The following is a 72,089-nucleotide window of genomic DNA, read 5'->3' as shown; positions in this document are numbered from 1 at the left end:
AATGCCTTGGCCTCCTATTTATAGAATTCCAAAACTTGATTTTTTGGATTTAAATAATCAGATGAAATAAATCATTTCTGCCAGGTGTTGACACGTGTCCTGTTTGATGACTTTTCCGATTTATTTTGATTTTTCGTTTAGTCACATCCTATGTGTAAAATTTATGTGACACATGAACATTAAAATTTTAATTATTGATCAACATTTATTTCACCGAAATTTCGATGTCTACACAGTGATTTTGAATCCGTCTCCTGTGAAAATGAATATTTGAAAAAGACTATATTATTGTGTTAAAACTATAAATTAGAATTGTCATATGTGGGTTTTGGTGATGACAATCTTGTTTTCAATGGGCATCAGTGTTTGAAAACGTGCGGTGTATTTAATCGAAAGGTAAACGAAAATACCAGACTGTACTTGGCGGAAGTACATGGAGGATGCAATCTTTAAAAATTGGATACTGAATTGGAAAATGATTAGTAGAAGCATATAAAACTCAATAGACCAATAGAGAGAAGTGATTGAAGTTTAGGTAAATGCATCAAAGCAAACACTGTCCAAGGTGAGCAGAGATGGAAAATAATGGCCCTACTAAAATGAGGCATTTGTTTTTTTTCGAAAAAAAACAACTGTAAACAACAAATTATAATTAACCAAAAATTAGTATTGTTAATATTGGAAGTCGGGACCGGTTGGTGTGGCATCACACAGTGAACGAAGATTATTCGGTTCGATCGGGTTACGGTGTGGATATGAACCTTATGGAAAATGGAGCTTTGGGTAGGAAAGGACGCGGGTCTACTAGCGCTAAACCAAAAAACTGCTATGCTTGGAACCTGATATGGAAACTTAAGGTTCCCAACAAAATTAAAAACTTTATCTAGCGTTGCTGTAACAATGCCCTGGCTGTTCGACGCAACCTGGAGCGGCGACATATGAGTGTGGACAACGTCTGTGGTGTGTGTGGTGCTGTGGATGAATCGGAAACTCATCTCTTCTTTCGTTGTCACCTTAGTCATCTGTTCTGGTACTCATCCTCGCTTCAGTTTAACTCTCTTGATCTGGCAGGTGCTGATTTCCTGTCTACCTGGGAGTCTTTCTGGTCTCGGGTCAAGGGGAGGGATCACGCGGAGGAGATTATGCAGGAATTTGCCTTTGGATTATGGAGACTATGGAAAAACAGGAATGATGTGGTCTTCAATGGTGTGCACCGGCAGCCTTTGGAGATTCTGGAATCCTGGAGAAGGAACATCGCTGAATTCAAAGACGCTACGTTATGTCAGACTGCGGGAGATCAGGCTAGGGGACGACCGAGGACTTCCTCGCTGGACCGGGGGGCCTGTCGGTGGGTGAAGCCGGCGTTTGGGGTCCTCAAAGTTAACACTGATGCCTCGTGGTGTAGGAAATCTCTCCGCACGGGGGTGGGATGGGTTTGTCGGGATTTTGCCGGACTACTTCATGGCGCAGGGGGTTCTGGAGCTGAGTTGTATCACTCCGCGGCCGCTGGGGAAGCTGCTGCAATTAGGATTGCTCTCACGGCTTGCATCGACTACGGGTACGATAATGTAATTATTGAATCTGATGCCAAAGTGATCATTCAGATGATTAGACATGAACTGGCTTACGATTTCAGTCTTGAATGTATTCTTGGTGATATTGAGGTACTAGCGCGTAGGTTGAGGTCTGTTTCGTTCTCTATCGTGCCTAGGGAGAGCAATGCTGCTGCTCACTCGGTTGCTAAGTTTGTGTTCAAGGAGGGTCGTAAATTTGGGTGGGACTGTATTGGGCCCGAATTTTTGTTTAACATCCTAGCCCAGGATGTAAATTTCTCTATTAGAATCTAATATATTTCTATCTTTGGAAAAAAAAAAAAAAAAAAGCAATAAATTAATAGCAATGTATTGCAACAGTGAAGCAACTGAATTTACCACTATCACATAGTACAACAAAAGTACATCGATAGACAAAAGGCAATAATACAGTATAAATAGTACAATTTTAAAGCAATATGTTAAAAGCATTTGGAGTTTTAGTATTTACAAAGTTAATAAATTAATTAAAAGAAGTAATGAGAAATTTTTTAAGCTTATTAAGAAAATATGAAGAGAGGGACGCTGACAAACAGCATCTGAAAATAGTTGATAATTTTGAAGAAAAATAAAGACCCATGATTTTAGTTAGTTTAGAGCATAGTGGATAAACACAAAGGTAATCCAATGCCAGGTAAATCCATAGAACCAAATACTCTGCAAGGTGAGCAAAGGCAGAAAAATATTGGTGTTGGTGATATGAGGCATTTGTTTATTTTTTTCTAAAAAAAACAACTGAAAATAGCAAATGATAATCAACAAAAAATTAGGATTGTTTACATTGCAAGTTTGCTGTCTTACAATACTCAACACAAAAGCAAGAAACTGATAGTAAAGTATTGAAATGGTGAAGCAACTGCATTCATTACATAGCACAATAGGAATACATGAGTAGAAAGAAATGGATACTACAGTGTAAATACTGCGATTTGAAAGCAAGATGTTAAAAGCATGTAGAATTGAGTACTTACTTGAGCTGTGAGTTCAGATAATGCGAGTTTGTCAGCTAATTTTAAATAACATGATAAAGCTTTAATTTTGTGTAATTTAAGATAGTGAAAATAGAAATTGGTTTATCATCTGGGAAATCACGAGGAAGTGATGTTGAGAAATTAGAAACGGACATGGATATGTATTATATAATAGGTAAATCAGCAAAATGGTCCCTGAGATTTGCATAACTCATCACTTTGGTCCATGAGATTCCAAATCGATAAAAGTGGTCCCTGAGATTGTCCACCATCCATCATTTTGGTCATTCTGTTAAAAACTCCATTAAGTGTCCCGAAGCTCTTGGCCAAAAGTTTGGGCAATTTTTAAAGCTTCGTAACTCAATCGTTTCTTAACCAAATTCGACCCATAATATATCAAAATGAAGATAGGAAAGTGTAGAATAAGATTATATCTATTTTGAAGCCCAAAGCCGGAGATTGCCAGAAAATAGCCTCAAAGTTGACTGGACCGAGTGAAAACTTGAAAACTCGCCGGAAACTAAGTAAACTTTAAACGTTCATAACTTCTTAAATACTCAACGAAATCAAGTGATTCAAAAATGAAAATCATACTTCTCGACGAGACAAAGAGAATTTTTCCTTTTTTGATGGTTAACTCGCCATGGTTTGGCCGAAAAATGGCTCGAAAGTGGCTGTCTTGGTCTTAAGTTAGCCATTTTCGAGCCATTTTCCGGCTACGCCACAGAGAGATAGCCATCAAAAAGGTACCATTCTCTTCGTCTCATCAAGAAGTATGATTTTAGTTTTTGAATCACTTGATTTCGTTGAGTATTGAAGAAGTTATGAACATTTAAAGTTTACCTAGTTTCGGGAGAGTTTTCAAGTTTTCACTCAGACCAGTCAACTTTGAGGCTATTTTCCGGCCATCTCCGGCAACCATTGGGCTTCGAAGTAGGTATAATCTTATTCTACACTTTCCTATCTTCATTTTGATATATTATGGGTCGAATTTGGTTAAGAAACGATTGAGTTACGAAGCTTTGAAAATTGCCCAAACTTCCGGCCAAGAGTTTCGGGACACTTAACAGAATTTTTAACAGGAGGACCAAAATGATGGATGGCGGACAATATCAGGGACCACTTTTATCGATTTGGAATCTCAGGGACCAAAGTGATGCCAAAAATGTAAAAAACCTAAGAATATTTTAAAAAAAGACACTTGAATGTAGTAAATCATAACGAATTGATCATGGAAGAAGAATTGTTGTCAGATTAGAATGAGAGGATAATACGCTGAAATGAAAGTAATTTAAACGGTGAAATTGTTAATTAAATAGCAGATAATTTTTCAGTGTATTAATTTGAAAAATAGAACAAAACGGCGTAGAAAGATGGATCCGATTAAGGTGGATCGGGGTCTCTATGTAACACAGAGAAGTAATTTGGAAAATTGTTTTAGTCTTCATTGCTCGGAGAAATAATCATCATTTCCATCTTTTCTCCTCAAAGGAATTAGCTATTACTAATCTATACACAACTTTTTTCTGTTGACCTATTGGAAACAAATGACGAATTATTTTGCCGTTCACTGAGAGCTTTAAGATATATAGTCAAAAGTATAAACAGAGATGTGAGGCTTAGATCACTGCGGGAAGCATCGTAGCTTAGTAACGCCAAGAAAACCATCTACGAGAGTTGATCCAATCCAGGTAGGCCGTATGGGGGGTTATTGAAGACAAAGCTGTCGAGATCCATATTAAAACTCCAATTTGGCAACTGATGAGCAACACAATTCTGCTCCCTGAAAACATGTTTCATGCTTCACCTCAGCTCACATCTAACCAATTGACTCATCAATGTTTTGCATCTGCTCATAATTGTATCAAGTATTAGAACAAAGTGACAACACCTCTGTCAATAAGATCTCCTTGTCCAAAATTGACAGAGAACTCCACCCGCACCAATTTTGAACTATCAACGTTATGCTTATACCAACGAATATTAGGAGTTCCCAAGCAATGTGAGCAGCCTTCTATTTGGTTTATGGGGGAGAACCAACTCAAGCTTTCGTCGAGTTCTCGACTTTTTGCATGTTTACTAACAAGCATGGAATTTGAAGGGCTAGTTGATTCATAACTCAATACTTGAAAATTAGGAATCAAATCAAAATGTTTATTTTTTATTGGTAGCACTTTTGTAAATTTGTTTTGAAATTTTAGTTACCTTATATTATCCTAATGCAAATATCTTTTGACAAATAAAAAATACATACAAAGATAACTTTTGTGTGGTGATATCTACATCTATTTTTTATTTTTCACACACCTCTGTTATTTCCCGATCATTTGAAACAATTAAATAACATAAATTAATAAGTAATATATGAGAAGTAGAAATAAGTAGGGCTGGGCACAGGCCGGGCCTATTTTTGAAGGGACCGGATCGGACCCGGAATTAAAAGAGACAGGGCGGGCCGGGCCGGGCATTACAATTCTGAAAATAGGAACCGGACCTTACTCGGCCCGATTGAAACGGGCCGGTTCGGTCCTGGTACAAGGGTCCCTTTTTTTTTTTTTGCTGTTTAAAAATGTTTGCTGCACAGATTGCAGTTTGAAAAAACTGCACAGATTCCAGTTTTACAGTTTACACATTCCTGTAGGAAATTAACTTTAAGAGATACAAGTTAACATACCTAGTTGCACCTACTTTTAAGAAAACAGAGAGCCTCTACCACTGGAACTCCTTCTTCTTGTTAAAAACCACCTGAACCGAGTGAACAAAGTAAATAAACAACAAACATGCTGGAAATCTGACTGCGAAGAAACATTTGCATGAAGATTAAGGGGGACACTGAAAAGAAACAGAAAGAAATGATTCACTTCTACTTGACCAACCCCATTGAAAACATAATGGCTAGACAGGGGAAAACTCTATGATAAACTTTAGGGGACTGTCAATATATTTTCCAAAATACAATAAGGAGCCACAAGACCATTAGATTGTTAGATCTTTTCTAGTAATTACTCGGTTATGAAAAACGAAGTGAGTTGATTGCATGTAGCATCACATCTTTGCCAAATAATAGCTATTAAAGGCAAAAATTGATGTAAAGATTTTCAATCCCATAAAATGCCAACGAATCAAAAACTAAAGACGTAAAATTTACACTTTAAAGGATAGCAAATGGATTAGCAAAAACCATATGTACCCTAGTATACAAAGGGGAAATAGAAACATTGAAAATGAAGATGGGAAGAGACCTGAGACGAGATCGTCCCCAAGGCTGCTCATAAGCTCTTCTGTATCTGTTTAAAATCTCGGCCTCTGAGTACTCCACTCCTTATTTCTCGCCTATCTTCCTATATATCTATGAAATAGAAAAATATTCAATATATCAGCAGTCATAAAGACAGATAATCACGCAACAAAAAGTTGAAATCCCAAAACCTGCAAAAGCTACAAACAACAACCAAAATGTAATTTTAAAAGGAAAATTCCAGGAATCCATTTCTATCACACAAAACCCAGAAATTCAATAGATGCATAAATAATCAATATCTATTATCTATACTCCCACGATTGAAATATGCACAAGAAGTTTTGGACTTTTACCATTTATGTATGAACATAACCCAAAACACCAAAACGGAAAATGAAAGAAAGAAAAAAATAAGAAAGGACACAAGATCCAAGAATTTCTATGCAGTTAAACACAAACCTAGAAACCCAAAAGTTCAATTCATATACATACAAACCCAGAAACCTAAAGGTTCATTACAATTTACATGCATAGATAGAAAAATTGAGAAATGAAAATGTGAGTGTGCATGTAAAGCGTTAAGCCCAAACCCAAAACAATTTGACTGTGCACAATTATCCCATCTGCAAAAGCACTTTTAACAATCAAATTCCCCTATAGGCTATGGCTAACACGAAGAGGAGTGCTGAAAAATTAAGCAGATTTAAGCAGAAGCACCTGATGGTGGTTGCGACGGCGGAGGTGGTGCTGTTGTGTTGGTCGCGACAGTGCTGTGAAGTCTGAGAGTTGGAGCTCGACAGTGGTGATGTGGTGAGTGATGGTGGTCGCAACGACGGAGTTGGTGGTGCTGTTGTGTTGGTCCCGACGGCGGTGAGCACTGTGAGTGAGAGTGAGAGTTGGAGTCGAGGGTGTAGAATTATTAGAGAGACGGGCCATACGGCCCACTTCCAACAATACCGATATTGTCCCCAACTTGGTAATTACCACCTGTACAATCCGTCAGGTGTGGGGTTTTATCACAAAAGGCCTCGGTCTTAGTTAGAGTGGGGTTAGGATATTTAAACTCTTCCTTTGTCATTGATACGGTCGATGTGGGACATTTCAACACGCCCCCTCACGTGGGACCCAATTAGCAGGTCACACGTGGGAGATCCACACATCGACAACCACGTGGAGCCAAGGGGGCTCACCCTACACGCGGGGCCAAGGGACCCACCATCATCGCGCGGGGCCAAGGGGACCCACCCATCACGTGGTAGTACGGTACGGGCCCGCTCCCTGGCTCTGATACCATGTAGAATTATCAGAGAGACGGGCCATACGGCCCACTTCCAACAATACCGATATTGTCCCCAACTTGGTAATTACCACCTGCACAATCCGTCAGGTGTGGGGTTTTATCACAAAAGGCCTCAGTCTTAGTTAGAGTGGGGTTAGGATATTTAAACTCTTCTTTTGTCATTGATACGGTCGATGTAGGACATTTCAACAGAGGGAAGGGATAGGGAGAGGGAGTCGAGGGAGAGTCTGAGAATCCGAGAGACTAAAGGTGCTTCTGGAACTCGGGAGGTGGAATTGGCTAGGGTTGAAACTGACGGTTGAGATTGGATGGAGAGATGATATCTTAAATCTCGTCCGTCCATTGTAACACAAACGGGCCGGTCCGGGTACCCCCGGTTCCTATACTTTTGGAACCGGCCCAAATCGAAAACTTCAATTACCCGGCCCGTCCCGCCCCGATCTGTTTTTACAAAATTAAGAACCGGCCCATACCCGTCCCGTACCCGTATTACCCGCCCCGACCCACGGATCCCGGACCCGTTTGCCCAGCCCTAGAAATAAGCGTCTCGAGCGGCCACAAAACTAATACCCAAAAATACCACAACACACGGAGTCAGTCAGTACATTTCAGTTGCAAATGAAAATTACAAACACTGGGATTTGCTCTCTCTATCGCTGAGAGATTCTCTGTGATCCATGGCAATGGCGGACATAGCAGTCGCCTGCAAATGCACAACAGCGAGGAGCAGCTTCTTCTGCTTAAGAGAAGTCAGTTTCGACGACAAGGCCGACCGCCGAAACATCCTCTGAAACGTTTCGACCCTTCCCGTCTTTAAAAATGGCCTCTTCACTCGCTGCAGCCCATCCCTTGCCAGAAACAGTATTCTTAGGTTTATCTCACACAATTACGGTTTTTTTTTTCCGTTTTCTTTTGAGTTGCACGGTCTGTTTGGTTACCGAGAAAACGCAGGAAAATTTATAAAATTTTTGAGTTACTGTAGAGTTTACTGAAGTGAATACTTGACTAGGTTCAGTTGGGTTGCTGATAAACTCAAAACAATGAAATTTAGGCGCGAATGCTTATAATCGATTTGACGATAAGTTTCTGAGCTAGTTTATTGCTTTTGAATGTTCAAATTGGATCGTAAAAATATGTCTGTGTGATAATTAGATGATTTGTTGCTTGCAGTATGGATGCACGAGAGAATTCGAGGTCCTCGATATTGTCATCTTCCCGAGATAACAGTATTCCCATATATGTGATGATGCATGTCGATGCCTTCTGCAGTGATGGTACGGGGCGTCCAAGGATTAGGAAGTAAGTTTAATTATGACTTTTTGTTGATGAGGCTATGATGCATTTTCGTTCTTAATTTAATTGTTATACTCTTTTAAACGACGGAGTATGATTAGCTACAAGGTTGCAGCTAACTATTTTGATCTCTTCCCAAGTCAAGTTATGTACACGTACGTTTCAAAATGGTTCTAAATTTATTTATTTTTAATTTAGTTTCCTTTTAAGTGAGACAGAATCTCCTTATATATTGCTCGATTTATTGTTGTTTCAGAATCAAGGCCTTAACTGTAGCTCTGAAAGCACTCAAGTTGGCTGGTGTCCACAGAATTGCAGTTGAGGTTTGGTGGGGAATTATAGAGCGTTTCTCTCCTCTTGCATATGATTGGTCTCTTTATGAAGAGCTTTTCAAACTGATTTCTGACTTAGATTTGAAGTTGCATGTTGCCTTGTCTTTTTACTCAAACGTTAACTCTTCTTCTAGCAGAAAAGGGGGTGTAACTCTTCCACTTTGGATCATAGAGGTTTGTCTTCTTTGATATTTTGAAATCCCATTTGAAGTTATTAGTCTAGTAGAATGCACATGGCTGTATTGCAACGCTCAATTTACCTGGTCATACTTTAAGAAACATAACCCATTTGGATGACTAGAGATAATATCAATGTTTCTTCAGTTTCATGCTCTACAACGTGCTATGGTACTGTGTTCCCCATTGGCATACTTGATTTTAGATTCGATGTGCTTAAAAAGTTTATCAATGCAAAGGGATGTGAAAGAAAAACTATAGTTTGGCCTTCATTACACACCTATCAGTTTGAATCTTGAATCTAGATAAAGAAGTTGACCTCTTATTTTTTTCCTCCCAGATTGATGATCAGAATAAGCATATATATTATTGGGACCAAAATGGATTTTCCAATGATGATTATCTTACACTGAGAGTTGAACATGTTCCTCTCTTTTGCGGATGGACTGCCCTCCATTATTATGAAGATTTCATGTCAAGTTCTGCTAAGAAATTTGAATTCTTAATCGGAACTGTAATAGAAGAAATTAGTGTTGGTCTTGGTCCTTCTGGTGAACTTAAGTATGTTACAGTTACACTAGAACTACAAGTATGAAGCCAGTCCAATGATTTCTTATGCAACATTGTTACATTGCTGACACAGATATCCTGCACATCCTTTTGGTGATGGTAGATGGAAGTTTCCTGGAATCGGTGAATTCCAGTGCTATGACAAGTACATTTATGTTAAAAAAATCTTTCATTCCTCTGATGGAAATTTGGTTGCTATTGAATTTTTACTATTTACAACCTTGTTCCTTTTAGGATGGGTGACCTAAAGGTGGCTGCACACCAGGAAGGAAAACCTCAGTGGGAAGAGAAGGGACCACAAAAGACTGGTTGTTACAACAGTCTCCCATCTGAAGTTCCTTTCTTTGGAGAGGGAGAGGGAAGCTTTCTTTCTGATTATGGGTGTTTCTTCCTTGTATGAAACTGATGAAAGCAGCTTGCTTAATTATTGAAAAATTTCTGCATAGCTAAAGCCTGGTGTAACTTGCATGACATAATTGCTTTTATTGTTCTGTTCATGTGCATTTCATCCTCGAACTACCACTTAGAATAAAATGCAAACGCTGAATTGAAGTTGTGTTTCTTTAGCCATGCAACATTTCTGTGTAGGTGCATGTAAACAGTATGAGCCTGCAATATATATTTTCAATCTTTACTGGAACTTTTCTTATAACTAACTCTATTTGCTTCTAGGGCTTGTACTTGCAGACTGTTTGCTACTTAAGTCGTAACAACTCTTACGCAACATGATTACAAAGTAGATATGTTTTAATGATTTAATATGAAGTCATCACAAGGGAACGGGTTTTAATGTTTTACTAAGTTAATCCAATTTGATTAAGAATGAAAATGCATTGATGCTTGTCTTCTAGAGAGGAAAAAAAATCATCATAGGATGTACTGGTTAGTAAACTAAGGACAATTATGGAGTATAAGTGGAAAATTAAATTATGTTATGGTTCTTTATCATGCAATACTTGGCATAACATGATTAAACTTATTGGAAAACACTGTGGAGCTTAGGAGATCTGACAGTGGCTTGACTCGTTGTAGGAATGGTACAGTGGTAGATTGCTCTATCATGGAGATGATATTCTTGCAAAGGCAGCTAACATTCTGAAGAAATATCAAGAAAACAAGCAAACTTCAATTGTATTGGCAGCTAAAATAGGTGGAATATATTGGTGGTATCAAGCGATCGCACACCCTGCTGAACTTACAACAGGATACTACAACACTGCTGTTTGAGATGGTTATGATCCTGTTGCTTCACTTTTGTCTCATCATGGAGCTGCTTTGCATGTTCCGTAAGATTCTAAGTTTTAAGGATGAATGATAAGATCTTTAGGGCTGAAAGTTGGAGTAACTTCGTTCCTTTTGTTAAAAAGATGAGCACAAATTGGTAAAGCAGCGAAAAAACCCAACTTACCAGTAAGTTTATTGAACTACCTAGAGGAGCAGCCTCACTGCCCTATAATTTTTTGTCAAGGGCATGTGTAGAAGTTTGTAACTTCCTGATATGTTGACTGAAATAACTTTGTGTTCCCATGACAGGCGTTCTTGAGTTGGAATTGTAAATTTTTTGAAATGGATTTGGATTGCCGTAGAAACTGAATGCTTTACTACCAAATATGGGAAGAATAATTGGAATTGCAATTTTGGTACTACTGGTCTCATTGCAATGACAAATCCAGGTACGACATTTCAATTTTAGGAATATTGTCATATTCTCATATCCGTCACTGAGAAAATAATGTAGTCTTTGCAAATTGAAAACAAGAATAAGAAAATGGATCCGAAAATATAGAGAACAAAAAGAACTAAGGGTTCATTCCTCCACAGTCCTTCAAATACCCTCTTGATTTTGGTGAGTGTGATTGCGGCATCTTTCATGTTAATCCTCTCTCCCGGCAATGCTGCAGAGCAAACTAAAGCTAATCTCATAACAGATAAAAAGCAATCCCTTATGCTCACGAAATCACTATCTTCCTATTGCAGCATCTGGAAATAATGAATCTGCAATCCATGGCTTTAAATCCATTTCCCCAACAAACATCTCGTCTGTTGGCTTCCTTTTTGTGAATGTCTCCATGACTACAATACCAAAACTATACACATCCCCTCTTGTCGAAACGCTTCCTTCCATCCCAAACTCTGCAAAATTTGTATGTGAATTTAGTTATATATGATAAAAAGAAAATAATAACTCCTAATAAGACCAACATATACAAATGGAGAAAATACATCACCTGGAGCCATATATCCAACTGTGGCTAGGGTCATGGTTTCTGTCATCGAATCTCCACCGCCAATGAGTCTTGCAATGCCAAAATCAGCAACATGTGCAACCATATCATCATCTAGTAGTATATTGCTTGGTTTCACATCACAGTGAACGATAGGTAACGAGTAACCATGATGAAGATATTCTAGTTCCAATGCAACATCTTTCATTATGTCCAACCTCTGTAGGATATTCATGGAGCGGTTTGGAGAATACAACCACTTTTCGAGGCTTCCATTAGGCATCAATTGAAGTATCAGGGCTTTGAAATCAAGTTCATCGCAGCAACTTATGATTTTAATAAGATTCCAATGACGGATATTGCTTAGTATTTCACATTCCTTATCAAAACTCTTGAATGCCCCTTCTAGCTGTAAATTGAAAACCTTGATGGCGATATCTATCCCATCTGAAAGTGCTCCTCTGTATATTGAGCCAAAACCCCCCGCGCCAAGTAAGTTTCTCATGAAATCCATTTGTTGCCTTTACAAGTTCTAGGCGTGAAACTCTTCTCCAAAGAACTTGATGTAGCAGAATCAATGCAGCGGCCGCTAGGAGTATTACTGACATGACCCCTGAGATGATATATTTAGCTTTCCTCCAATTTGGCTTAACTTCTGTTTTATATTTTCACAATGGAACGTGGAGTCAGGAAGCACCGCAGAGCGCACCGTTTGATACAAATGAATCAGCAGAGAAGTTTCCGAAAGGCCCGCCGGTTGGAATTTCTCCTTGGAGTTTGTTGAAAGACAAATTCAAATGCTTGAGATACAAGAGTGCTTCCATGGACTTCGGGATCACTCCAGATAGATTGTTTTTGGATAAATCCAAGAGTTCTAGGCTTAGCGAGGTTGGGCCTTCTAAATAATTGTTTGCCAAGGAGAAATTAATCATATTTTGAAGTTAACAAATTGGACCCTAACAATAAACTTCTTAGAGCTACTGCCAAAGTACCCAAGCAAGAAGGAATAGAACCAGAGAGCCGATTACCATCCAAACGTAACTCGGCTAGGTAGTTTAGTTGACAGAGTTCATAAGGGATATGTCCTTGCAGTTAGTTATCATTCAAATACAAACCTTGGAGATATTTTAGCCTTTGTATTGAACTTGGAATTGCTCCACTCAACTGATCGTCTCCCAGGTTTAACTTTATCATGCTGCTCAAGTTGCAAATATCAACGGGAATGTTACCCTTGATGTTGGACATCCTTAAATCAACATATAGGAGTGACGTAGATAGATTCCCGTGAGGAGCTAGAATCGTGGTGTTTAGTGGATTATCTCCCAAGTATAATGTTGTCAAATTTCTAAGATTAAACAAACAAGAGAGGGTGCTTGCTGCTTGTGGAGTAGAAGCATCAATCGTCAAATTATTCAAGTACAAGATAAATGAGTTTTCGATCATTTCTAGCTCCCTGAGCTTGGAAGCATTGGAGAGGTTAGGGAGTAGTCCGGCCACGAGGTTATTTCTGGCTACACCTAGGAATTCTAGGTTCGGAACGTTAAGACCTATGTTTGCTCGGAGGCCACTTGAGAGTTGATTAATAGAAAGCTCTATTTCTCTTATCATGAAGTTATTGAAGAGTTTGGATGGGATGACGCCACTGAGATTATTAGCATGTAGTGCCAAAATCTCTAACTGTTGGAGATCACCAATTTCATCTGGTATTGTACCTGTCACAATTTCAGCACGCTTGCACTAACTTTGTAACTTCAGTTTAACTAAAAATTAAAAACTAAATGATTGCAAAATGCCCTCAAATTTATTACCTTCTAAATTATTTTCGTCTAGAAAAATAGTTTAAGTAGGTCAAATTGCCAAAACCCGAATGCGATTTCAGGAAGCTCATTGCATTGCCACAATTTGGAGGGAATCAGACCGTCAAACTGGTTTTGACCCAAATTAATTCGTCGAATACTCAAAAGATGCTCACATATATTGTTCGGAAGATTGCCGCTCATGTTGTTCCAGTATAGAGTCAAAGTAGTCAAAGAAGATATGTTGAGGGCAGGCAGAAAAGCACAGCCTTTTAGGGCATTTCTCTGCACAAACAACACCTCCAGCTGACCTAAACTGCCTATCTCATAAGGAAGTTCTATAAAATCAATCCGTGTATAGTGTTAAAATCATGTATACATATATAGGAGCAGCTTCTTAGTGGGAATCCCGTTGTACCGTAGCAAAAGTGGGATACATTCTAAGGACCATATACTCACTATATAGGACCTTTTTTTTTTGCTCTAGAGTACGAGGGTCTTACACAGTAAATATACGATCCTACACTAGTCCTCTCATCTCATTTTTTGCTGAAGTTGAACAAGATCCCAGCTAAGGGATTTGGATCCTCTCTGAGCCAACTGTTCGGGATCCTCCTGACCAATGTTCGTGGGCCGTTGGATTTTTATCTAATGGCTACAATTATTATAACTTTTAAAGGGTCCCCTGTTTGTAGTTGTTGGATAAAAATCCAACGACCCACAAACACTGGTCAGGAGGATCCTGACCAGTTGCCTCGGACAAGGTGTATGCGCTTCACCATTGTTAAGTTGCCGATTTCTCTAGGTATGCTCCCTGTTAAATATGTGCATGCATTCCAACAAAAAAGAAGTAAACAAAATGAGATGATTTTTGTACATCTTATATATAGATGTTAAAATGAAACATTAATTTATATTCCTAGGTGGTTGGTAATGGTGGTACGTACGCACCTGATGGTTGGTTCCTGCTCAGATTAATTATTTCGAGTGTAGATAAGTTGAAGATAGCAGCGGGTATGAAACCAGAGAAGCCATTACCGGCCAATGTGAAGGTTTGAAGTTTAGGGAAGGACCCAAACCACGAAGGAATGGTTCCCATAAAGTTGTTTCCAAAGTCAATCGTCTTCAACCGGCGCAAACGAGACAATTCTTGGGGTAGGGGACAATGAAAACTATTATTCTTAAGGCCCAACTCAACGAGAAATGAGAGGTTGCCTAGATGCGGAGGAATAACCCCAACAAGACCCATGTACGAGAGATTTAAGGCCTTGACTCTGTGGTGGCGAGCACATGTCGGAATTGGAGGCAGAGGACCAGTTGGCAGTCAAGATGTAGGGTCACTAGTGATGTGAGCTTTGAGAGCAAGAAGCGCAGACTGATCTGTGCTGAAATTGGCATGAGCTATTTCTAAGAGCAGTTTTAGCGTGAGAACCCCCCTTCCAGGCAATACATTATGCAATTTACCCAGTGAACAGTAACTACCTTTAATGAACAATAACCGCATTTTGCATCTCCACCGTTGCACTTCAATAGCCCTGGTAATAGGCAATAAAATATTAGTATTTTTTTTAATTATAAAATAATACAAAATAATTTTATTTGTAATTTCGGATAAGATTTTTAATCGTTCTCGTTGCACCATGTGTCATTATCCGAAAAGTTATAAAATAATACAAAATAATTTTATTTGTAATTTCGGATAAAATTTTTAATCGTTCTCGTTGTGCCACGTGTCATAAAATCCGAAAAGACAATTATTGGTAATGGATTTCCGATAAGATTTTTAATCGTTCTCGTTGTGCCACGTGTTATTATCTGAAAAGTTAAAAAATAATACAAAATAATTTTATTTGTAATTTCGGATAAGATTTTTAATCATTCTCGTTGCGCCACGTGTCATAAAAATCCGAAAAGACAATTATTGGTGATGGATTTCCAATAAATTTTTTAATCGTACTCGTTGCGCCACGTGTCATTATCCGAAAATACAATTATTGGTGATGGATTTCTAATAAGATTATTAACCAATCATGTCTAGACTTGGCATTCGTGTCGTGTTTTCTGTGTTCGTGTCGTTTTCGTGTCATACCTGATATCTTAACGGGTCGTGTCGTATAACACCCGTTAAAATAAACGGGTAAAATGACCCGACCCGAAATCGACCCGATAATATTAACAGGTAATATGACCCGACCCGTTACCCGTTAAGGAAAATATATTTTAAACCAATAAATAATCAAATGAAAAACATAATACTAAATAAGTATATACATTCCATATTATCACATCCAAAACATAAAAACACAATTTTGTTTTAAGTATATTTTCGCTTACCTAAAGTCTTTAATTAATAGTTTTTTAATTAATGTAGAAGTGTAAAAAAATATAGAAAAAAATATATAAACACTTGTAATGACAAGCTTTATAACTTTCATGAAGAGCTTAACTTCGAAATTCGCCACTATAATCATATAATTCATAGATCAAAATTTAACCGTTGATTGTTGTTTACATTTATACTTCATTGTTATCATCAAATTTCCTTTTTTTAGATTTTCTTTTTTGAAAACATGATCTATTAAAGGGTGCAGGTAAATAAACGGTTTGGATCGTTGATATTATTGTAAACACGGGAATTCCTGCGATAAACGAGACAAGAACACGTGTACAAAATAATATTCTGATTCTATCTTTGAAACGTGTAGATGTAGTGTTGTCGATCCAAGGGCCGTCGAGGCTTGATCTTGGACGAACAGTTGATGAATGATGAACACCTTCTTCAAGGGCCGTCGGGGCTTGATCTTGAAGGAGGATTTCACGAAGAACGAAGAGGGGGCTTTCTTGATCCTTCGGGAAAGCCTTGAGAGCTTCAGAGTTTCGAGGCTTCAAGGCTTTTGTGTGGTGTGAATTCTCTTCCAATTTGGGAGTAGAGAAAGTGTATGTCAAAATCCTCCCTTGATTCTTTGATGGAGGAGCCTATTTATAGGCTTTGGGAATGAATCACCACCATCCATTTGTTTTGGTGGATGTTGTAGGTGAATTTTGGTGGATGTTGTAGGTGAAACTTGGGTGGATGATGTAGGTGAAGTGAATGAAGGTTGTAATTTTAACACAATGGTCAACATTTATTTCACTAAAATTTCAATGTTTACAAATGTAATCTTAATGCAATGGCTAATATTCACCAAAATTTCAATGTCTACAAATGCCCCCACTTCAAGGCGCGTTGTATACATGTGCTTGTTACATGTAGAAAATGCGTTTTGAAGTCCCTTAATGCAGTTGTCGATCCAAGGGCCGCTGAGGCTTGATCTTGAACCGGTCTGGGAGTTTCTTCAAGTGCCGTTAAGGCTTGTTCTTGAATTTTGTTTGAAGTTTCTTCAAGGGCCGTTGAGGCTTGATCTTGGATGAAATTGGACCACAAGGAGCTTCGTGTAGTAGACGATCCTTGGCTTTGATGATGGATGAATCGGCACGTATTTTGTTGTGCTTGTTGACTTTCCACAGCTTTGATCTTGAACTAGGCTGGAGGAGTTTTCTGGTTTCCTCCAAAGGACTTTCCACAGACTTAATCTTGAACTGGATTTGACTCAAGGGTGGTGGACACTTGATCTTGAGTCAGGCTTGTTGAGGCTTGATCTCGAACTTAAACATGACCACGAGCAGTTTCAGGACATGCATGCTTTGAAAGATCAAGGAAGTTCGCAGCATTTTCATATGAACCCTGAGTAGTTTGGTCAACAGTATGATCTTCAAGATTGATGGGCTCTTCTTCCAGTTGGTGACTTGATCTTTAAGGATTATCGAGACTTTGCTCTTCGGTGACGGTGCCAGCGAAAGGTTGTTAAAGCTTCTCGAGCCTTTTGGTTAGAGTAACGGTGTCCAGCTTGGATCTTTACTTGAACTCGTCCGTCTGGATTATGCGGTTATGCAGGGAAGGGCATCGTGCTTCATGATTTGTTCCAGCTCGTTGTGTTGCATTCTTCTCTGCTTGTTTCTTTTGCATAGCTGAAGCGGTGTGCAACCTTTTGCCTTTAAATGGTTCTTCGGAGCACCACCTCTCCGCGACTCACTCATGCTTGGCAGCTTCAGTGCAAAGAGCCGATGTCAACAGATCCACACTCCTGAAGCATTTGCTGAGGGAATTCGAGACGTATCAGCAGTTGAAGATGAGCACTCGAGAGCAACTCCAGGTAGGTAACCAGGCAAAGGTTGCAGGCAATCAGTTCTTGATCGGACGTTTAATTTCAGGTTCCGACTGATTGCTTCCCTTCTCCCTGTTCTGCAGGCAAGAGCAAGGGCAAAGGAAATGATGGGGGGAAAGCATGATATGAGATACCTTTGCTTTCGACCCTAATGATATGAGATACTTTTGCTTTTGAAGAAGTAGCGGACGACCAGCACATGCATTTGTTGCGCCTGTCTCCACATGCTTCGATGCATCATCTGTTTTCCAGGCAGATGTAGAGACGAAGAGGAAGCAGAAGATGTTGAAGATGCGTATTCGAAAGCACGGCTAGGTGAGCTATCACGGAAGGTTCCAAGTAGTCGGCTCCTTACCAGGGGCTTGAGTGGAGGTTCCGACATATTGCTTTCTTTATCCTTGTCTTCGCAGTGAAGAAGGAGGACAAAGAAAAGGATAGGGAGAAAGCATGCTATGAGATACTCTTGCTCTCAACCCCAGTGATATGAGATACCTTTGCTCTGGTGTGGCTTGGTTGAAGAAGCGCTTCCAGGGAGGAAGAAAACTGAGTTTTGGTTGCAGATGCTTTTGGCGAGGAAGAAAGGTCAGGCTGGATGTGTTTTCAGGGAGGAAGAAAACTGAGTTTTGGTTGCAGATGTCTTCGGCAAGGAAGAAAGGTCAGGCTGGATGTGTTTTCAGGGAGGAAGAAAACTGAGTTTTGGTTGCAGATGCCTTCGGCAAGGAAGAAAGGTCAGGCTGGATGTGTGTCTTGCTATAGGATGGAGGTCGAATTATATGGTGAGCTCTCAACATCAAGTGGTAGGGTGAGCGTGGCCTTGTCACCCACGCTTGTCGGCAGAAGTGCGGTAGTTGGCATAATGGACTTCACACGTTTTCAACTTTGTCAGTGATCTCTGACAAAGTTGCACGTGATAGCCGAAAGCTGAGATTGTGTCTGAAAATTATCGACAGACTTTACGCAGGAAAATCCGGGTTTTGAAATTCGGAGAGTGGTGTCTCTTCGATTTATGAACGAATGGTTGTGCTGCCTCTCCTTTTAAAGAGGTGTCAATTGTATTCAACACGCACAATTTGAAGATTGCCTGCCCGTGAAAAATTATCTCTGCTACTCTTTACTTCATCCAACCTTTTTCTTTTAGTATTTTTTTTTTTAAAATGGCTTCCCCTTTTAACATTTGCTTAGATTTGAGTCTTAGCAGTGACACAGGTGCACCGCGTCAGGGTAATGTATGGCGCCCATCTTTTTTTTCTTCTAATGGCCCTCTTACAGTTGAAGACTCTGTGATGAGGGATGCAACCACGGCTACGGTTGTAGCTAGAAACCTCATCACTCCTAAAGATAATAGGATACTTTCACGACGGTTCGATGAGTTAGCTGTTCAAGAGTCCCAGGCTCTCAGTGTCCAGTGTGCGAACTCTGTTTCCAACATGGGCCAACGCTTACTTGCTCGAACTCGCCAGGTTGAATCATTGACAGCCGAGGTGGCGGCTCTTAGTCAAGAGATTAGGCAGCTCAAGCGTGAGAATAGAGAGTTGCATGTGCTTGCAAATAGTTATTCGACGAGCATGAAGAAGAAGCTTGATCAGCTGATGGACTCCGAAGGTCGAATTCAAAGTGACCATCGGAAGTTTGTGGATGTATTCCAGAGGCACTTTTTGCCTTCGTCATCTGGAATTCGACCAAGTATTGAGGCTCTGAATAAGCTATCTTCAGTGCCTCCCTCCTTTAGGGTTCCACCGAGTACCAAGGCTCCAAGTCCTGAGGCTTCACACAAGTGACATTCGTGAAGGCTTTTTCTACTTTTTTTTTTTTTTTTTTTGTAATTTCTCGGAGATATTAATGGACATGCCTTATTTTATTCCGTGCATTGTGCTAAGTACAAATAAAACATATAGATGTGTTACTTCCTTTTTTTTTTTTTTTTTTTTTGACAGCAGAGCTTATTGCTTTTCCTCTCTATTCGGACGAACGTGTGGGAGTTAGAGTGTTGGGACTTATAATATGCATGGCACGTATATACACCCACACAACAATTATTTTTTTCAAGTAATGATGCCCATTTTGAAACCTTTATTTTCTTTGCCCTCCGCATGGTGCTGATATATAATCCCTTTTTTTTTTTTTTTTTTTTTTTAAGTAAGCACTTTTGCCTAATGCTCTGCAAAAGCATCATCGCCACCCTTCGAAGAATCTTACGCGTGCATTGAACCAAGCTCTGACGTTCTTTGACGCGCAAATATGTAACATGTTTCTTCCATCATGCATTTGATTAGAAAGAATTACATGGAACTTCTTTTTTATCTAACTTGCTGAAAATTTTCTTATCTGATCAGCTGGGGTTCACCCTAATAATAGTCTGGTAAAATTTCGCGCCAGTTCAGGATTGCATGATGGGAATTTGAGCAGTAAACCGGTGAATCTTCGGGGTGGTTTCTATGATTCTGGCAACAACATAAAGTTCAGCTTCCCTACAGCTTATACCGTAACCCTGTTGAGTTGGACTGTGATCGAATACCACGAAAAGTATGCTGATATTGGTGAGCTTGATCATGTCAAGGACATAATAAAATGGGGCAATGATTATCTGCTCAAACTCTTTGTTCCTCCAAACACAACTTCAGAGTTCGTATTGTATTCTCAGGCAAGCCTTTTGAAAAATTTAAGTCCCGTTTTGATGACCATTGCATTTTCAGTTTTCATTGTTTTGCAACAGAATCCTGTTTCTTGAACACGATAATGAACTATTAGGGACAATGTTCTCCTTTTCCTTTTTTTTTTTTTCAATTTAGGTAGGAAGTGGAAACATTGATGCCAAGGTTCCTAATGACATAAACTGCTGGCAAAGGCCTGAAGACATGCTTTACGACAGACCTGTTTTTCTATCTTTCAATGATTTTGTCGCCACCACCTTTCTTTTTTTATTTTATTTTATTTTTATTCTTGACTTAGAGGTCGCACTTGGTGCGATGGCAAGTGCCTTCGCCCATGAGCGGTAGGTCTCGGGTTCGAGACTTGGGAGCAGCCTCTCCATAAATAGGGGTAAGGCTAGCCGACATTCACCTCTCCCAGACCCTGCGTAAAGCGGGAGCCTTGTGCACTGGGTACGACCTTTTATTTTTATTCTTGACTTGCTAATAGTAGCATGCACTTGTAAGTAGTGGCTTGAAGATGGTACAGCTGGGTTCCTCAGTGGGCTTTCTCGTTGCACTGTGTTCTTCTCGCGTGCGGACCATCTTTGTACTTGCATAGTCACCTTATCACATTCTTCACTGCATGCGGGTTGCTGTTTATACAGTCACTGCATCGCATGCGGATCAGTTTCTTTTGCAACTGTTGAGATCGTTGTATATATATATATATATATATATAGGCATACGCACACACATACACATAGGGCACTGCATATTCACTACACAGCTGCTGCCTGGCTGCAATCATGACTGCGTGCACTGCTTCCTGCGTTCCTCGCGTCTACTACCTGGTAAGTCTCTGTATTTGCTACCTCTTTCAGCTCTACATCTTCGTCGACTGGGCTTTCTTATGTAGCATCCTCTGTTGCTCATGCTACTAACAGTGCGCCTATTGTTCCTGGAGGATCCTCGTTTGCTGCTACTGAGCTCGGTGCTGGAAGGAAATGCAGCAGAGAGGAGGTAGGATGCGGATCCTGACGGTGAACGACGGGTTCGGGTTGGCTTGGCATTGATGGACAGAGACGGTGGTCTGAGGCTGCAGAAGTGAGCTTGACAAGGGGAGTCTCGGTGCTGGAGCTTAAGGTGTGCAAAGCGTTGAGGAGGGGATGACCAGTGCTGCAGAAGGGAAGAAGAAGGCAGTCGGCTGGCAGGATGCAGCTTTTACTTTGTGAGTCCGTTTATATGTATAACCCATCACCATGCATATATATATATATATATATATATCCCAGAGCCGCACGCAGCAGGCGTTTATACATATATATATATATATATATATATATATATATATATATATATATATATATATATATGTCCTGGAGCCGCACGCAGCATGCCTTTATACATATATATAGCCTGGAGCCGCACACACTTACACTTATTTATATATAACCCTGAGATTAGTTGTCCCATCTTGGATGCCGCACATACTTATACTTATATATATATATATATATATATATATATATATATATATTTATATAACCCTGAGATGCTTTTGACATGTTGTACGTACATATATATATATATATATATATATATATATATATGTTGAGTGTCCTGTCGCTTTTTGACATGTTGTACGTACATATATATATATATATATATATGTTGAGTGTCCTGTCGCTTTGCATGTATATATATATATATATATATATATATATATATATAAGTTGGCTGGCGGTTGTCCCATCATTCTGCATGCATACATATATATGGAAGTTGGTTGTGATTGATACCGTGCACACATGTACATGTATGTGGAAATTGATTTGTCCCCTCACCAAACCGTGCACTTGTTTCATCACCATGCATATAATATAATGTCCCTTTTTTTTTTCTCTTTTTTTTTCTTTTTATATGCACAATGTGTGTGCTTCCACTGATGGATTTGTTTGCTGTGCTGCCAGGAATCTTTGATCTTGAAAAGGCAGAGCTTGACGCCAGGATCTTTACGAAGCTTTTAGAGCCGTGGTAGCAGGTTGTGGGTGTGCCGGATATCACAACGAGGTTTCGCTGTATAGTGCCTTTTGATCACAGTTTTCCCTCGGTGGTGCGCTGCCGTGTGGAGTTGTGCAAGAGACTGGAGCGAGGCTTTGCTGCGAGTTTGCGTAGCATTTTGGTTTCCTCTGCCACTGTAGCGTGCTTTGAAGGGTCGTCCTGTAGCTACCATCTTTGCTGTGCTGCTCAAGTTTTGTGGCTGACTTTTCTGTTGCAGTCATGGTGTTTCTCAAGTGCTTTAAAAGCAACACTATCACCATTCTTGCAAAAGAAGGCAATTCACAAGATAGTGGAACGACATTAAAGCTTTATGCACCACTGACCGGCCCCAAGGCGCTTGCCCTTCCCGTAAAAGACAATTTCATGCATATTAAGTCGTGGTCTTCTGAAGTACCTTGGGATGTGGTAGACTCTGTTCGACTAAATGCAAAGAAAAAGGCATGCACATCGATGAGTCTTATCTTGAACCATTCGCACCATGTTCGTGACAATCATTCAGTTTCGTTTGAGCTTCTTGGCAATCGTATCCGTAGCGGAGCTATGGCTTGGAGTAGCACCTTGTCGACTACTGGAGGAGCCGCCTTCGTTGAGTTTTATTGGGAATGGCTTGAAGATGTCTTGAGCCGTTCCAAAGATATGTTTACCAACACGGGCATTTATCATGCTGTATATGCATCTCTGTTCAGTTATGACCGACATCCTTCTATCATGCGTGCATTCTTTGAGCATTGGTGTTCAGCGACCAACACACTTCACACGGCTCGAAGGGAGATGTCGATCTCGCTTTGGGATCTCCATAAGATAAGAGGCTTACCAATCCAGGGAAAATTCTATGATGAGGTTGTTCCTAGTGTGGAAGAGTTTTCTTATCGCAACAGTCGAGGATTACCTGCGAGCTGCCGCTATTTGTTTGGGGCATACCATAAGCTTTTCCAAGAGGCCCCAGGTAAGTCAGGCGTGAAGATTTCTTCGTGGATCCGATTTTGGTATTGGGATGCCATGAAGTACAAGAGGCCTTCGAAGAAAAGCGGTCGTAACAAGACAACCAAGCCTAAGGGGGACTCGGACCCGTCGGGTGTCATTGGTCCAGCTGTTCGTCATACTTATGCTGAATTGAAGGCATTTGAGGATTGTGGCGTGGCGTCAGAGCACTTAGAAGAATCTTACTTAGCCGCTTTCTTAGCTTGTTGGCTCTGTAAGTTTGTTTTCCCCAAGGATGATGTCAACCTCATTCGTCCCGGAGTCTTCAAAGTTGCTAGCAAGATGGCTGCAGGTGAATCTTTTAGCCTTGCTATTCCAGTTTTAGCCAACATTTACGACGGCTTGAATGTTATTTCGAACTTGGCAAGCACTGAAGATCGTGCTGCGGTACTCCCTTACCACTATGTGTATGGTTGGTTGGGTGAGTATTTTGGCACTCATTTTTCTTCGTCAACTTTATACAAGTCAGGTCCTTCTTCTCCGACTTCAGTCAAGCTGGGGCCTTTAATGACGAAGTATTCTAGCGTGCTTTCTGCGAAGAGTCTTGATGATTCGCAGGCTCAAACACTGTTTAGAAGTTGTGAAGGCTTAAAAATGGACCGCCTGGCCAGAGTTAGCTCAGTGCGGCGAGGCATCATGGACGATTCGCATCTTCGCTCTTCAGACTTGTCTTATCTTATAAGTCTTCGCTCGGCGTATGTTTCTTTGCGGCAAGAAGACCGATGCATCGTTCAGCCATACAATCCTCACCGTTTTAGCAGGCAATTTGGTTTTGTCCAAAATGTGCCAGGCAGGCTGAAGGAAAAAGCCCAATCAGGATCATTGCAAGCCGTGTATATGCATTGGGAGTCTTGTACCCGTGCATGTACAAATGCTTATATTACCTTGCCAACCAAGGATGAGTTCAGGAGTAATCTAGTGACTCGTGTTTACGCACGTTGGTGGTCAAAGGTACATCATGAGGATTTGAGGATGGCAAGTGGTACTAATTCTTCCCATTCACGCCATGATGCGTTGAAAGAAGGCAATTTTTTGATTCCTATGCAGCTGGTACCTTTTGACTGTGCGAGTGCAACTCCCTTGCAGTACAGACCTGTGGCTTTAGTCCGTCAACGCTTGTGCTTGTCTCCTCACCATTTGGACGCTTCTGAAGAGGCGGGTGACGAAGTTGATTCGTATGAAGATGGACTTGTTTTGAGGCGGCGCCATCAAGTTTTAAACAAGCGACCACTTGAAGCTGCTCAGGTTGACAGCGATGTCAATTTTCGTCATAAAAAGAAAGAAGTGTTTAGGCCTCCCCAATCTGATGGTCGTGTGTCTTTAGAGAAAGATGTATGCATTTCTTTTTCTTTCATGACTTCTTATTCTTATCTTAGTTTTTTGCTTCTAACACCTTTCCTCGTCTTCCTTAGGTTGGGCCTTCTTATTCTTTTGATTTGGCGACCGTGGGTGTTCACTCCTATATGGATATACTACTTCGAGGCAATCTACCTACAGACGGGGAGATTGGGAACCCGCCCGGTGAAGAGCTCGTTCAAAATTCGCCCAATTTTCCAAGCTTGCCGTGTGCAGGTGAAGGTGACAAGAGTCCATCATACGTCCAACACCTTTGCCAGCTAGTTCTGCGATCTCTTTGAGAGGGCCGAACCTTAACGGTACCGAGCAATTTATCCATCGCCTCAAACTTCGTGCTGCCTTTGATGTCAAAAGCCATATTGAGAGTAGGATTTCGAAGTGCTCGCTGGAAGACCTTGCATTGCTCGAAGAAGATTTGTTGAAGCTTGCTTCGGGAGATTATCAAGTCACAGAGGCTTCTTTAGCTTCCGTCCAGGTGCGTCTAGATGCGTTGGTACGAGAGCGAGAGCAGTTGGGAACCCAAGCATCACAACTTGAACATGTTCTTGCAGAACAGAGGGCTACACTTTCTCAGCACCATGAGGAGATTTCACGTCTAGAACAAGAGAAAGGCATGGCTATGGATTTGCCCACCTTGTCTCCGACCGAGGTGGAGACTTTGAAGACTTTGGAAGGCTTGCTTCAAGATCGCCTCCGTAGTTTTAGGGACATATCTTTCCAGTAATATTTTCTGTTTTTTATTATTATTATTATTATTATTATTATTTTCATTTTTTTTTAAGAAATGAAGTATTTGCCTTCTTGCATTTGCTCTTTATTCTTCAAAGTATTTGTGTTTTTGTTGATGATGTGACTGTACTTGAAGTTTTGAAGTTTCAAGTTGCCTACGTACCCCCGGTTGATGAGGGATCAAGTCATAACGTAGTTCAAATGAGCGATGATTTTTTTTTTTTTTTGGTGATTTTGATGATGATTTTGCCGTACACAGTTTATGCTCTTGCGGGCCAGGAGCTTTGTGCCATAGCCTTTTAGGGGTAGTAACGCTTCAAGAATCTACCATTGATGGGACTGATCTTCAAGCCGTCTTCTGCCATGATTAAGTAGGCGCCGTTCGTGTAGACCTCTTGTATTACGTACGGTCCATCCCACTTTGATGTGAACTTGCTTTTTGTCTTGTGAGTCGTGATGATAGGCATTCGTAATGCAAGGACGAGATCTCCAGTTTGGAAAGACCTTGGGCGGACCTTCTTGTTGAATGCCTTGGATAGCCGTGCTTGGTAGCATTCCAAGTGTTGTTGAGCTTCGAGCCTTCTTTTGTTGAGTGATTCCAACTCTTGAAGGCGCAACTTCGCATTCTCTTCATCAGTCAAGCCTTCTTGTATAGCTATCCTAAGTGAGGGGATTTGACTTTCTAGCGGTAGAATAGCTTCCACGCCATATACGAGAGAATAAGGGGTAGCTTGGGTAGGAGTCCTATGCGTCGTCCTATATGCCCAAAGTGCTTCGCTTATTCTTTCGTGCTAGTCTTTCTTTGTTCGGCCGATCACTTTCTTTAAGAGGTTGCACAATGTTTTGTTGAATGCTTCTGCAAGACCGTTGGCCGGAGCATGATACATGGAAGACTTGTGCTGCTTGAACTTGTATTTCTCACAGAGCTCGTCTACAAGTCGGTTGGAGAACTGTTTTCCATTGTCAGTGATAATGTAGCGAGGCACACCATATATGTGGATGATATGCTCTTTGATGAAACGGACAACAGTTTCCTTTTTTACTTCCCTTAGGGGTATGGCTTCAGCCCACTTGGAGAAGTAATCTGTTGCAGCTAGGATGTAAGCTTCTCCTGCAGATGACTTTGGAGTAATTGGTCCCACGACGTCCAATCCCCATGCATCGAATGGCCATGAAGCAGCTGTAGGGTGTAATGGTTCATGTGGTTGATGTATGAAGTTGGCGTGGAATTGGCAGGCTTGGCACCTTTTGGCATGTTCCAGGCAATCCTTCACCATACTTGGCCAATAGTAACCCATTATCTTGAGCTGGAAATGTAGCTTTGGTCCAGATTGATGCGCCCCACACACGCCTGAGTGTGCTTCTTCCATGGCTTGATTGGCTTCTTCCTCACCTAGGCATCTCAGAAGTACTCATTCGAAAGAACGCCGGTAGAGTGTTTCTTTGTAGTAGAGGAAGCGAGGTGCTCGTCGACGTATTTCAGAGCGGTGTCTAGGATCATTTGGAAGTTTTCCATACTCTAAGTAGTCAATCAATGGTTGTCTCCATTCTTCAACATCGACTGGAAGTACCGAGATGACATTTGTATCATCTAGTAGCATTTCGGTGGCGAGGGGGATGACCCATCTTTGGCAAACTGGCACATCTGCAGCTTCGTCTTCTCCTAGTGTCATACTCGAGGCTAGGTTAGCGAGAGCGTCTGCCATTTGATTTTCTTTTCTCGGCACATGTTCTAGTGTTACGGCCTCGAACTTTTGTAGCAGCTGAGTTGCCAGTCGGAAGTACGGAACGAGATCATCTTTCCTCACCTCATATTCAGTCAAGAGTTGACTAATTATGAGCTTGGAGTCGCCATATACCTCAAGGGTTGTGATTTCCATGTTGATCGCCATTTGGAGCCCGATGATTAGTGCTTGGTACTCAGCGACGTTGTTGGAGCACAATTCGCTTAGTTGGAATGAATAAGTTAGTATTTGCCTTTGTGGCGACATGAATGCTACTCCTTCCCCCGCTCCGTCTGCTCGTGCGGATCCGTCGAAGAACATCGTCCATCTCGGGAATATGTCAATGTAGAATACCTCATCGTCAGGCAAGTCGTCTGAGATTTTCCAATCGGCTGGGATTGGATGATCGGCAAGGAAGTCTGCTAATGCTTGTCCCTTGACGGCTTTAGCTGGGACGTAAATGATCTAGTATTGATTGAGAATCAACGCCCATTTAGCTAGTCGCCCTGTCAAGACTGGCTTGGACATGACGTATTTAACCGGGTCAGTTTTAGCAACCAAATGGATGGTGTAAGCATGCATGTAATGTCTGAGCTTCTGGATGGCAAACACCAAGGCAAGGCACATTTTTTCTATTGGGGAGTAGTTCAACTCAGCGCCGGTGAGTGTTCGACTCAGGTAGTAAAGCGCTCCTTCTTTCTGGAGTTCGTTTTCCTGTGCCAAGAGTGCTCCCACTGAACTTTCCTGAGCGGCGATGTACAATATGAGTGGTTTCCCGGGCACAGGCGCCCCCAGGATAGGTGGACTTGATAAATATTTTTTTATGCTTTCAAAAGCATTGTGGCACGCTTCATCCCATACGAACGGAACATCATTTTTCATGAGTCGGCTAAACGGTTGACAACGCCCTGCAAGGTTGGAGATGAAGCGTCTGATGAAGGCTAGTCGTCCTTGTAGACTTTTCAGCTCGTGTAGGTTTCTTGGCTCGGGCATGTTTTGAATGGCCTTGATCTTTGATTGGTCCACTTCAATGCCACGGTGCTTGACAATGAAGCCGAGGAACTTTCCAGAGGTGACGCCAAACGCACACTTTAACGGGTTCATCTTGAGGTTGTATTTTCGCAGCCTTTCGAACACTACTCGCAAATCCTTCAAGTGATCTGATCTTTTCTTTGTTTTGACTACCACGTCGTCCACATAACATTCTACGTTTTTGTGTAGCATGTCATTGAAGATTTTCTGCATTGCTCGCTGATATGTGGCTCCAGCGTTCTTTAGACCAAAGGGCATCACCTTGTAGCAGTAGATACCTTTTGGAGTGCGGAATGCTGTTAGTTCCTCATCTTCGAGAGCCATACGAATTTGATTGTACCCAGAAGAGCCGTCCATAAATGACAGTGCCTCGTGGCCAGTGGTTGCATCCACCATGATTTCGATGATCGGCAAGGGGAAGTCGTCTTTCGGGCAAGCGTCATTGAGGTCCCGGAAGTCTACACAAACACGTATTTGTCCAGATTTCTTAAGGACGATGACGATGTTGGAGATCCACTTGGGGTATTGTACCTCTCGAATGAAGCCTGCTTCTATTAGCTTGTCAATCTCTACCTCGATTTGTGGAATAAGCTCGGATCGATAGCGCCTTTGAGTTTGCTTTATCGATCGCGTTCCAGGCTTGACTGCAAGATGATGCACAGCGATGACAGGGTCAAGGCCGGGCATTTCCTTGTAAGTCCAAGCAAAGACGTCTTTATACTCTGATAACAATAGGTAATACTCCTCTACCTCGTCCGCACTTAGCAGTGCACTCACGAAGATATGTTTCTGCTCCTCTTTTGTGCCTAAGTTGAGCTCCTTGAGATCATCAACCATGGATTGCCCCCCATCCTCAAGTTGCGGTGGCGCAGCAGCGACATCTTCTTCGGGGATCTCATCTTCTCTGCTTTCTTGGATCGTGATGTGGAAGACATCTTGGAATTCCTCTTCAGTGTCATCCTTCCGGGTGTTGTAGTTACGAAAATCTATGCAAGCGCGGAGTTCCCTGATTTTTTAAAGGCAACGTTTAATTTCCGTCCTGCGTCCATGACTCCTTGAATTAGATCATGTTGTCGATCTCAGCTTCATCCAGGCTTGAAAGTGTATTAATAATGGTTTCTTGCCCCCTTTTTAACTGGTGCATTTGTGAATGCGACGTAGGCTTCAGATGTAATTTCTTTGAAGTGACATGAGTCATTCCTTCAACCTTGCTTGACTTGGAGCATGCCCCCAACAGTTGAGGCGACAACTTTGAGTCAAAAGAGCCAAAAGCGACATCTTCCTTAGGGGTTTCATCTCCTTTGTCTTTTTGGATCATGATGGGGAAGATGTCTTGAGCCTCCCCTTCAGTGTCGTCCTCTTGGGCTGGTTGGCATGAAGATTGTCCAGTGCGGATGATGGTGCGCCTTCTTACTTTCAGTGGTCCATTTGTGTCCACCTCCAAGATTGCTTGGCGCTTCATCCTTGAAGGAATTGAGCTTCGAATATCATCCTTTTCTGCTAGCCTGTCGAGCTTTTTTTTCCTTTGACGTTGTCTCCCTATTTCTAGAAAACTTCTTGTTGTCTTCAAGTCTTTCCAAAGCTGACTGACGAGGAAGAGAGCTAGTCGTGTTGCTTTGCTTCTTAGGTTTTGACAACCTTTCAAAAACAGAGCTTTGGGATGCTGGCATGTTAAGTCTCTTGAAGACGGAGGTTCGGTTTTAACCACCAATGCGATTAAGTGCTGACATTCTGGGTCTTGAACGATTCATCCTATCGAAGACTGACGTCCAAGGGGTGGATTTAGGCTCATCATGATCTTGTTCAATACTCACGCTGATGTGTTGAGTGCTAGCATTTTTCGCTTTGCTTGAAATATTCACGGGTGCATTTGGTGTGAAGCCAAGTCCAGCTTTGTTGTTATCAACTCCGTAACCGTGCTTCTTCAACCTCTTTTGAGTCTCGGTGAGGTCACGTTCTTTATTGTTAACGGTGTTTGAAATCTTCTTTCCATGATTCGAAGAAGAAGAGAAGTCGTAGCCAGCTTTCGACATAAGTTTATAGGCGTTTGGATCAAAACCTTCTTCGGTCCTCTGGGTTGGGAGAAAGCTTGGTTCCACCCCCTTTGGTAGAGCTTTTATGAAGCCTTGTGGTAGTTTTGCAACCTTAGTGCCGCCTAGCTGTGTCAGAGGCAAAACTGCATTCGTCTTGAGCAACTTTACATTATCCATGTGCCGCTGTGCATCGGCTTTGTTTGCTCCAAATTCGAACGGAGATTGACCATTCTTTCTTCTCGACATCGGGATGTATCAGAAGACGGGTGTGTTTGGTCCATTTGAGGGCGTCCTACTCCCATTTGTTGTTGCACGTTTAGCCAGCTCATTATCGTTCTTGCTCGAAGACGGCATAACTTCTTCTTCTTGCTTCTTGGGCATGGCTTGTTGCTCCTGCTTTTTAGGTGTTGCTTTGCCCGTGGATTTGATCTCTTTTGGAAGAGCTTCGGGCACCATGTCTTCATCCATGTAGAACTTAGCGTCTGCGAAATGTGATTCGGCTTCAGTGAATGGTTTGGTGTCGCCATAGATCACCTTCACTCCTTCTCGGTAGAATTTTAAGCATTGGTGAAGGGTGGACGGTACTACTCCATTCGCATGGATCCAAGGCCTTCCTAAGAGTAAGCCATGGGAAGTTCTTGCATCAATCACGTGGAATATCATGCTCGACTTGAGTTCACCAATAGTCATCTCCACTCGGATCATGCCCATCGCTCATTGTCCTCCTTGATTAAAACCTTGGATTAGTAGACGACTTAGGGACAGCTCATCCGCCTTGATGCCGATTGTAGTCATTGTTGACTTTGGCATGATGTTTATGGCTGATCCTCCATCCACAAGCATGCGGTTGACTTTGTGCCCCTTTACATACCCAGAGACGAAAAGAGGACGGTTGTGAGGCTTGGATCCTAGCAGCAAGTCTTCGTCGGTAAAATGGATTGCGTCCTCGATGGCACAACATGTGGCACATTCATGTAGCCGAAGCTTCAAGCCTTCGTTCTTGCTTTCTTGCACTTCATGTTCATTGGGACTTTCTAAGGCCGCTGCTAATGCTATTCGCATCTTCTTTGGTAATCGTAGCGCTTCCTCAATGCTAAAGTGTGTTGGCAGACCTTCTTCGAGCGTGAAAGTTTTTTCTCCCTCAGTGGTGATATCTTTTCCTTTTGAAGGTTCTTCCGTTTCTACTTCGACCATATGGCATGCAGCGATAGTGCACTGTTGGAAGAAGTCATTCGGGAAGTACTCGTGCAAGGAGACAGGAATGCGTGGCTTTTGCTCCATAGGTTCCCCAGCATACGTTGGCTTATCGACTTTTGCGTTTCTTTTAGGCTTCCTACTGTTGCGGCGACGGTGTTTTCTCACTTGTTCCACCTTTGGTCTTGTGGCTTGTGGTTTTGGTTTCCTTGTTTTTTTGTAGGTCACCAATGTCCATCCTTCATCATCATCGATATACGCATCTTGTTCGTTTGCCCCCGGCGATGGTTGTGTAGAAGGCGCCGTGTAGCTTGCACATTGATAGGAATGGTCGGGTGTCGTTTGGAGAGGCACGGGATCGAAGGATCCGAACGCCACTGTAGTAGTATGTGTTGCGGCTGTGTCCTCAAGGTCTAGCTCGATTCTCCCTTGTTGCGCTAGCTTCATAATGAGTTCTTTGAGGACGAAGCACTTGCCCACATGATGGCTTACGATACGATGGTACTTGCAGTACCTAGGATCGTTCGTTCGATTCATTTCTTCAGGGCGCTTGCACTCTGGTAACTCAATTACCTTCTTTTCCAGCAAGTCATCTAACATTGCATCCACGTCTGAGTTAGGAAAAGGGTACGTCTTTTGCTCCAACTCTCTCAAGGTGTTTTTATACTTGTCTTGGGTGCGAGAAGGCTCACTTCTCTTTGTCTCCTTTGCCTTGGTCTTTGAGGAAATCTTGATAGGCGCAGAGGTGGTCTTGATAGGCGCGGATGGGGTTTGATGGGGGTAATGTTGACAGTAAAAGTTTCCTTGGCAGGCTTTTTTCCGGCCTTGTCCACACTCGGGGCGAACACCTTATCCTTCTTCAAGTGGGTGATCGGCTCATTCTTTCCGTGATTGGCGATACTCAGCTCCATGTCGTGGGAACGCGTTGCCAGCTCCTCAAACGTTCTTGGTTTTATGCCTTGGAGAATGTAATGTAACCCCCAGTGCATGCCTTGAACACACATCTCAATGGCAGAGGTTTCAGAAGCCGATCTTTGCAATCCAGACTTAATGAACGCCATCTATTGATGTAGTCGACGACGGGTTCCTCCTTCCACTGTTTCGTACTGGTCAGCTCCAGCATGCTTACGGTGCGTCGCGTGCTGTAGAAGCGGTTGAGGAATTCCTTTTCTAGCTGATCCCAACTGTTGATAGACTCGGGCTCGAGGTCGGTGTACCAGTCAAAGGCGTTGCTTTTTAGCGAGCACACGAACTGCTTGACGAGGTAGTCTCCCTCTGTTCCAGCATTGCTGCAGGTTTCAACGAAGTGGGCGACATGTTGCTTCGGGTTCCCCTTTCCATCGAACTGCATAAACTTTGGTGGTTGATAACCCATCGGCATCTTCAAAGCGTCAATCTTCTTGGAGTAGGGCTTTGAGTATAGTACGGAATCATGTGAGCTTCCTTCATACTGCGCCTTGATGGTGTTGGCGATCATCTCCTGCAGCTGCTGGATAGAGAGAGACCCCATGAGCGTCGCCGCTTGGTCTAGCTTCAGCGTCTCTTCGACGTTCTCCACTGGAGGTTCCTCATCCTCGTCGTTTTCCTTCTTTACTGGATTATCCCCTTGCCTGACTTTCTCATCGGGCTTTGCATCTAGTTGGTTAACGAGTGCTGCGATTTGCAGGTTTTTGTCTTCCACAGTCCTTGTGAGTTTTGCGATTGTTTCATTCATCTGAGCCAGATGTTCCTCAATTGAAGTCGCTCCAGCAACCATGACTTGCATAGATATGCCGCTGCTTGAGTCGGCATCAGAAAGTAAGGATTCAGAGTACTTCCTCTGGCTTTCCTCTCTTGGCGCCCTGAGCGAGGCCAGGGTGATCACCGCTTTGTGCCTCGGGTGCTCTTGTGCCTTCGGCGGAGTTGATGCAGAGGCGGCAGAAAAAGCTTTTGCCTTGCTTCGAGTTATGATGCCTGAAGTGACGCCTCCTGCCGTGATGACGCTCTTGCTTCTTGCATCAGCAGCGAGGACAACTTGGGCCTTCTTTGACGCCATTTGTGCTTGTTGCGGATTCAAAGATAGAGATGAGAGGTAGAGACTATCCCACCGGGCGTGCCAAATTTGTAAACACGGGAATTCCTGCGATAAACGAGACAAGAACACATGTACAAAATAATATTTGTATTAATGATTTAGGGGTTACAATCTCTTCTACAAATTTAGCCTCTGATTCTATCTTTGAAACGTGTAGATGTAGTGTTGTCGATCCAAGGGCCGTCGAGGCTTGATCTTGGACGAACAGTTGATGAATGATGAACACCTTCTTCAAGGGCCGTCGGGGCTTGATCTTGAAGGAGGATTTCACGAAGAACGAAGAGGGGGCTTTCTTGATCCTTCGGGAAAGCCTTGAGAGCTTCAGAGTTTCAAGGCTTCAAGGCTTTGGTGTGGTGTGAATTCTCTTCCAATTTGGGAGTGGAGAAAGTGTATGTCAAAATCCTCCCTTGATTCTTTGATGGAGGAGCCTATTTATAGGCTTTGGGAATGAATCACCACCATCCATTTGTTTTGGTGGATGTTGTAGGTGAATTTTGGTGGATGTTGTAGGTGAAACTTGGGTGGATGATGTAGGTGAAGTGAATGAAGGTTGTAATTTTAACACAATGGTCAACATTTATTTCACTAAAATTTCAATGTTTACAAATGTAATCTTAATGCAATGGCTAACATTTATGCCACCAAAATTTCAATGTCTACAATTATATTTAGAGTTTTACGGTTAGTGAAAATATTGCTTGATGTTTATAAAGTTTCTACAAATTATATGACATTGACTCATATTTCAGTTAACCGTAAATATTGAAACATGATATCATCTTCTTACATCCGCCAAATGATCATGTTTTCAAAAAATAAAATTTTAAAAATGAAATTCAGTAAGAAGAATAAAGCGTAAATGACAATCGACGGTTAAATAAATTTAAGGTTTCACTACTACAAAATTATCTATTGTTGGCGGTCCAAAAACTTTTTTCAACGATCCAGCCATCAAACTTATTTGTACACATTCCAAGATTGCATACGTAAAAAATCATAAAAAACAAACATTCAGAGATTACGTAACGGAACAAAAGTTTTCGACGGTTATAAACAAAAAATCACAATTTAACGGTTATTTTAGCTCCGATTTTGATGATTTTTTACAGATACACTCCTCGACCCTATAAGAATGTAATGAATAAATTTGATCTTTAATTTAAAGTATTTACAATAGTTGATACCACAAAAACTTATTTTAAACTTAATAAAAGTATAATATTAACTGTAAGTGTTTGTTTAATCTACCGTTTTGACACAATATGCATTTTACGAAATTTTTTTCAACGATCCAACCGTCAAACTTATTTGTACACATTCCGAGATTGCATAAGTAAAAAATCATAAAAAACAAACATTCAGAGATTACATAATGGAACAAAAGTTTTCGACGGTTATAAACGAAAAATCACAATTTAACGGTTATTTTATCTCCGATTTTGATACTTTTTTACAGATAGACTCCTCGACCTATAAGAATGTAATGAATAAATTTGATCTTTAATTTAAAGTATTTACACTAGTGGATACCACAAAAACTTATTTTATACTTAATAGAAGTATAATATTAACTCTAAGTGTTTGTTTAATTTACTGTTTTGACGCAATATGCATTCTACAAAAAATATTTCAACGATCCAACCGTCAAACTTATTTGTACACATTCCGAGATCACATACGTAAAAAATCATAAAAAACAAAAATTCAGAGATTACGTAACAGAACAAAAGTTTTCGATGATTATAAATGAAAAATCACAATTTAACGGTTATTTTAGCTCCGATTTTGATGATTTTTTACAAATACACTCCTCGACCCTATAAGAATGTAATGAATAAATTTGATCTTTAATTTAAAGTATTTACATTAGTGGATACCACAAAAACTTATTTTATACTTAATAGAAGTATAATATTAACTCTAAGTGTTTGTTTAATCTACCGTTTTGACGTAATATGCATTCTATGAAACTTTTTTCAACGATCCAACCGTCAAACTTATTTGTACACATTCTGAGATCTCATACATAAAAAATCATAAAAAACAAACATTCAGAGATTACGTAATGGAACAAAAGTTTTCGACGGTTATAAACGAAAAATCACAATTTAACGGTTATCTTATCTCCGATTTTGATGATTTTTTACAGATACACTCCTCGACCCTATAAGAATGTAATGAATAAATTTGATCTTTAATTTAAAGTATTTACACTAGTGGATACCACAAAAACTTATTTTATACTTAATAGAAGTATAATATTAACTCTAAGTGTTTGTTTAATCTACTGTTTTGACGCAATATGCATTCTACAAAACTTTTTTCAACGATCCAACCATCAAACTTATTTGTACACATTCTGAGATCACATACGTAAAAAATCATAAAAAAACAAAAATTCAGAGATTACGTAATGGAACAAAACTTTTCAACGGTTATAAACAAAAAATCACAATTTAACGGTTATTTTATCTCTGATTTTGATGATTTTTAACAGATACACTCCTCGACCCTATAAGAATGTAATGAATAAATTTGATCTTTAATTTAAAGTATTTACACTAGTGGATACCACAAAAACTTATTTTATACTTAATAGAAGTATAATATTAACTCAAGTGTTTGTTTAATATACCGTTTTGACGCAATATGCATTCTACGAAACTTTTTTCAACGATCCAACCGTTAAACTTATTTGTACACATTCCGAGATTGCAAACTTAAAAAATCGTAAAAAACAAACATTCAAAGATTACGTAACGGAACAAAAGTTTTCGACTGTTATAAACGGAAAATTACAATTTAACAGTTATTTTAGCTTCGATTTTGATGATTTTGTACATATACACTCTTCGACCCTATAAAAATGTAATGAATAAATTTGATCTTTAATTTAAAGCATTTACATTTTTTTATATATGAGTGATTGTATATATATATTTTTACATTTTTTACACTTCTACAATAATTATTATTAATTTTATTAATTTTGCCCTCAAATAAAAAACATTATTCATGAGGGTTTGAAGGATTTTAAAAATCTAAACGATAATATAAGTGTAACAATTATCTATTCGTAGAGGAATAATGATAAATCACAAGTGTTTATATATTCTTTCACATTTTTCATACTTGTATGTATGTCTTCTTAGTTTTTACATATACAAATACTATACTAGTATATTTTAATTTTGGACAAGAATATGTTATGTAAAATTTATCCTAGTAATGATAATAAGGAACTTTCATAATAAAAATAAATAATGACTAAAACTTTTTTTTTATTTTTTTTATAATTTATATAGAACGATAATACAAAACTATATATTTAATATAGAATATATTGTATATACTAATATGACTATTGTATTTTATAATAAATCTTTTAGTAATTAAACTTTAAAATTATTAAAATAATTTTTTTCTTAACGGGTCGAAACGGGTTACCCACGTGTTACCTGCGTGTATACCTGTTAAGAACCCGTTATTAACGGGTTCTTAACGGGTCACCCGATAGTGACCCGATAAGTTATCGTGTTGACCCAAAACCCGTTATTTTCGTGTCGTTTTCGTGTCGTGTCAAAAACTGCCAAGTCTAGCCACGTGTCACAATCTTTGAGGATAGATTTCCATCAAATTTTTAACGAATGACGGCATGCCACGTGACATTATCTACAACCTAATCCTTTCTGAATCCTCCATATAATCCACCATCCATCCTCACAAATCTCACTCCAATTTTCTCAAGATCTTATTCATAGTTGATGCTTTCTTCTTCACCACAATTTATATCATTATTCATAGTTCCTGCTTCATTTTTACAATGTCTTCTTCTTCAAGGATGATGTGGGAAATCGATCAGCAAGAGGAAGAATTGTTTAACCAATCAGAAGGAATGTTCAATCTCCAGGTGGCCCAAAATGAGAGGGAAGAGGATGAGGAGCGTAGAAGGAGAGATGACGAAGTAAGAATGGGCAGAACCTCACATTCTCGTCGAGTCATCCAAGCTGTGGGTCAGATCTGCAGGCCCAGCCGTTCCGGAAACCTTGATAGAAGCAGGCAGCAACAAGGTACGGAACTCTTGGACGATTATGTTGTCCGTAATAGTGCATTCCCTGATACGTCGTTTGCAACCATGATTCTTACTTTGTGAAAAAGAAGGATGTTTTTGATGCTTTTGGTGCTATGGGTCTCCTTCCTCAACAAAAAATTAATGCTGCCTTGCAAATGCTTGCATATGGAGCATCTGCAGACCAAGTGGATAAGATTACGAGGATAGGGAAATCAACCATTCTTGAGTCCCTGATGAGGTTTTGCGGAGCAATCGAATCTATCTACACTGCAAAGTACCTCCGGAAACCTACTGACATGAACTTGCAAAGGCTTTTGAAGAAGGGCGAGATGCGAGGTTTTCCTAGGATGAATGGAAGCATCGATTGTATGCACTGGACGTGGAAAAATTGTCCAAGTGCATGTCAAGGAGCTTATGTGGACAGAAAAGGAGCAAAAAGTATCATTTTGGAGGCGGTGGTATCTTTTGATACATGGATTTGGCACGCCTTTTTCGGGGTTCCGGGATCTCAAAAGGACCTCAACATCCTTGCCCAATCCCCAGTGTTCAACGATGTCCTACAAGGAAAGGCACCAAAAGTCACGTACTGGGTCAACAGACATATGTACGACATGCCATACTACCTACCAGACGGCATTTACCCAAGGTGGTCAACATTTGTTAAAACAGTGCCACGTCCGCGAAGTGCAAAGGAAAAACACTTTGCAAGTTGTCAAGATAGGTGGAGGGAAGATGTGAAGCGTTGTTTTGGTATCCTCCAAGCTCGATGGGCAATCGTCAGGGGTGCTGCCAGATTGTTTAATGTAGAGTCACTTCGATCCATCATGATGACGTGCATCATTCTTCACAACATGATTGTGGAAGATGAGTACGATTATGATGCCGTTGATGAATATGAGCCAGACACAATGAACAATTCAAGAACATGTATATATTGTGCTTATGACGCCACTGAAGAACTCGTGCAACATGAGCCATTAGAAAGGGATGGACGTTACAATGAATTGATCATTCAACGATATATTGCACTTCAAAGGCCATATATGCACAATGCCTGGCAAATTGATTTGATAGAGCACCAGTGGAAATTGAAACAAGCTCAAGATACTTAAGTTCATTTAGTGTGTTTTTTTTTTTTTGGTGTGTTTATTTAATTTTATTTGGTGTGTTTTTTTTAGTTCATTTAGTGAGTTTTTTTATTATTTGGTATGTATATGTAATTTTATTTGGTGTGTTTAAATGTCTTTTGAATAAAGATTCTCTTAGTATAAATAAATTACCAAATTAAATAAATATACTCTTAGCTTAAATAAAGTACTAAAATTAATAAGTTGGAAACAACATAAAGTACTCTATTCAATAAATAAGAAATTACAACCCAAAGTGATTGGAAAATTATGGGCTCTGATTACAAAAAGTACTATATTCATCATCACTTAACCAATTTGTGGTGCTAGGATGATCTTCTCTTGTCGTGCTAGGACCATATCCTCTTACTCTCGCTTCTCTTGCACGCCTCCTTCGCACCACTTCTACTTTCTCTGACTTCTAAAAATATTTAGAATTTGGAGACTTCCCTTCTAAAGGCGTGTTCATAATGTCACGATCTCGTTTAGCCATTCTTTCTTCTCTAACATGTTCCCTTTCTTGCCTAAGTAGCTCTCTTTCTCTCTCATTAGCTTGAAATGCTCTCTCAACAACTGCAACTTTTGCCTCCTCTCTAGCCTTATCAGCCTCAAATTTCGCCATTTCCCACGCCGAAGTCAATTCACCTTGGCGAGCAAGTTCTTCCATATACTTTGCATAATCATTCTTGGAAGCACTCCATTTTCTCTTTGAAGCCTTCTTACCTTGAGGCCTATTTGGATAACGGGTCAATCCCGACGCTTGTTCAGGGGGAGCATTTCGGGCACTTCTTCTGCTTCATCTTCATGAACATGAGAGGCATGATCGGGTGTAGAGTGTAGAGGGGTGCTGTTCATGAAAACTTCTAGACTGACATGCACAATTTTGAATTTAGGACAATCTTTGACAATATTGCAACATTCCTACCGGTTGAATGATTTATTTTTGCTTTTGGTTTTGGCACCATACCAAGCTTGTGCTTGAAGTTGCTACACAATGCAGGATAAGAAATAATTATAATGAAAGTAGGTAACAAATAAATAATACAAACAAATAATTATAATGTAAATTTGGGTATAGTACAAACAAATAAATAATATATTGTTACTTGATCTGCGTAATTTTCCCCACTTCAAAGATTAGTACTGGCTTGTGCCAATGCGTCTCTCCACGTACTAAACGATTGGCTAAGTAATTTCCAACGACTGGACATCGATTCTTTGGTTCTTTTCCCACCCATTTTCTCAAGATAATTGGTATGAATAGGACTCCACATTTCTCTCAACTTCATCTCATTACCTGTAAGCGAACTATGAGTAACTTCAACCCAGCTAGTACACAACGGAACATCTTCAAGAAGCGTCCAATTCGTACCTGCATCAGTAGTCATTTTGTTGAAAAAAATTGGATTGAAACTTTGAGAAAAAGATAAGAATGTGGTTGAAAGTAGTTGAGAAAATATGAAATTGTGGTGTAAGGTAGATGATAATGAGAACGTATTTATAGAAAAGTAAAAACAATTTTTTTTTAAATTTTCAAATTTTTTTTTTTGGATTTTTATTCATTTTTTATTCAACTAATTAATCTTTACCGTTGGATTTTAAAAAAATTGAATTCCAACACTCCAGATTGTGCCACGTGGCACAACGGTAACATTTCTGCATTTTAAAACTATTTTTTTTATTTATAAAGGAGAATAATATCAACCGTTGACCTCAGATCCAACGGTTGATATTAAATAAGATTTTTTTACTGTTGCAAATCTGACGGTCCACATTTTCTTGCCGTTGAGATCCAACGGACCATGGGAAGCCACATGGCTTCCCAACGATAACAATTTGAAATTGCACCGTGGGCCCCATTCGCTGAAAACATGTCAGGTGATGTGCCCCCATGCGCGGGTGCAGTGCACGCGCCTAATAGAAAAAAATTTAAAAAAGGGCTGACGTCAGCCTTGCGTCAGATAGCCTTTGGGCTCGCGGGCTGGCAATTTATGAAAGGTGCTCGAGCCTGCCTTGTCCCTCGGGCTCCCACACACTAGAGTTAATAGGCCGAGCTCTCGGGCCCTGTTTGCTAGCCTGTCCCCCGAACTCCAGCCAACGCTAGAAGTGCTCTAATGCACCTGCAGTAAAGTAATTAGCCATAATCATCATATAGATATAACACAAGCAATGTATCATCGACAACATTTTGGAAAGTAGGAAATGACTTCTCTCCTCCATATATACACAGTATATATATGCTCTCCTTAATTGTAGTAGTTTTTGTCTTTCGGCTTTAATTCAAATAGAAAACTTACATTCACATAAAATAAGGAATCAAGTTGGTGTTACCAAGACTTATGCACGACTTAGACTTGCCCAACTTCGACGTTGAAATAAGGACTTAGACCTAACTTATTCCACTAAAGTTCCACTGTCTTGTGTGCCCTAATTGCTCTACCAACTTAAACTTTATTTGTCCCATATAATCTCTCTCTACATCCAACTTAACCTTTAAATGTGAATTATCTTTTATACCCTATTACTTAATTACCATTAAGTACAAGATGAAATTAATAAAACTAAAATTTATTAATAAACCTACAACCAATAATCGAACCCTAACATAGAGAAAAACAAGCTCTTTTTAAACAATGATCAAACTAAAGTATGAATCGATTTATCCAAGCTTGATTTCAATTTTTTTTTTTAGGATTTAGGAACAAAATCAGCGCCTTTTACAAAATATAATTACTAGTAGAAACACATATGGGATTTTAAATTTTAAAGTCTAGCTACTTGTGTGAATGTCACGCTTTCTTTTCGTTTCATTCGTAAAGGGTGGAGGTCATACTTTGCTTGTAGTTTTGATGGCAGGGCATAACAGCAATATAGCGACTATCTTGAATTTGAAGGTGTTGAGTTCCTTCTATTGGTGAAACAAATGTATAGTCTCCAAAAGCTTCCCCTTCTTCCTCTTGTTTCAATCAATATTATTTTTTTCATAATTTTATTCGGTTGTTGGATGTTGAAAATATAGGAACGTGAGGTTTAAGCAGGCATAGAAAATATGCCTTCATTTTTAGAATTGAATTTTTTCTCTTGATTATCAAAACATAATCTTGTTCTGATTATGAGATTATTAGGTACCCTTATCGTTATGTAATGTGTGCCTCTACTTCTCTCCAAATTGGTGTAGGCATTGGAAGGCTATTACCCCTCAGCTGGTGAGACTTTATGAAATGCTTAGAGTGGAAAACAGAGTTTGAGATAATCTTCATCTCCTTCAATTGTGATGAGGAAAAATTCAATAAACACTTCAAGTGAATGTTGTGGTTGGCAATGTCGTTTGATGCTAATCTTTCATAAAAGATTGAATGGTGTGTACCGTTTAGGAGTGGCAGAATATTGATTTTGAGTTTTTATTTTCTAAATAGGTGTAAAGATAAATTTATATTGAATTGGATTTGTGAGGGTAGTTTAAGTAATAAATTTGATTTAAAAAGATATTGGTAGTTTAATTAAAAGTAATAATTTTAGTAGCCCACCCACCACATAATTCTTGATTCCGCTATTGCTACCAACTCCACTAATTGCTTACTCTACTATCACCACTTACTGTTCCACCAACTATCAGCACTAATTGGTCCACTAATGTAGGCAAATGATTACATTACAAGAAACCCAAAACTGATACTTTCTTAATAATATGTGTCGACGAGTTCTATCCATTTTGTGCACATGCATAACTGGATATGCGCAAATGTGGAATTGTAGTCTTCAGTTTACACTCCATCAAAACAAACAACATAGAATTACAAGGATGCAACAAAATTTGTCTATATAATATTTGGTTTTCGAGTAATTTTAATATTTTTGAATTATAGAATTTTCGTCATTCATGATGATGCGCGACAAAAATTTTCCTTGCTTTTAATCTTATGCGTCAAAGATATTTTGTCAGGAAAAGGTAATTTTAATTTTTCTTCTCTTTATTTTAATATATTTTTAAATTATATATTTTAATTATTTTAATTAAATTATGCTGATACACAAAATCAATGAGGACTTTGGTACAACAGAAAGTGTCAAGTTTGTGACCTTCGCTAGATTGCTCCGATCACTAGTGTGAAATTCCATCCCTGGATTTCACTGTTATAATTTACGTATTTGTATTATTGAGATTTTAGATTATTTTTCGAGAAATTATTCTAATTTGTTTGAATTTAGAGTTTAATTAAATTAGTTACGAAAAGTGAAGTTTGAAAAATTATTATTTAAAATCCGTAGATCTTTCGAGGTCACAATTTATATTGTTGAATAGATTTCGAATTCACGAGCGCATAGGCGAAAGCCGTTTGCGAGTCCGGATTATAACGGTATAGTTACGGACGTTTGAAGTTGTAATACTATATATTTTAGGAATTATTTAGACTCCCACTTTGTGGGAAAGAGACCCAATCAGATATTTGGGTTAAGGAACCAATCAGATTTTAAAAAGGGTTAGGAGCAGCCAATCAGGCGGGGAGAAAGGAGGGGAAAGGAGAGAGACCCGAGTTGGGTCATTTTCGACCCGTGAACCCTCAAATTTGACCCGGCCATATCTCCTTCATAAAAACTCCGTTTTGGGTGATCTTGGTGTCCATGGAAAGCCCTTGACAAGAACTACATATCTGTAGTGTTAGATTTCCCCATTTCTGTCCCATTTTTTCATTTCGAAGCTACAAAACCCACAAGTTTTCCAGCGGGTTTAATCTGTTTCCGGTGATTCCGGCGAGTTTTACTGTCGATGACCACCACCAAAAGACTCCTCTCAACCCCTGGAGCAAGTCCCAAGGCTTGGATGAAGCGTCGAAGTTCGTTTTGGTGATGAATCGAAGAACACCCATTTCTAGGGTTTCCGGCGGGTTTGGATAAAATTGGGATGCTTCCCGGCCGAATTGGACTTGGCCACAGGTATGAAAACTTCTCCCCTCATAGAGATCTACTTGACTATAAAATTTGGTAATTTTTAAAAATAGTTGAATTTTTTCGACAAGTCGGGGTGGCCTGGCCAGTGGGCCAACGATGTACTTTTAAGTTCATTTAGATGCCTTGATTTCATAATTGATATCCGTATGACGTAATTTGATTGTTGGACTTAGTTTCATTACGATACCTTACTGGATCAAAATACGAATCGACGATCCGATCGTTGGATCGTCACCAAACCTTAATGCGTGATAGAACATAACATTTGAGGATCATAGAAACTTACGGATCGGGAATCCAATGTATGGATCTTCCCTAATTGGATTTCTAAGTTTGTAAAATTAAATATCGACCGCCACTTGAATTTTGAAATTGGCGGAGATCCGACCATCGGATCGTGTTAAGATTTTAGTATGTTGTTATTTGAGCATAATGTGGACTTTGAAAAGTTACGGATCCGAAATCCAATGTGTGGATCTTCCGGATTGAATTGTGTAGAATTGTGGACCCTACCTTTGACTGAGAGTTGAGTTTTGGTCAACATGTCTCCAAACATTCTTAATACTAAAGTTAGTACTATGAGAGACTTAAGTGAAGTCTAGTGGGCCTACATTGGTTGGAGAGTGACTTGAATATGTGTGATATGGTTGTTAATTTAATTGTTTATGTTAAAATCATTTGTGAATATGAATTGGTCTTATAAATATGATTTCTATTGAAATGTGATATTCATATATTTAGCCATAGACTTAGGTTTATTAAACATGATTTGGCTTGTGTACTGATGATAATGGTGATATATGGATGTTTAATTATTTCTAGTAATGTGAATGATAAGTATGATAAATTTATGGCTATGTGATCTTAGAATCCTATTAGAAGTATTCTGTAGCACTTATATGCTGGTGGGACATATTAGTTGGAGGCCACGAAAAGTGAATATGGTAGGTGACTACGTTGTAATTATGGAGATGATGAGGTTTAGATATACTTAGTACATTTGGTAGGTACCATATGCTTGCTTGGATTCCGTTGAGTGATGGTCCGGAATCCCTTCTACTCCGCGATTCCGTTGAGTGATGTTCCGGAATCGTATCTAACTTGGGTTTCATTTAGTGGTGGTTATGCATTGTGCTTTGCGATTCCGTTGAGTGATGGTCCAGAATCGTATCCTGGATTGGATTCTGTTGAGTGATGGTTCGGAATCCCCTTTGGTATCTTGGTTCCGTTAAGAGGTCTGAAATCCTTACTTCAGATAAGTAGGCTTGGCCTAACGGTGTCACTCTAGCCTTAGTTATATATATATATATATATATATATATATATATATATATATATATATATATATATATATATATATATATATATATATTGTGACAATAGTTTTGAGAATCTTGTGAATTGAGTTAGAAAAGATATTGGACATCTGGGTGACTCCTTCAGGATTCTCTACGATTCGATTATGATTTCATCAAGTATGAATTTAGAAAATATGGGAATGATTGTTATTATTTTGATCAGATTAATTATTTAATGTGGCTAGAGAATGGTTATGTGCTTCGTCGGTTCTTAAATATGACGTATGTTGTGAATGGCGATGTGATGAGACATAATGAATTATATGTTGGATGAAAGAGAAATCATGATTTTCATGGGGGTTTGTTATGTAGCATGAGTCCAGGAATTTCATGCTGTCAGGTTATAATAAATGATGGAGGAATGCTATACTTTTATGCTTGAACTGAGTGTGATAAATATTTGTTTTTGTGAATGTTGAACTACGAATGGCTTGATCCCTAATGATGGTACGTAGGCAGTCTAATGAAGTGGTTAGATGCAGCCATAAAGCTTTTGAAAAATGATTGTGCATCTGGTTTTTGATTGATACTTTGTACATATTCAGAAGGCATGGTATGTTAGATATTAGGGTATTTGGTAGCGTCACGTGTCGATTCTGGACGTATGTCGGGATCGGAAAGTGACAACTTTAATGGTGTCAGAGCAAATGATCCTACTCTATGATATACAACCATCTCGAGTTTTGTTGGCGTGAATTACGATATGCATTGTGGTTGCATGATTTCATAAATTTTAGGCATAAAGATGCATTCATGTGATATATGGACACATATATTTGAGAGACATATATGAATTGCATTGTGTTTGTGGTGAAATTTCCATGGTGATTATGAAAATATCTCATTAATGAAAATTATGATTTGCATTGGTATTGCATTATTCCCTAAGTTCTTTGAGTAATGAGGAAGTTATGTGAGAAGTATATTTATGTTGTGAATCATCATGAAGTGCTAAATTGGATTGATAATATTTTGGGAAAAGTGAATTGAATTGCATATTGGAATGGTTGTTAAATTGAGGGCTATTAGGAGACCATGAGCCTGCTTGGTATATCCGCGATAGGGGGTCATTAATGGTCCTGCTTGGTTAATCCACATTGGGGGACCATACTATATATGGATCGCGATTGGTTAATCCGCGTTGGGCGATCCTTATGGCCATTTATACTTAGGGGTGATCATGCTTGGTTAATCCGCATTGGGTGATCACTGCCTAACAGTTATGTATGTATGACTCTGCTTGGTTAATCCGCATTGGGGGGTCACTACCTACTTGATTATCTTGACCCTGCTTTGTTAATCCGCATTGGGGGGTCATTAGTGGTCCTGCTTGGTTAATCCGCATTGGAGGACCTTACCATATATATGGATCGCGCTTGGTTAATCCGCGTTAGGCGATCCTTATGGCCATGTATGCTTAGGAGTGATCATGCTTGGTTAATCCGCATCGGGTGATCCCTTCCTAACAGCTGTAGGAGTGACTCTGCTTGGTTAATCTGCGTTGGGGAGTCACGTCACTGCTTACTTGGTTACTTTTTTAGGGGTGGCTATGCTTGGTTAATCCGCATTGGGGGGCCACTTCCTGTTTGGTTACTTATATAGGCTTTAGCCGAACTGTGTTCCTCTAGCCCTAGTTTTAATGTACATATGAACGATGTCTTTTGAGAATCTTGGTGATTTGTTGAAGGGGAATGAAATTATAAAATGTGATTATGGTTTGCCATTATAATGAGAATAGTGGGTGGATATGAATGAAATTATGAACTAAAATTTTTGAGTTCATTTAATATAAATGCTTTCCCAATTGAGTTTCTTTGTCTGATAAAAAGAATTGACGGGAAAGTTGATAACTATAAACTTGACTGGTGTGGTTTGCCATTAACGCATTATGGTGTGAAATTCTGATATTTTGTTAGCCACGTAGTCATGTCTTGAAATTTGGCATGTGACTTTGTCAATGTGAGATAAGTTAATTCTATGACCGAGACTATTTTTAAATTGATACATGAACTGATTGCATAATCTGTTTTGGTGAGAAATTGGGAACAAATTGGTTGAATTATTATTATCTTATTCATTGTGATGGAGTATGTGAAAGTTTATAAAATTGTTGTTGCACAACTTTTGTGGTATCAGCGATAATTAATTTTCACTCAAATCTTGGATGTTGATGATTATGAATTGAATATGAGCATATTGATGAATTCTTGCTAGTGGTGGTTTTCTTTGTGTTTGTTTAAAGATTGGTGTTGCGGTTGTGTTGAGACAACGATGATTATATTTCTGAGTTGAGGTATAATGTTGTCGAACTTGAGTTAACTAAACCTGGATATAACTGAAGTGTGAACGTATTTGTGCATCATTATTCGTTTAAATTGTTGCTTTGGTGGATAGTGCATTGAATTGAATTGAATTGAATGGGAGTAGAAAAGTTTTAAAAGTGTCATATTTCATGTTATAGCTTCAAAGATGAGCGCTTGATTAAAGTCTCGGATTAATCTTGAATTGGGTTGATATTATGTTATGCACTATGAAAATTTTCAACGTTACGATGATTGTGAAATTGTGACAAGTAAATGGGAAAGTCGTATTATACCTGTGCAATTGAGAAATGTTGAATTTAGGCGAAACAACATATGGATATGGAATTGGGCAAAATGACCCATAGAATGTGGAGAAATTGTTGATCGGGCACAAAGGCCCAATGCTTTCTGGAGAAAGCTCCATGTGTGGGCTACGAGAATGCATTATGAATGTGATAAGTATGTGTGGGAAGGTATATTTTTCAGGTATATTACGATCCTTTCTAGTCTCTTGGTCATTTATTGTGACAAAAGAAAAATATGATGAAATTGTTGTTTTGCCAATGAAGGTGAGTAATTGTGATTTGAAATTCCAATGATTTTGGCTGGAATTTTTGATATTTGATTTGCCAACTCCGATGGTTTGGCTTGAAATTCTAATGTTTATTCAGTTAATGAGGATTGCGGCTTGATGTACGATATTTACTTTGCCAATGTGCATGGCTAAATTTCGGATAAATTATTTGAAGCCGGAAGTGCGGTGTATGATTTTTAATTATGTTTTGATTAAGTTGTTCAGTTAACCTCTTTTTAGAGTTTTGGAAGTTGCGCTATGAAATCCGTTAGTATCGTTATTACTTTGTATTGGAGCAAGAACGCTTTCATTTAAATCAGGGATATGGATGATTGTGAAATGGTTGAGTTCGTATGATTGAATTATTGTTGGAAGTAACATTTCGCTTGTTCAAAGATTAGTGATGTTGTCGAGCTAGGTTGAGGATGTTGTGTTTATAAGCATATAAATAATGTGCCGCCTTGATTATGGTGATTGTACTTGGGAAATAGTACTCGGAATTGTGGAACTCGTTGGTAACTAATTGTGTGGTTGGTTGAAAAGATTGGCATTGGAAATTTCGAGGACGAAATTTTTTTAAGGAGGGGGAATGTGAAATTCTTTCCCTGGATTTCACTGTTATAATTTACGTATTTGTATTATTGAGATTTTAGATTATTTTTCGAGAAATTAAACTAATTTGTTTGAATAAGTAACTTTCCACAGGCTTATTCTTGAACTGGGATGAAGGGTTCTAGTTTCCTTCAGAGTACAAGGCCGACTCAAGAATTTGAGGGTCAAAACAAGTCCATCAAATCAAGAGTTCATTCGAACTTGATGATATGGGATACTTTTGCTGTTGACAAAGTAGTGGATGTTGTATGGCGAGGCTTTGCTCTTTGGTGACGTTGCTAGCGATAGGTTGTTGAAGTTTCTTGAGCTCTTCGGATAGGGCAGCGATGCCAAGCTTGGATTTGACTTAGACTCATCCGTCTGGATTATGTGGTTCTGCAGGAAGGGCGTCGTGCTATAGTGATCTGTTCTAACTCATCGTTGAACCTTCTACTTCAATCTTTTGCATCGCAGAAGTGGTGCACAACCTTTGCATTTGAATGGTCCTTCAGAGCACTACTTCTCAGCGACTCATCCATGCTTGGCAGCTTCAATGTAAAGAGCCAATATCGTATCAACTGTTCTGAAGTATTTGCCGAAAGGATTCGTGACCTTGACAACAATTGAGGATGAGTACTCGAGAGCAATGCTAGGTGAGCAACTAGGCAAAGGTTCTGGGCAATCAGTTCCAAATCGGAAGTTTGATTTCAGGTTCCGACTGATTGCTTTCTTTCTCCTTGTCTTGCATGTAAGAGCAAGGGCAAAGGAAAAGACAAGGAAAAAGCATGATATGGGATACTCTTGCTTTTAACCCTGATGATATGAGATACTCTTGCTTTGGTGTGACTTGTTTGCAGAGGTATTATCGAGTGAAAGGAAACTGAGTATTTCGAAAGGCTTCTTTGGGAGTGCCCTCTCATATATGAGGAATGGTTGAGCATTTTTACAGGTATGTTTGTCCGTGGAGGGTGGAGGTAGACATATATAAGAGTTTCTTCAACAACAAGTAGTAATGTTATTCCTTTACCCTTCTTGGTTATAGTAATGTGGTGGGAGCTGCAAGCTTCACGTGTTTTAACTTTGTCAGAGCACTTTTGAAAAAATGGTATGTGGTATCTAGAAAGCTGATGTTGAGTGTGAAGATTGCAGACAAATTTTATCCAAGAAAATCTGGCTCTCGAAGTTCGGAGAACGATGCCTCTTCGGTTTTCGAACAAGCAATGTTGTTAGGAATCTAGCTCTCGAGATTCGAATAGCGTTGCCTTTTTTATTTTTGAACAAGCAATCTTATTGGGGATCTGACTCTCGAGATTTAGAGAGCGGTGCCTCTTCGATTTTTTGAGAAAGCGATCCTGGTGGAAGTCTGGCTCTCGAGATTCGGATAGCGGTGCCTCTTCGATTTTTGAGAAAGTAATCCTATTGGGAGTCTAGCTCTCGAGATTTGGATAGCGATGCCTCTTCGATTTTTGAGAAAGTAATCCTGGTGGGAGTTTGGCTCTCGAGATTCGGATAGCAGTGCCTCTTTGATTTTTGAGAAAGCAAACCTAGTGGGAGTCTGGCTCTCGAGAGTCGGGGAGCGGTGCCTCTTCGATTTTTGAGAAAGTAATCCTGTTATGAGTGTTTTCTCGATGTGAGTAAAGGTTGGGCATTTTTGTCAGTCTGCCTTGCCACGGAGCATGGAGGTTGACACACATAGGGACTTTCCAGTTATCAAACAGTGGTGTTGTTCCTTTACCCTTGTGGGTAATGGTAGGGTAGCTGGACCTTCAAAATTTATGTGTCTAAACTTTGTCAGAGATCTTTGGCAAAGTAATCTGTGGTACCCGAGGAGCTGATGTTGCGTGTGAGGATTGTCGACATATTTTACTTAGGAAAATCTGCTTCTCGAAATCCGGAGAGTGGTGCCTCTTCGATTTTTGAACAAACGGCCCTGCTACCCTTTCTTTTATAAGGGCGCCAATTGTGTGCAAGAAGTACATTAAGAAAGTTATTGCTTGTAGGAATTTTCCCCTTATTTTCGTATTTCAGAGATTTATTGGACCTCATTTCTCCTTCATCATTTTTGAAAATGTCTGGCCCATCTGACCATTGTTTTGACTTGAACTTTGGTAAAGAGGCAGTCATGCCTCTTCAAGACAACATATGGCGCCCATCCTTATTATCCCCTACTGGTCCTCTTACCGTTAGGGACTCTGTGATGAAGAATGATATGACCGTTGTGGTGGTGGCCAAGAACCTTCTCACTCCTAAAGATAACAGACTACTTTCTAAATGGTCTGATGAGTTGGCTGTTAAGGATTCTCTGGCTCTCAGTGTTCAGTGTTCAATGTGCAGGTTCTGTGTCTAATATGGCCCAACGCCTATTTGCTCGAACTCACCAAGTTGAATCATTGGCAGCTGAAGTGATAAGTTTCAAACAGGAGATTAGAAGGCTCAAGCATGAGAATAAACAGTTGCACAAGCTCACACATGACTATGCTACAAACATGAAGATGAAGCTTGACCAGATGCAGGAATCTGATGGTCAGATTTTACTTGATCATCAAAGGTTTGTGGGTTTGTTCCAAAGACATTTATTGCCTTCGTTTTTTGGGGCTGTACCGCGTAATGAAGCTCCAAATGATCAACCTTTGATGCCTCCTCCTTCTGGGGTTCTGTCTAGTACTGAAGCTCCGAATGATCACCCTTCGGTGCCTTCTCTTTCTGGGGCTCTGCCGACTGCTGAGACTTCTCATGAGCAACCTTTGTGAAGGCTCCCTCTTGTTTGTTTATTTTAACTCATGTATATGTACATATTTGTAACTTATCGGAGATATCAATAAATAAGCTTTGCTTCATTTCAACGTATTGTGTTAAATACACCAAAGCCTTCTTCACTAAGTTCTTTGAATTTTTTCTTTTGTTAAAGCATGTATGTTGAAGCTTTGTGAGTGAAGCATGTAGGTTGAGGTAGTACTCCCTTAATTTCCCGAGTGATGAAAACTTCTCGGTTGAAGACTTGAAAGATCCAAGTCACTGAGTAGTCGTGAACTTTCCAAGTACCGAGGTGTAGTAGCATATGGTAGAAGTTCCCCAAGTCTCCGATCGAATGAGTTGACGAAGGAGGTGTCTTGCTAGTAACCAAATTTCCAAAGTAACAAAACTTCACCATTTCCTTTCTAAGTGGCAGCCCAAAACTCCTTCATATATATTTGTTATGAAAGTTGTTAGGCCCAAAGAAGAGGGGGCCTAAACAATTTTTTTTTTTTGAATTTCCGAATTTCTGAAAATAAATAAATATATATATATATATATATATATATATATATTTTTTTTTTTTTTAAGCTTTGTAGGTTAAGCTTTGAGGCTAAAGCTTTGTTGGGTACCATGAATTGATTTTGCTTCACACTATCTTGATCAAGAGTGTAAAGCTTTTGTAGGTGAAGCTTTTGTGTTGAAGCTTTGTAGGTGAAACTTTTGTAGGTGAAACTTTTGTGGGTGAAGCTTTTGTAGGTGAAGCTTTTGTGGGTGAAGCTTCTTTTGTGGGTGAAGCTTTTGTAGGTGAAGCTTTTGTGGGTGAAGTTTTTGTAGGTGAAGGTGAAACTTTTGTAGGTGAAGCTTTTGTGGGTGAAGCTTTTGTACGTGAAGCTTTTATGTGTGAAGATTTTGTGGGTGAAGCTTTTGTAGGTGAAGCTATTGTCGGTGAAGCTATTGTGGGTGAAGCTTTTGTGTTGAAGTTTTGTAGGTGAAGCTTTGGAATTGAAGCTTTGTAGGTGAAGCTTTTTAGTTGAAGCTTTGTAGGTGAAGCCTTGAAGCTATTGTGGGTGAAGCTTTTGTGTTGAAGCTTTGTAGATGAAGCTTTAGAGTTGAAGCTTTGTAGGTGAAGCTTTGGAGTTGAAGCTTTGTAGGTGAAGCTTTTGAGTTGAAGCTTTGTAGGTGAAGCTTTGGAGTTGAAGCTTTTGTAGGTGAAGTTTTAGTGTTGAAGTTTTGTAGGTGAAGCTTTGGTGTTGAAGCTTTTGTAGATGAAGTTTTAGGGTTGAAGCTTTGTAGGTGAAGCTTTGGAGTTGAAGCTTTTGTTGGGTACCATGAATTGATTTTGCTTCACACTATCTTGATCAAGAGTGTGTGAAGCTTTTGAGAATTGTAGTTGCCCTCCATTTGTTTTTTTTTTTTTTTTTTTTTTTGGGAAAATTAGAAATTTGAAAATATGGGAGAGACAACATATACAAATTTTGCTTCCACACTGTTGAGCAAGAGATTGTGATGCAAACCACACCTTGTAGTAGTCGAAGGTTTGGATTAACCATATAAATTGAATTTACTTCGAATAGTCTTGATCAAGAATGTGAAGTTTTCTACGAGTTATGGTTTCCCTTCATTGATGAAGCTTTTGTTGGCATCATAAATTGATTTTGCTTCACATTGTTTTGATCAAGAGTGTAAAGATTTTGAGAATTGTGGTTGAACTCCTTTGATGAAGCTCTTGTTGGCACCATAAATTGGTCTTGCTTCACATTATCTTGATCAAAAGTGTGTGAAGCTTTTGAGAATTGTGGTTGCCCTCTATTGATGAACCTCTTGTTGGCACCATAAATTGGTTTTGCTTCACACTGTCTTGATCAAGAGTGTGAAGCTTTTGAGAATTGTGGTTGAACTTCTTTGATGAAGCTCTTGTCGACACCATAAATTGGTTTTGCTTCACACTGTCTTGATCAAGAGTGTGTGAAGCTTTCTACGAGTTGTAGTGTTTGCATTGTTACAGAGGAGAAATGTCTGAAGCAGATGCAAGAGGGCTGAATAGCTTGATCTTCGTATGCCATGCACTGAAGTTGTTGTTGGCTTGCAATAAGACTTTATTGGTGACTATAACTCTTGTTGGGCATAAGTGCTCCCCTGGTTGAGTTGTCAAGCTTGAGGGTTTTTGATTATTTGTGAATGCTAAGAGTTCACATGTACAAGTTGTACTACTCGTCTTCAGGTAGGTTGAATGAATGGTGAGTTGCTTTCATCAATTGGTTAGTGGTACGAATGTGAGTTCATTCATCACCTTTCATCACATTTTATCACCTGGTTGGTGGCACGAAGATGAGTTCCTTCTTCACCTGGTTGATGGCATTAATGGCAAGTTGCCAAATGATATTAGAGTACGGATTGTACATTTCATCACCTGGTTTGTGGCATGAAGGAGAGTACGAGTTGTACATTTCATCACCTGGTTTAAAGCATGAAGATGAGTTCCTTCTTCACCTGGTTGGTGGCATGAGTGGCAAGTTGCCAGATGATATTAGAGTATGGGTTGTACATTTCATCACCTGGTTGGTGGCATGAAGGAGAGTACGGGTTGTACATTTCATCACCTAGTTGGTGGTATGAAGATGAGTTCCTTCTTCATATTTCATCATCTAGTTGGTGAGAATAAAGGCAAGGTGTCGATGCACATTGTAGCAAGTGTCGAATGACACAAAGTATGTTGAACCATTTCGAAGCACAGTTGACTTATGTATGAATGTGTTAGAATGTATGATTGAACGAATATACTGTAAAGCTGTTCGTTTATTTGTATAGTCTTATTGACATATACTAAAACTTTGTTTCATGTTGGAAGCATTCATGTTGAAGCTTTGAACCCAAGTGTTTCATTGCTAGGAATGTAAGAGGATTATGACCGAGTTGTCTAAATCACCTATTTACTGAATTCATGTCAAATAATCTTCGTTACATAGGATGCCAAATGGCTGAAGCTTAACACTTTTACAATGTGAGTTTACTTGTAATAGTACTTCAAGTGATCAGCGTTCCATGGATGGCCAACGATCTTACCATCAGAGCTTCTAAGCTTGTAAGAGCCAGGGCGACTGATGCCAACAACTTCAAACGGTCCATCCCAGTTTGGACTAAGTGTTCCTTCACTCGGGACTCTGTCGCAGAGTAATCTTTTCTTCAATACCCAGTCCCCCACTTTGAAAGAACGAGGTTTGACCCTTGAGTCATAGTAGTTGAAGATGCGCTGCTTGTAGGCGACATTCCTCAAGTGAGCCTAGTTTCTGTGTTTCTCGACTAGATCTAAGTTGAGGGTAAGTTGTTTGTCATTTTCGCTTTGCACGTAGTTCTGGACTCGTAATGTTACTTGCTTAAGCTCAACTAGGACAACTGCCTCTGTACCAAAGGCAAGTGAGATTGGGGTTTCTCCTGTTGATGTCCAATACGAAGTGTGGTATGACCAAAGAACTTGGGGTACAAATTCTGGCCAACAACCTTTAGCTTTGTCCAAGCTGGTTTTCAAAGTTCGCTTGATTGTTTTGTTGATGGCTTCGACTTATCCATTAGATTGGGGATGAGCTGGGAAGGTAAAACATAAGTTGATGTTGAACTTAGAGTAGAACATCCTGAACTTATTGTTGTCGAACTGTTGCCCGTTGTCAGTGACTATCGCATAAGGAATGCCAAATCTGCAAAGCATGTTCTTCCATACGAAGTCTTCTATTTTTGCCTCAGTAATGGTTGCCAAGGGTTATACTTCAGCCCACTTTATGAAGTAGTCAACTGCAACGATTGCATAGCGGACATTGCCCTTCCCTGCAAGCATTAGGCCAATTAAATCAAGTCCCTATTGGGCAAAAGGCCAAGTGCTGATCATAGGAGTGAGTGGCTCGGAAGGGGAGTGAGGAATAGTTGCTTAGCGTTGATACTTATCACATGAGCGAGATATTCTGATGGCATCTTGGTAGAGTGTTGGCCAGTAATATCCTTGGCGAAAAACCTTGTGTGCTAGGGATCGAGATCCAGCATGATCTCCGCAGATTCCTTCATGTATTTCTCAAATGACAATTTCCGCTTCCGCGGGCGTAAGGCATCTTAGGTATGGTAGGTTAAAACCCCATTTGTAGAGTTAGTCATTAATGATCAAGTAACGAGTAGCCTTGTATCGAATCTGCTTAACTTGAACTTTATCATTTGGGAGGGTGCCATGTGCAAGGAATTTATAAATCTGGGTAATCCAACTATCCCCCTGTTGTAAGTTGTACACTTCCGCGGCCATGGCGCTTGGTACTGCCAACAAATCGACCTGAATTTTTCTTCCAATTTTGTCTTCCACTGCTGAGGCGAGGCGAGCCAAAGCTTCTGTATGACTGTTTACCGCTCGAGGAACTTGGGTGATCTGGTAGTGGAAGTGTTTGAGCAACAATTGTGTTTGTGCCAGATATGCTACCATGGAGCTATCATTAGCGTCAAAGTTGTTGGTGACCTGGTTAACCACCAATTGGGAGTCACTGAAGATATCAATTTGTTTAACCCCAAGGTGTTTGGCCAAAAGTAAGCCTGCTAGGAAGGCTTCATATTCGGTCTCATTGTTCGACGCCTTGAATTTGAAACGAAGAACATACTTTATCGCCACTTTGTCGGGGGTCGTAAGGACTAGTCCTGTTCCACAACCTTGTTGGTTGGACGAGCCATCAACATATAGACTCCATAATGGGGCTGTTGGTTCTATTTTCTGAGCTTCAGAGGGTAATGAAACCACTTCTTTAGGCGTAGAAACAATGTCAACAGGATATGTGAAGTCGGCGATGAAGTCTGCCACTGCTTAGCCCTTCTCAGCTGGCTTTGGTTGGTAGGAGATGTCAAACTCACCCAATGATATCGCCCATTTGATCATTCGGTCTGAAGTGTCAGGACTTTGGAGTATCTGTCGAAGAGGATGATTGGTAAGCATGATGATGGAGTGTGCTTGGAAGTAAGGGTGAAGTTTTCGAGCAGACATGACCAATGCTAAAGCCAATTTCTCAATGTTGGAGTATCGTGTCTCCATATCTTGTAAAGCCTTGCTAGCGTAGTAGACATGTCGTTCGACATTACCATCATTTCGAATGAGAACGGAACTTACTGCTGAAGCTGATACCGATAGATATATAATAAGAATGTCACCAACCTCAGGTTTGAAGAGCAGAGGGGATTTACTCATGTAGTCCTTGAGGTTCTTGAATGCCTCGGCACAGTCATCAATCCATGTAATGTACTTCTTACTTCCCTTAAGTGCTTTGAAGAAATGAGCACATCTGTTTATGGCCTTAGATATGAACCTAGTTAAGGCTGCCACCTTGCCAGTAAGGCTCTTGATGTCTTTTGAAGTTAACGGTTCCTTCATGTCGAGGATTGCTTTGATCTTCTCGGGATTAGCCTCAATGCCTCATTGGCTTATCATGAAGCCTAAGAATTTGCCAGAGCCTACGCCGAAGGCACATTTGTTGGGGTTCAACCTCATTCGATACCTCTTCAGAATGGTGAAAGTTTCAGATAGGTTGGTGATGTGTTGGTCAGCATGTTTGCTCTTGACTAGCATATCATCAATGTAAACTTCCATGCTCTTCCCAATCTGTTCAGCGAACATTGAATTGACTAGTCTCTGATAAGTCGCTTCCGCATTCTTTAGGCCGAAGGGCATGACTTTATAGCAATATAGTCCCTTATCAGTAATGAAGGCTATATGTTCTTGGTCCGGAGGGTTCATGAGGATTTGGTTGTATCCTAAGTAAGCATCCATGAAGCTCAAGAGTTCACACCCTACCGTAGAGTATATGAGTCTGTCTATGAGAGGAAGAGGAAAGCTATCATTCGGGCATCCTTTGTTTAGGTCGGTGTAATTGACACACATTCTCCACAAGACCTTTTGGAGCATGAGACTTTCTTTGGTCAGATTTTTCTTAACAAGGACCACACTTGCTACCCATGTTAGGTAATTGACTTCACAGACAAAGCCTATGCCTTTGAGTTTTTCAACTTCTGCCTTCATTGCTTCGTATCATTCAGCGTTATAATATCTTCGCTTCTGTCTCACCGGCTTGGTCTTGGGGTCAATACTCAAGCGATGACATATGATATCAGGAGAGATGCTTGGCATGTCTTCGTATGACCAGGCGAAGACCTTAGTGTTCTCTTACAAAAAAGATATCAATGTCAACCGAATGGGTGGTGATAAGGTGGTGCCAATCTTCACCATGCGATCTAGATAATCTTTTGAGATAGAAACCTTCTCCAACTCTTCAGCAGGTTGTGTTTGATGGGTGAAAGAGTCGTCTCGAGAATCGTCGGGTTGAATGTTGCCACCGTGAAAATCTAAGTAGCCTTCGTCTGGGCTGGTCTTTATGACTTGGTCATGTATAGAAAGGGTTTCCTTGGGCACAGGCAAATGCTGTTGCTTGACCGAAATGTTGTAACATGATCGTGCACTAAGTTAATCTCCTCTGATGTAACCATTGCCATAGGGGGTTGGAAATTTCATCAACAACCAATGTGTGGATACCATGGCCTTGAGATCATTGATGCATGTGCATCCAAATATGAACTTGTATGTCGTTGGGCAATCAACCACCAGGAAGTTAGTGGTAATGGTAGCTGTGTAAGGGCTTGTATCAATGGTGAAAGGTAAGTGTATGCTCCCTAAATGTTGCACAATATAACCGGAGAAGTGTATCAGAGGAGAAATCGAGCGATCGAGCAAGTGTTCAGCTATATTAAATGCCCTGAAAGCTTCATCAAACATGATATTGACCGAAACCCCCGTGTCTACCAAGATTCGTCGTACTTCAAAGTTAACTATGTGAGCTTCCACGATCAGTAGGTCGTTGTGAGGGTAGATGATACCTCTTTCTTCCTTAGGGTAGAAACATATTGGATCCTAGTTAGGTTTTTGATATTTGCCTCCCCTGATGTCTTCCACGTGAAATACTTGGTGGCCAGGCCTTAAAGCTCATTCGCTGTTTTTCATAACCCTGTTGGAAGATTTAGATATGGGTGTGTTGCCACTTATGGAATATATCACATTCACCTGGCGTTGGTTACGGTTACCCCTTGGAGGGTGAAGGAGGAATTGATCAATTTTTCCTTCACGTGCCAAAGCTTCAATATGATCACGAAGAGTGATACACTTCTCGCCGTCATGACCATTATGCTCGTGGTAGCAGCAAAACGTGCCTGTGTTCTTCGTGGGCTTGTAATCCGGGTGCCTCGGCTTTGGCTTTGGTATCAGGTGTGCTATGCTGGGGTAAATGGCTACGCATGTGGTGTTCAAAGGTGTGTATGCATCATACCTCGGGGTAGGGCCTGTCCTGACACGTGCTTGACCCACTGTGTTAACTGCCTAGGGTCGGGGATTATCGTGGCGATACCCTTAGTTATCGCGGTAATGTCCCTTACTCCTTTTACTAAAATAGACTGGTGAGGATGGAAATCTTTCCTTTTGCCCTGAGATTGATATGTCTGTTGACTTGGCAAAGAATTAAGTAAAGCAGGGGGAGACACCACTGTCGTTTAGAAGGTTGAGGTCTTCTCATTTGGGTGGGTCTAGCTTCCACTTCCCACTTGCTGATAGGGAATGGTTGTTGGGGCTTTATCTTGGTATGTCCTTGCCTCGGCGGAGGCATGGTTATAAGCATGTGCCATCACCTCAGAGTAAGTATTCCAAGTGTTGGCATTGATCATGTACTTAAAGAAACAGTCACGTAGGCCTACCGTGAAGGCTTTGAGGGTGGTCTTGTCGTTTGCCTCGGCACAACGGGAATACTCATGGCTGAAACGGCCATCGTACATACGTAATGACTCGTCTGACTTCTGGCGAATAGTGTACAAGTCATCCGCCGAGTGCAAGCGATAGGTCTGGAAAATGTGTTGAGAAACAAACAGTTTCCTCAATTCCTCAAATGAGTCTACTGTCTTAGGTGGAAGACGGCAATACCAGTTTAGAGCTCCGCAGAGAGGGTGGAGGGGAAGAGAAGACATCGCTCTTCGTCAGTGTGCATCTGGTATGCCATGGTGGACTCAAAGAGGTTAAGGTGTTCAATCAGGTCCTCATTTCCAGTATAGAGTTGCAAGCCAAGCTTCTGCTTTGTCTTTGCTTGAAGGGGGTGTCGAGGATCCTCCTTGTAAAAGGGTCAGACCTAGGTTGGTTCCAATCAGGTATCTCAGCTTGTCGTTCGGCCTTCAACTTGTTTACTTCTTTAAGAAGTTGTAGGATAAGAGGGTCTTAAGTGAAGTCATGTACCACTGGAGCTTTCTTTCGTAAATCTCCATCTCCTCTTGGAAGTTAGAAAGTTTGATCAAGAGCGTGTGATTTTTCCCTAGACTCGCCATACTGACTTCCAAGGTATGTCTGTCGGAACATCTCTGAGTCCCCTATACCTTCGTGTTTCTCTAGGACTTGTTGCCCCTTCCCCAAATTGGTAGCCGGCTTGGGACATAGGAGGGGATCGAGTCTTTCAGAAACCCTTGGGTCAATGATTTTCGAGCTTACATGGACAAGATTGTCTCGACATTGCTTTAGGAAGTCTCGACAGTCGCGAAAGACGGCTTTCGATCCTTCCACTCCTTCTGTAAGAAGGTACTTTCCTCCACTCCTCTTGTTTCGGGTCAGCTAGGTTGAGAGAAGTCTTATGTTGGTTGTCATTTCAATAAGTAGCTCGCTTCTCAACAGGAATACCCATGTTGAGGGCAAATGACCCTCCGTGTTAGGGGGCACCCAGTTGATGGTTGACTTCCACATGGGTGATGAGCTCGTGTGTTTTAGTATATCTAGCCTCGTTGAGCATCTCGAAGACCTTCTCATACTGCTCTTGGAGGACCTCATTCTTTATCGCTATCTTGTTATTCTGAGCCTCCAGCTCATCAACTTTAGCCTGAAGAGCAAACTTCTTTTGTTCCTTTTTTCGTTGCTTCACACCAGGTGCAAGAGGGGTGTCATTCTATGTGTTGTGGCATAAGTGTCGTTCCCACAGACGGCGCCAAATGTTAATGCACAAAATCAGTGAGAACTTTGGTACAACAGAAAGTGTCAAGTTTGTGACATTCGCTAGATTGCTCCGGTCACTAGTGTGGATAAGTATGTAAAACGATAGAGACAGGAAAGCAAACACAAGATGTACGTGGTTCACCCAGATTGGCTACGTCTACGGAGTAGAGGAGTTCTCATTAATTGTGAAGGGTTTACACAAGTACATAGGTTCAAGCTCTCCTTTAGTGAGTACTAGTGAATGATTTAATACAAATGACATTCGGAAATATTGTGAGAGAATGATATTCGAAAATATTGTGAGAGAATGATATTCGAAAATATTGTGAGAGAATGATCTCCTTTTATAGAAGATAATTTCTAGCTTTGTTCTTACATTAACACGTGTCATGTTGTGATTGGCTTCCGATGTTGACACGTGTCGCGCTATGATTGGCTTCTGATGTCAACATGTGTCGCGCTATGATTGGCCTCCTGGTTGGAGGGAAACTCTTATGGGTCATTGACGGTATAACGTTGACCGGTGCTCGGTAGTTTTGGGATTGATCAAGTATGGTACAAACAAATTATAAACAAAAAAATTATTTAATTATAATATTTATGAAAATGTCTGTACAAGCAAAAAAAAATATTATAATATCCGAATAAAAAAACCCACAAAAGAAGGTCGTCAAGTTTTAATGGGTCGGACTGCTGGGTATTTGCTGGGAGCTCGAATGTGGTTGAGGAGCAGCTGATGGCATTGGGAATAGAAAGCTGGACAGTTGAAGGGCTTCTTAGACGCTGAGCTATGCATGGAAACCTATGGAGCTTCATCTGACCTGATTATGATCCTCTCCACTAGACAATATATGTAATATCTCTCTGCCTTTGCACAGTATACTGGTTAGTGAAGGGTGTTTAGGGAAATACAAGGGCTAAACCCCTTCTAAAAAACTAAAAAAGACTATCGCACATCTTTCATGAGAGAGGGATGCTAAGAACAACAGGCAATGCACTCTATCAAAACATAGCCATTTCTCGTAACATAAACAACACCTCCTCGAAACAACAGGGAAGCGAACTAGGATTAGTTCAATTGGTGCTCTAACTGCGCCAACTACTTTGCGGAATCAACATGCTTCAACTCAATTCACTTACAAAGCGCTTCCCCAACTACTAAGACCGTTGTGGATTATTAATTGACCACAACTAATGCCCGTTATAAATTATTTTCCAAAAAAAAAAAAAAGGTCGTACCCAGTGCCCAAGGCTCCCGCTTTACGCAGGGTCTGGGAGAGATGAATGTCGGCTAGCCTTACCCCCATTTTATGGAGAGGCTGCTCCCAAGTCTCAAACCCGAGACCTACCGCTCATGGGCGAAGGCACTTGCCAAAATAAATAAAAAATAATAAAACTATTTAACAAATATATGTGTGCGTGTATATATATATATCTATAGTTATATATTTTAGTATAAAATAACCAACAAAATTGCATATTTACTACAATATAATAACTACATAAAAAAATCACAAATTCAAATATTACTAGTACATTATACTAAAGTTAACAACAAAACCAAACCTCCAATAACAAGGACATTGTTAGTTGAAGACTTCACGTTTCTTCGAACACCTCCAACGAAAGGACTTTGAGAGTTAAATACTGACCCTAATGCTTGAGCCTCAGCAGTTCTTGGCTTTCTCTATGTGCATAGACATAAGCATATGTATCAAAAGGAAAAAAAGGTCTTGTACTCTTATAGATGGAAATATACATCTGATGTCAACTAGGAAGAGTGAACAGATATACAAAACCGATAACGTACACAACATGAATTCTAAACTTTTCCAGAACATCCACTGTCTATTAATTACATAGGTTTTTATGTTCACAGCACAAGAAATAGCCTATCTTATTCATAAACGAACAGTTAGCTTCTCATACCAACTTTTATATACCCAGATGCATTTCATGGTGGCAAAGAATCTTAAGACCTCACCACAAAAGCAGCCTGAAGATTAGAAATCATAACCGGGTACTCTCCGTTCTCATCACATTCAACAAAATCCCCAGGCACAAGTCAATGTTCTCAAAGTTTGTGCCATTCAACTACAAAATAAATGAACACTAGTTTAAGTTTACATAAAGATGCAATACAATTAAATTTGGTGACAGTTAAATGTTATTACAAGAGAAGGGGTCAAAAAAAAAAAAAAGGTATCTCAATTATCTGCAGTTCTCACATCTCGAATGTGTTTTTCTCATAACATGATATGTAACTCTACTAACTATAAGACGTTATAGTAAAGAACAGAGACTAAAGCTTTCTTACCAGAAACTAATAACGTGCTATGTAACTCTACTAACTATAAGACATTTATAGTAAAGAACAGAGATTAAAGCTTTCTCAACAGAAACTAATAAGGATCAAAACAAAAACCACATCAACAAAATAAACGTTGAAACAAACTAGCAGCATATAAAACAGGAAAGGAATCCTTAATGCTCATTGAAGTTAGGAAATTTCACACAAATATCATTTTTTTAAGGTCATTCAGCTCATAGGTCCAACGAATGGACTTTTCTGGGGTCAAGTACAATGAGAAATGTTCATTCGAATGTTGTATGATTAAAAGTTGCACGTGAGGAAGAGAAACGTACAGACTTAGCTTTCCAGCCACCATCAAATACAAAGACCACAAGTTAAAAACCCTGCACTCGAACATCATCAATGGGGCAAATTGCTTGGCTTTACTAATTGCATGGGTCAGTGGATTACCACGACCTGGATGCATCATAATCATTGCATCCCACTCACAAAACTTGCACTACAAAGGAGAAATTTGCAGAATCACCAACCATATACAACAAATTTAACCATAAAATATTGTGTAAAACCAAAACATAAGAAGAAAGCCCATACACATAGGATCAAATTATGAAACAGAAATATGTAGACATCAAAATTGATAAGTTGCCCATATGTCACAACACAATTTCAACCAGAACTGTCTCAAATCACGGTGACAAATATGTCTAATCAGGTAAGGTCGGAGCTCTACGAACAACTAAAAATTTGAAATGCTCACTAAACTGAACGCAAGTATCAACAATAATTCTTAGTAGTCAAACAACAAATGTGATGAGAATCAATTTCACACAAACTGCATAAACATCTCAAAACGTCTCATTCATGAAATACAATGATATTTATACAAAAGCCTTACCAAGTTATTAGGAGATTCTCGTTCAATTCATTATGTACATTAACAACAATATTGTGTTTGTAGTAGCATTGATAAGAGGGCTGAAAACTTCCCGTTAACTACTATAAGCTGCAATCAAAATTCCACTAAAAACGAGTAATGGAAGTCAAATCCTGATGTACTTAAATAATTGCTCAAACTCCAAACAGGAAAAAAAAAACGACAGATTTAATAAATAAATCAGAAAAATACACACAACCAATGAATTACAAATGTATAAAATAGAATTCCCAATAGGTCTAGAGCCAAACAAAAAAGTAAAAAAGGCGTTTGATCTATCCTTACTCCCAAAACTAAAAGTTTTTATTTTGGAAAAGCACTTACACTGTATTTTTACCTCTTGGGTCGAGGTCCAATTCCGGCAGGCTTGGCTGGAAAACTGACGGCCACCATTTATTGGATCTCAAATTGAGGAAATTTCGGCTACAAATTTGTAGAAACTAACTTGGGGGTTGGAAAAAGGACGGGAAGAGCATCCTGGAGGAATAATTTGAGGGTCGTTGGTGACCTGTGAACAACGTCGCTGTTGCGTGAATGAGATGAGGAATAGAGAGGATACAGGAAGGAGGATAGAGATAATGAAGGGGAGAGAAGAGTCGGGTGATGGCGTCTGGTCTAAAATTGGTAGACAAGATAAACGAAACCTGAGCATGGGAGGGAGGCTGCGATTGGTCGAGGGAGAGACGGAGATGAGCGAGGAGACTCTGGAGGCGGCTAGGCTCTAGTTAAGGTCTGGACTTTGAGTAAAAGAGACGGGAGATGGAGAAACAAGAGGATTGAAGGTGAATAAGGAAACGATCGATATTTACGGTTTTAATTTTAAGAGTAAATTGTACAAATGGTCCTCAACTTTAATCAAATTGGAGCAATGGTCCCTCAACTAAAAAATCATTACCTTTGGTCCCTCAACTTATCAAAACGTGCAGCTATAATCCCTCAACTAAAAATCCATTACCATTGGTCCCTGAACTTTAATTCAAGTGGAGAAATGATCCTTTAACTTTAACCCAATTGTAGTAATGGTCCTTCCAATATAACTCATTTTGACAAAATTTTTGACATAGTTGACGAAAAGAACCATAATTATACACTTTGATGAGTTAAGGGATCCTAATTATATAAATGGTCATTCCAACATATAGCTTATTTTGACAAAATTTTGACAAAATTGATAAAAAGGACTATAGCTACACATTTTGATAAGTTGAGGGACCAATGGTAATGGATTTTTAGTTGAGAGACCCTTGCTCCAATTTGATTAAAGTTGAGGGACCATTTGTACAATTTACTCTAATTTTCACGACTTTATCTCTCATTTGGGAAAATTTTAAAGGGGCGTTTTGATATAGGCGCCTCGTTTTTTAATTTTTTAGACTAAACATACATTCCTTTTGAAAATTTGATTAAACATTTTCCTAAAATTTTGGTTATTAATTTCAGCCTTTTCACATAAGTTCAATTTTGTTTAGAATTTTAGTTTTTCACAACTTCTCCTGGGCATTTCATTTTATTTTTCTTTTCCTATTATCCCTATATTTATGCATTTATTATCCATCTCTATGCATTTTTTTATTGTTTGTTATAATTTTTACTTTTTTGTGTGAATATAGTACAATATTTACAAAAAAAAATTGTTAGATTTTATTATTTAGAAGATCCAACACATAATAAATATTTGTTTGATTATATAGCTACGTCTAGTTACCTATAATATGAACACATTTAGTTTTATAGTGGATTTGATTTTTTGTATTTCTCGGTACATTTGGAATGTAAATGTACCAAAAGGGTTATCTAATAGAGACATTTGATTTTGTGGTACATTTGGGATTTTTTGTTCATTTGGTCTTTTGGTACATTTGGAATCTAAACGTACCAAAAGGGTTACTTGACAATGGGCACATTTGGATTTATGGTACATTTGAAATTTTGGTACATTTGATTTCTCTATATATTTGAAATCTAAATGTACCAAAAGGGTTACATAATAATGGGTACATTTGGTTTTATGGTACATTTGGTTTCTCGGTACATTTGAAATCTAAACATACCAACAGTTGATACTTTTGTTTTCAAATGTACCATAAGTTTTAAGTATATTTTTTATATATCTATACGTGAAAAAAATATGTATTGAAAATTTTTATTGAGACATTTTTAATAGAAAGATATATTTTTTTTAAATACTGATAATAAGGAAATGAGGAATTAGTTAATTAATTTTTTATTTTATTTTATTAAAAAAATATCATTTAATGTGTAGAAGAGGATTGACGAAATTAAATTCCTATATTATAGGCAATTAGTTGCTAAGCTACCTTATGCCTCTATATAAATGCATTTAAATTAAGGAAAATTAATGATATGGAAATTAAATAAATAGAAAATTATTGAGGTGGCAATTGATCAAAGCACCTTAATCAAATCTTTAAAAGTGATGCATGTTTAATCTAACAACTATAGAAAAGATGTAGGGCATTCTAATTTTCCCAATTTTAAAACCAATGTGTGAGGCGCGCGGGGGAAGTAAACAATCCCCAAACATTATCAAGGCGCTAACAAAAATAAATAAATAAGAACATCAAAAACATTAACCACGGGCCAGATACGTGGTGAAATTTAAAAAGGCAGTGAGGTGGTTTTAGTTAATCACCACAAGCACTACACGTGGTATTTTTGTTTTCAATCACGGGCATTACATACTTGTTGTAACTTACTCAATTTCAACCACGAGCGCAAATATGATCATGATTAATTAATCATATCTACTACATACCAACTTTGACCGTGATAATTGATTCATTTGTACCACGAGCTCTTAAAGCCCGTGATAGAAATGTTGTGGTAAATATGATGTTGTGTTGTAGAGACAACTTACTCTCTCTCTTACTCCCTCAAGCAAGACATGATCCACATAATAAGACATCATAGCGCCTAGAGATACATACGTGTCGCCATATAGTCGGATATGTACCACAGTGGGGAAAGGTTGAGATTGTTTACCTAATTCCTTTTTTCGTGTACCCACAAAGCTGAACACCAATAAAATATTGATTAAACAGTACAAGACCTGACGTGAACAAATTCTTTCTCATTGGACTGTTATAACCGGAGATTGCTTCTTAATTTACTCAACTCATAAAGAGATTAATTTATCTAGATGCCATTCAACTCCTATCGAGGGAGTCTGCACTGGCTTTCAGTTTGATTCTGGTCAATCTAAGATAAAAGGTAGGGTAAAGTACAAAAAACTACCTCAACTATTGGTCTCACGACACTTTTATACCTTATCTTTTTAAAATGACAATGTCATACCTCATCTTACGAATTTGTGTCAATGTCATACCTCCGTTAGTTTTTTTGTTAAGTGCTGACGTGGCTTGGCTTAAATAGTGACGTGGCTTAAATAAATAAATAAATTATTAAAATATTAATTAAATGTTAAAAACTAAAAAATTAAAATCATTTAATATTTTTTTACATGGGGACCCACCCCCTTTCCCCCTCCCGTCTTCCCCAAATCCGATCCACCCCCTCTATTCCCCATCCACCCCCTTTCTCCATTCTCTCATCTGCAACCCCACCCACCTTTCTCTCATCTGCAACTCACACTCACCCTCCCTTCTCTCCTCTTCATCGTCGACTCCATCCACCAACAACCATCACCTTCTTCCCCATTCTAACTGACGACATCGAAGTCGCCGATCTCCGGCACACCAACCTCACCCCTCTCTGGGTACGCACTCCCCTCCATTGATCTTATCCCCTTACTTACCAAACTACCCATATGGGTTCGAATACTTCTGCGAATCCTTGACAGCCTTGTCGCCCCACGATTACCAAGTGATCGACTTCGTCGTTGGGTTTGCAGAAGTTGAGGACCTCCCTCTGCTCCGCAGCCCAGCACCATCTTTAAGCCTAGCAAAACGCAATAGCAATCCGCGCCCACCACCGCTGCCGAGTCTCTTATGAATACAACTTGGGTTTTTTTTTTCTAGGAAAAATTGAATGGTTTTGCTTTGTTTAGTTGCTTGGAAAATGTGAGAGAAAGGAAATGAATTTTTTTGATATTCTGAAGGTTCCATTTTCTTAGAAAAGTGAGATAAACTGGAAGATGGATTTTTGAACTTTTGTTAATGGTGTGTTCTCAAGATTGGTGGGTGCTTTGTTTTTGATGCATGCTTGTAGGTTAGAAATAGAGAAAGTGGCAAAGGAAGAGAAGAGAGGCACCTGGTGGGAATGGGAGTGGCTGGTTTGGGGTGGGATCTGGGTTTGGGTTAGGGGAAGACGGCGACCTTGTCGGCCCCGACCTTGACAGCTTTCCCTCTCTCCCTTTCTCCTTGATAGATTCAGAGACGGCAACAACTGCGGATCGGCGGTGGGCAATGGAGTGGGAGAGGGAAGTAGGTCGGAGCTTGCAAGTAGATCCGAGAGAGGAGGGCGGATGAAAAAATCCAGGTGGGTTTGGGGGGTTCTAGGCACAGCGAGAGAGAGAAGTGGGGAGGAAGGAGACTACGGTGGAGAGGAGAGGGAGATGTGAGAGAGAGAAGGGAGAGATAGGGTGGTGGAGGAACGTTGGGGGGGGGGACGGGTGGGAAGGGGACGGGGGTGTCGGGTGGGAAGGGGTTTTGGGGATGCAGAGAAGAGAAAGAGGCGAGAGAGAGGGGGAGAGAGAGGAGAGAGAGAGATTTAATATAATTTTTTTAATTTTTTAATTTTTAATTATTAAAAAATATATTTAATTATATTTTAATCCAGTTGGATTAGTGAGTGATCCCATATCTAGCCACATCAGCACTTAACAGAGAAACTAACAGAAAAACTGACAGAGGTATGACATTGACACAAATTCGTAAGATGAGGTATGACATTGTCATTTAAAAAAAAAAAAGATATGAAAGTGTCGTGAGACCAATAGTTGAGGTAGTTTTTTGTACTTTACCCTAAAAGGTAATACACGTTTGGCCATTCGGTCACTCCCTCTAAGGCGCAACTTAGAATTGTAATTTGCAGGTAGGGAATTTGTATTTCAGGGTTTTATTTGCAGAATGCAGAGTTAGATATATATGCACACACATACGCATGCAAGGTATGGGGGACTTTCTTGAGAACTTCACCTCATTTGTTTTCTCGATGAAGCTTTAGGGTAAAGGTATGGTTTTTAATCAACCAAGTCGATTTATATGTTTCCTAAAATTATTTTGAATAAATTTTTCTAGTTCTACAATTGTTTTTGTAGGCAGCAACGATGAAAATATCTGTTTATATGTAAATATCAGTAGATTGTGTTTACAAAAATATCCGTAGTTCTCAACCAAGCATGAGTAGAGAAGTCACATTATTGATATCATAATATGAGTTCAGAAGATGATTGAAATTAAACTTATGTGACTTATTTGTGTTTCACGACGAGGATGGGAAGATTTTCGGTTGGGGATTGAAAAAGTATGGTCAATTATGATTCAGCTGTCATCAATATTTCATGCTATATAATTCTGCGAAATATGTTTTCTTCAATGTTGTTTTTTAGCATGTCAACGTGTGAGTATTCTCCTTTTTCAAATTTTTCAAAACGAACTATGTTTTGTTTTAACAAATGTTTTAAGCCCTCAATGTGTTAGGCATCATATCATGTTTCAAAGAACAGGTTAAAAATATATTGTATCTTGTCAACAAATTTGCTGTTAATCGTGAACAACGAAAAAAAAAGTGAAAGATTATGTACATTTTGAGAACTTTTTAATACAACTTCATTTAACTTCTCTAAGCCGTAGGGTTTTTTTTTTTTTGGACAGAATAAATCTTATGGCATTAAATTAAGGTTAAGGATGAGAGCTCAAGCTGATGGCCTTTTAGAAAAAAGAAAAAAAAAGTATTTTTCTTTTGTCTTTTAGTTTATATTTAGGGCTGGAGAAAAAAATTTGAAAAAATCGAACCTGGCCCAATACGTACTAAAAACCGACCCAAAAAATTAAACCAAGTAATACCAAGCCACTCAGTACGCAAAACCGAACAATTACTAAAACTTCGGTATGGGGATCAGGACTCTAACAACATAAATATCCTTATAAATATCTCTCACTCATAATCTTCCTAGATGACCAAGCTTTCTCCTTGACGATGCTGACGCTCTCTCGTGACTCTGACCCTCTCTCTATTTCTTCTCCAGCAACTCAACACCACACCACACCACACCTCCAAATTCACACAACCAGAAATTACCATTTACCCAACAAACGAACTTTTATCGGCCAAATAAACTTTACCTGACGGAATAAAAAAGTTTGTCAGGCAAAAACTGGTCATCATTTTGTTTTTTTTCAAAGGCTTTTCCCGACCAAAAGTGTTCGACAGGCAAAGTTTTCGCGCCAAGGGAAAAAATTGCTTTTAATATGGCTTAGAGTTTACCATTTGTAGGGCAAAATACTATTTCGTCACGAAAAGGTGGGGGACATTTTTGCATGTTCAATTCCTTTGATGATTTTCGCAATCTGTAAAATTCATTTCAACAATCTAACCGTCAAACTTGTTTGTATATATCCGAGATTGCATACGCCAAAAAGTCACCAAAAACAAGTTGTTGGGGATTAGGTAACGGGACGAATTGGATAGTTAGAAATGAAAAATCACGATTCTAACCGTTATTTTAGCTCTGATTTTGATGATTTTATACAACTACACTTCTCGACCCTAGAAGAATACAATGAACAAACCCGATCATCAATTTAAAATATTTATACTAATGGTTACCATAAAATCTTACGTTCTACTTAATGAAAATATAGAATAAACTCTAGCTGTTTGTTGGATCTATTGTTTTGTCGGGATACCAATCTACGAAAATAATTTCCACAATCCAATCGTCAAACTTGTTTGCATATACACCAATATCGCATAAGCCAAAAATCATTTATGGGATTAGATAACGGGACGAAATCCTTCGACGGTTAGAAATAATGATTTAACAATTATTTTAGCTCTGATTTTGATATTTTTTACAATAACACTCCTAGACCTAAAAGAATACGATGAATGAACTCGGTCATCAATTTGAAATATTTATACTAGTACTTACCACAAAACCTTACATTCTACTTAATGGAAGTATAAAATAAACTTTAAGTGTTTTTTGAATCTATAGTTTTGACGGGATACGTAGTCTACGAAATTAATTTTCACAATTCAACCATCAATTTGTTTTCACATACCCTGAGATTGCATACGCCAAAAACAAACATTCATGGATTAGGTAGCGAAACGAAATCATTCCACGGTTAGAAACGTAACATCATCATTTAACGCATGTGTGACCTTTGATTTTGATGTTTTTTTTCAAGGACACCAATTGAGAGTAAAACCACACACTGAATTGACCTGATCATCAAATTAGATTATATTTAACCGTTTGAAATAAATAAAAAAGTAAGGAAAAACTTTGATGTTTGTGAAATATGTAAAGGTCATCGGCCAACCGTACACAATTTCGTCTGGCGACAGTGTTAAACTCGTCGGAAAAATGTAAAAATTCCCTCCCCCCCCCACTTTTTTCCAAAAAATAAAATTTCCCCTAGATTAAAGTGTTTGACTGACGAAATATTCTAAAAGTATGTTGAGCAAAATTTATTTCCACCATTGTTTTTGTCAAAAATTAAACTGCTAAGTGACCTTTTCCCTGTCATAACTTTTAGGGTTTAGGAACAGGTTATGAAGCCAAAAATAATCCCAAAAATTGTAGAGGTGACATGTAGACTTCTGGACAAGAAAGACGAGATTGTTTAAATTGAAGTGTGAGTGGTTGATACTTTAGAGTAATTTTGCTTAAACTTATGTTCATAAGTTTTAATGAGAAATACTAATTTTGTTATTATATCAGATTGTTTAAGTTGACAGAAATTCGTGCAGGGAACTCATGCTAGAGTTCATTTTGTTTAGTGGACTGATATTTGGTTCATCAGTTTCAGACACCAGGGCATAGTCTGTAAATGCAGAAATATATGATTTTGGATTTCTATAGTTCTACATTCAGTTTGAGTAATAGTTGTCTTTTGAGGGATAACTGTTGTATCTTTGGTTTAGTGATCATTGTGATTCTTGTTGCAATCAAACTGTTGGTATTGACACTCAAAGTGGGAGAATGTAAGACTCATGTTGAGTTGTCAATTATTATGAATCGAATTACTTGAAAGGAAAATAACTTGATCTTCAAGATATTTGACTTTTAACATGATTCAATATAGGTTAGTAAGAATCATCGAACCAAGATATACATAGTTGACTAATTGAAACCCTAATTAAGTAAGACATATTGTACATGCCTTGGTGGGACAACATTAAGATTAAATGGTGATTTGGTGAATTCCTCCAATTACTATAATAGGCAGAATTAGAGGAACATTAATCACTATATTAAGGGTGTCCTTGCTTTACACACATTCTTCGAGCAAACCCTAGTATTGATGGAACACTTTTGCTTGTTGAAAGTAGAAAACTCATTTGTCACCTGCAAGAGCCATGTCTTCCGTATTCCAAAGATAAGTAAATTGTAATTGATTTATTGTAATTTTGGTTTATCAAATCCGCGATCCT

At 39.4% G+C, this 72,089-nt stretch overlaps 3 protein-coding genes and 1 long non-coding RNA gene across 5 annotated transcripts; 2 read left to right on the top strand and 2 right to left on the bottom strand.

Annotated features, from left to right (window-relative positions):
• Positions 1-7,690: 7,690 nt before the first annotated feature.
• LOC139187690 (inactive beta-amylase 4, chloroplastic-like) lies at positions 7,691-11,111 on the top strand. 2 transcript variants are annotated; one of them, XR_011578793.1, is made up of 6 exons: positions 7,691-7,975; positions 8,275-8,403; positions 8,654-8,903; positions 9,550-9,621; positions 9,711-10,886; positions 11,010-11,111. XR_011578793.1 is itself a non-coding variant. In XM_070818344.1 (4 exons), the coding sequence occupies exons 2-4, from the start codon at positions 8,276-8,278 to the stop codon at positions 9,571-9,573; spliced, it is 402 nt and encodes a 133-aa protein (XP_070674445.1). In that variant the 5' UTR covers positions 7,740-7,975; position 8,275; the 3' UTR covers positions 9,574-10,116. The 2 variants fall into 2 exon arrangements, 1 of the variants encoding a protein (XP_070674445.1); XM_070818344.1 differs by lacking the exon at positions 11,010-11,111 and having other exon boundaries at positions 7,740-7,975; positions 9,550-10,116.
• Positions 11,112-12,387: 1,276 nt separating this feature from the next.
• LOC139194744 (probable LRR receptor-like serine/threonine-protein kinase At3g47570) lies at positions 12,388-14,746 on the bottom strand. The gene is made up of 4 exons (XM_070819650.1): positions 14,449-14,746; positions 13,674-13,835; positions 12,817-13,413; positions 12,388-12,599 (listed from the first exon to the last, which is right to left on the bottom strand). The coding sequence occupies exons 1-4, from the start codon at positions 14,744-14,746 to the stop codon at positions 12,388-12,390; spliced, it is 1,269 nt and encodes a 422-aa protein (XP_070675751.1).
• Positions 14,747-37,701: 22,955 nt separating this feature from the next.
• LOC139194743 (uncharacterized) lies at positions 37,702-38,700 on the top strand. The gene is made up of 2 exons (XM_070819649.1): positions 37,702-38,338; positions 38,453-38,700. Exons 1-2 carry the CDS (start codon positions 37,702-37,704, stop codon positions 38,698-38,700), a joined length of 885 nt encoding a protein of 294 aa, XP_070675750.1.
• Positions 38,701-61,962: 23,262 nt separating this feature from the next.
• Positions 61,963-64,291, bottom strand: LOC139194076 (uncharacterized). The gene is made up of 3 exons (XR_011578792.1): positions 63,828-64,291; positions 62,899-63,065; positions 61,963-62,346 (listed from the first exon to the last, which is right to left on the bottom strand). It is a non-coding gene; the product is annotated as an uncharacterized lncRNA (long non-coding RNA).
• Between the last annotated feature and the right edge of the window lie 7,798 nt (positions 64,292-72,089).

The sequence above is a fragment of the Malus domestica genome, chromosome 03, assembly GCF_042453785.1.
Source record: "Malus domestica chromosome 03, GDT2T_hap1".
Lineage (NCBI taxonomy): Eukaryota > Viridiplantae > Streptophyta > Magnoliopsida > Rosales > Rosaceae > Malus > Malus domestica.
This window is presented reverse-complemented; position numbering and strand designations above follow the sequence as displayed.

Bases quoted from the DNA above. Each gene is read 5' to 3' on its own strand.
- LOC139194744 (XM_070819650.1), bottom strand. From the start codon at position 14,746: ATGGGTCTTGTTGGGGTTATTCCTCCGCATCTAGGCAACCTCTCATTT. The intron at 13,836-14,448 runs GTGCGTACGTAC...TTGATTTTATAG, and splicing joins GAGCAGGAACCAACCATCAG to AACTTCCTTATGAGATAGGC. The intron at 13,414-13,673 runs GTGAGCATCTTT...AAATTGTGACAG, and splicing joins CAATCTTCCGAACAATATAT to GTACAATACCAGATGAAATT.
- LOC139187690 (XM_070818344.1), top strand. From the start codon at position 8,276: ATGGATGCACGAGAGAATTCGAGGTCCTCGATATTGTCATCTTCCCGA. The intron at 8,404-8,653 runs GTAAGTTTAATT...TTGTTGTTTCAG, and splicing joins GGGCGTCCAAGGATTAGGAA to AATCAAGGCCTTAACTGTAG. The intron at 8,904-9,549 runs GTTTGTCTTCTT...TTGCTGACACAG, and splicing joins TTCCACTTTGGATCATAGAG to ATATCCTGCACATCCTTTTG.
- LOC139194743 (XM_070819649.1), top strand. From the start codon at position 37,702: ATGGGTCTCCTTCCTCAACAAAAAATTAATGCTGCCTTGCAAATGCTT. The intron at 38,339-38,452 runs GTATCCTCCAAG...TGATTGTGGAAG, and splicing joins AGATGTGAAGCGTTGTTTTG to ATGAGTACGATTATGATGCC.